Consider the following 72,089-nt stretch of genomic DNA (forward strand, 5'->3'; position numbering starts at 1 on the left):
TTTGAGCATCAATGGATAGGAGGGCCCAAGGAAATAAAATCCGGGCCTAAGCGGCTAAACCAAGCTGTCCCTAACCATGTGCTTGTGGCATGCAGGTCCAAGTTACAAACTTGAGACTGAGTGGTTAAAGTCGTGATCCAAGGCAAACAGAGTGTGCTTAAGAGCTCTGGACACCTCTGACTGGGGACTTTAGCAAAGCTAAGTCACAATCTGAACAAGGTTCACCTAGTCATGTGTCTGTGGCACTTATGTATCTGGTGGTAATACTGGAAAACAAAGTGCTTAGGGCCACGGCCAAGACTCATAAGATAACTGTGTTCAAGAATCAACATACTACACTAGGAGAGTCAATAATACTATCTGAATTCTGAGTTCCTATGGATGCCAATCATTCTGAAATTCAAGGGATAAAGGGAGATGCCAAAACTGTTCAGAAACAAAAAGCTACAAGCCCCGCTCATCTAAATAAAAATCTGAGCTTCATTTAAAACTCTACAATATTATTACTTCTTAAATTTCTGTTAAAACCTATTTTATTTATCTAGTTGCTTAAGGACAAGCAATAGTTTAAGTTTGGTGTTGTGATGAGCGGATATTTTATACGCTTTTTGGGGGTAATTTCATGTAGATTTTAGTATGTTTTAATTAGTTTTTAATAGAATTTTATTAGTTTTTAAGCAAAAATCATATTTCTGGACTTTACTATGAGTGTGTGTATTTTTCTGTAATTTCAGGTATTTTCTGGCTGAAATTGAGGAAGCTGAGCAGAAATCTGACTTAGGCTGAAAAAGGACTGCTGATGCTGTTGGATCCTGACCTCCCTGCACTCGAAGTGGATTTTCTGGAGCTACAGGAGTCCAAATGGCGCGCTCTCAACGGCGTTGGAAAGTAGACATCCAGGGCTTTCCAGCAATATATAATAGTCCATACTTTGCGCGAAGATAGACGACGTAACTTGGCGTTGAACGCCAAGTTCATGCTGCTGTCTGGAGTTAAACGCCAGAAAAACGTCATGATCCGGAGTTGAACGCCCAAAACACGTCATAACTTGGAGTTCAACTCCAAGAAAAGCCTCTACTCGTGGATAGCTTTAGTTTCAGCCCCAGCACACACCAAGTGGGCCCCAGAAGTGGATTTCTGTACCAATTATCTTAGTTCATTCATATTCTGTAAACCTAGGCTAACTAGTTTACTATTTAAACAACTTTTAGAGAATTATTTCGTACCTCATGACATTTTCAGATCTGAATTACATACTTTTTGACGGCATGAGTCTCTAAACTCCATTGTTGGGGGTGAGGAGCTCTGCAGCGTCTCGATGAATTAATACAATTCCGTTATTTTCCATTCAAACACGCTTGTTCTTATCTAAGATGTTCATTCGCGCTTAATTATGGAGAAGGTGATGATCCGTGACACTTATCACCTTCCCCAACCATGAACGTGTGCCTGACAACCACCTCCGTTCTACATCAGAATGAATGAGTATCTCTTAGATTCATTACGCAGAATCTTCGTGGTATAAGCCGGATTGATGGCGGCATTCATGAGAATCCGGAAGGTCTAAACCTTGTCTGTGGTATTCCGAGTAGGATTCTGGGATTGAATGACTGTGACGAGCTTCAAACTCCTGAAGGCTGGGCGTTAGTGACAGACGCAAAAGAATCAATGGATTCTATTCCAACCCGATTGAGAACCGACAGATGATTAGCCGTGCTGTGACAGAGCATAGGAACGTTTTCACTGAGAGGATGGGAGGTAGCCATTGACAACGGTGACACCCTACATAGAGCTTTCCATGGAAGGGACTTTTCGTGTGTTGAAGGATTTTAAGGAAGAGTTGAAGTTCGAAGGACAAAGCATCTCCAAAACTCCAACATATTTCTCATTACTGCACAACAAGTAACGCTGTTATTCTCTTTTATTTTTATAATCAAATCTCGTAATTTCACTTATAATCCTATTGGCCTCCTGACTAAGATTAATAAAATAAACATTGATTGCTTCAAGCCAATAATCTCCGTGGGATCGACCCTTACTCACGTAAGGTATTACTTGGACGACCCAGTGCACTTGCTGGTTAGTTGTGCGAATCACAAATTCGTGCACCAGTAATTTCAGTGAATTGTGATTTGAATCAAAGCTCTCTTTACTGCTTTCATCTCTATTTCTTCTTCAATCTGTTTGCTGTTGGATCAAGGAAGGGATTGAGATCTAGACTTGTTTTCTAGTCTCATTGAGCTCCTGAGATCTTCAACCTCTCATTTAGATTTTGCAATTGAGCTGCATTTTACTTTCTGCTTGGTTCCTCAATTCAGTTTACATTAAGCTTGCTGCAAATCTCATTTAAATTTTCTGCAATTTACAATTCTTGCAATTGCTCTAAGTTCTTATTCACTGCAATTTCGCTTCTCTGTTTACATTGATCCCAATTTATTCTTCCTTCAATTTAAATTTTCAGTTACTTGATCTATTGCTCTCTTTGATTTCCAACACCCCAGCCCCTTTACTTTTCATGCAATTTACCTTTCTTGTCAATTAAGATTTTGCTAATTTACTTTTCTTGCTCTTTAAGTTTCAGTCATTTTACTTTCTGCACTTTAATTTTCCTTGCTATTTACTTTTTGTTGGCTACATTTCACACAATTCACCAATGTTAGCTTGACTAAACTAATCACCCACTAAAGTTGCTTGATCCATCAATCCTCGTGGGATTGATCTCACTCTAAGTGAGTTTTACTACTTGATGCGACCCGGTATACTTGCCGGTGAGTTTTAGGTGTTTTGGAATTCGTTTCCAAAATTATCCATTAAGTTTTTGGCACCGTTACCGGGGATTGATTTAGATCAACAATGATTAAGTGGGTGAGAAGTCTAGATCAAGCATTTTTTTTATTTTTGTTTTCTATTTTAGATTGAAACCAAGGTGTTTGAGTTTTTGCCTCACTAAGAAATTCTCATCTCTGATATGAGTAATTTCAATTTTCATTGGTGCTGTGTTTTACAAAATTCAAATGGAGTTCAACTCATCTTGTGATCAAACAAATTTTCTGGGATATCACCCACCATCACAAATCTCTAATGGTGGTTGGGAATATCACCAAGAATTAACAGATTCTGAGCACTCCAATCTATGGAGAAATGCTTCAGAATCACAAGATGAGCAAGAAAATCAGATGAAATATTTCTCACCACCACAAAATGATTCAAGTCATTATTCTAATGATGGCTGGGAGTATTACCAAGAAACTGCAAATTCTGAGCAGTCAAGTCACATGAGAGATTGTCCAACCTCACCTTCCATTTCTGCATTTGAAAGTTCTTCATCACTTGATTATGCCTCAATACAAAGCTCCCTCCAATATTCATACAACTCATCTCATCAACCACAAAGTTCATTCCACAACTCACAAAATTCACTCCATACCCCTCAAAACAAAATACGTCCATATCCACAAAATCACTCCCAACCTTCAAAGGATCTCCTTCAATATTCCAGAGGATTTTTTGAAAGAGAAGAACAATCCAGGAAAAGGCAAGAAGCCCTCTACAATAAGATAAATGGAGAGTTGGAGCAAGCAAGGAAAGTGCTAAAGAAGGAAGGTGAAGAGGCCCCTATATCAAGCAAACCTTCAACGAAGAATGAGGTGGTGGTGGTATTTGAACCTGAAACTGCACTTAAGATGACAAGAGCACATGACAACTCACAACTCTCACAAACTTCCCAGGACCAAAACGCCTCAACACTTGAATCCATGATTGAAAGGTATGAAGAGGAGATGAAGAAAGCTTGGGAAGATCAACAAACCTCCTCCATGAAAGAGCTATTAAAGCAAATGTTGAGTGTAAAAGAGGAAGTGGAAGAACAAGCTAGTGAGGAGGACAATCAAGAACGTCCAAACTCAAGGGAAATAGAGAGGCACATGAAGGACAAGCTCATTGAACCACCAATTCAAAAGGCTCTGGATGAAGATTAAACTCAAAAAATCACACAGCAACCAATTCATGAATCCAAAGAAGTGAAGGCAACTAACAAGAGCACTGGTCGGCGAAATTGTGAACTATACTTTTTCACAACTCTCATAATCCCTGGTAATGGCTCCAAAAACTTGGTGCGCTCAATACCATGGCATTACACAACTTCGCACAACTAACCAGCAAGTGCACTGGGTCGTCCAAGTAATAAAACCTTACGTGAGTAAGGGTCGATCCCACGGAGATTGTTAGTATTGAAGCAAGCTATGGTCATCTTGTAAATCTTAGTCAGGCAAACTCAAATGTATATGATGATGATGAACGAAAATAACATAAAAGATAAAGATAGTGATACTTATGTATATCATTGGTGTAAGAGCTTCAGACAAGTGTATGAAGATGCCTTCCCTTCCGTCTCTCTGCTTTCCTACAGCCTTCATCCAATCCTTCTTACTCCTTTCCATGGCAAGCTCGTGTAGGGTCTCACTGTTGTCAGCAGCTACCTCCCATCCTCTCAGTGAAAGCGATTGCATATGTCCTGTCACGGCATAGCGGAATTCATCTGTCGGTTCTCAATCAGGCGCGGAATAGAATCCAGTGATTCTTTTGCGTTATCACTAACGCCCCCGCCCTCAGGGTTTGAAGCACGTCACAGTCATTCAGTCATTGAATCCTACTCAGAACACCACAGACAAGGTTAGACCTTCCAGATTCTCTTGAATGCTGCCATCAGTTCTTGCCTATACCACGAAGACTCTGATCTCACGGAATGGTTGGCTCGTTTGTCAGGCGAGCACTCGGTTGTCAGGCGATCAACCATGCATCGTGCAATCAGAAATCCAAGAGATATTCACTAAAGCCTCGAATGCTTGTAGAACAAGAATGGTTGTCAGTCACCTTGTTCATAGGTTGAAGAACGAGTGATATCTTAGATAAAGAACAAGCGGAGTTGGATAGAAGAACAATAGTAATTGCATTAATACTCGAGGTACAGCAGAGCTCCACACCCTTAATCTATGGTGTGTAGAAACTCCACCGTTGAAAATACATAAGCATAAGGTCTAGGCATGGCCGAATGGCCAGCCTCCCAAAGATCTAAGATAGCATAAAAGTGAAGATAGCTACCAAAGTCTACTAATACAATAGTAAAAGGTCCTATTAATAGTAAACTAGTAACCTAAGGTGTACAGAAATGAGTAAATGACATAAAAATCCACTTCCGGGCCCACTTGGTGTGTGCTTGGGCTGAGCAATCAAGGAAATTCGTGTAGAGACCTTTTCTGGAGTTAAACGCCAGCTCCCATGCCAGTTTGGGCGTTTAACTCCAACTTTTATTCCTGTTCCGGCGTTTAACGCTGGAATTCCTGAGGCCGGATTGCTTCGCGGGTTTGGGCCATCAAATCTTGGACAAAGTATGGACTATTATATATTGCTGGAAAGCCCTGGATGTCTACTTTCCAACGCCGTTGAGAGCGCGCCAATTGGGCTTCTGTAGCTCCAGAAAATCCACTTCGAGTGCAGGGAGGTCAGAATCCAACAGCATCTGCAGTCCTTTTTGGTCTCTGAATCAGATTTTTGCTCAGGTCCCTCAATTTCAGCCAGAAAATACCTGAAATCACAGAAAAACACACAAACTCATAGTAAAGTCCAGAAAAGTGAATTTTAAATAAAAACTAATAAAAATGTACTAAAATCTAACTAAAAGATATCAAAAACATACTAAAAACAATGCCAAAAAGTATACAAATTATCCGCTCATCACAACACCAAACTTAAATTGTTGCTTGTCCTCAAGCAACTGAAAATCAAATAAGATCAAAAGAAGAGAATATGCAATGAATTCCAAAAACATCTGTGAAGATCAGTATTAATTAGATGAGCGGGGCTTTTAACCTTCTGTCTCTGAACAGTTTTGGCATCTCAATCTATCCCTTGAAATTCAGAATGGTTGGCTTCTTTAGGAACTCAGAGTCCAGATAGTGTTAATGATTCTCCTAGTAAAGTATGATGATTCTTGAACATAGCTATTTATTGAGTCTTGGCTGTGGCCCAAAGCACTCTGTCTTCCAGTATTACCACCGGATACATACATGCCACAGACACATAATTGGGTGAACCTTTTCAGATTGTGACTCAGCTTTGCTAAAGTCCCCAATTAGAGGTGTCCAGGGTTCTTAAGCACACTCTTATTTGCCTTGGATCACAACTTTATTTCTTTTCTTTTTCTTTCTTTTCTTTCTTTTTTTTTCGATTTTTTTTTTCTTTTTTTCGGTTTTTTTTTTTTTTTTTTTTTGAATAGCTTTTTCTTGCTTCAAGAATCATTTTATTGATTTTTCAGATCCTCAGTAACATGTCTCCTTTTTCATCATTCTTTCAAGAGCCAACATTCATGAACCACAAATTCAAGATACATATGCACTGTTTACACATACATTCAGAGAACAAAAATATTGCCACCACATCAAAATAATTAAACTATTATAAAATTCAAAATTCATGCAATTCTTCCTTTTTCAATTAAGCACATTTTTATTCAAGAAAGGTGATGGATTCATAGGACATTCATAACTTTAAGGCATAGACACTAAGACACTAATGATCATAAGACACAAACATGGATAACATAAAGCATAAAATTCGACAAACAAAGGAATAAAGAACAAGGAAATCAAGGAATGGGTCCACCTTAGTGATGGCGGCTCTTCCTTGCTTTTGAAGGTCCTATGGAGTGCTTGAGCTCCTCAATGTCTCTTCCTTGTCTTTGTTGCTCCTCCCTCATGATTCTTTGATCTTCTCTAATCTCATGAAGGATGATGGAGTGTTCTTGGTGCTCCACCCTTAGTTGTCCCATGTTGGAACTTAATTCTCCTAGGGAGGTGTTTAGTTGCTCCCAATAGTTTTGTGGAGGAAAGTTCATCCCTTGAGGAATCTCAGGGATCTCATGGTGAGAGGGGTCTCTTGTGTACTCCATCCTTTTCTTGGTGATGGGCTTGTCCTCATCAATGGAGATGTCACCCTCTATGTCAACTCCAACTGAATAACAGAGGTGACAAATGAGGTGAGGAAAGGCTAACCTTGCCACAGTGGAGGTCTTGTCTGCCACTTTATAGAGTTCTTGAGCTATAACCTCATGAACTTCTATTTCTTCTCCAATCATGATGCTATGGATCATGATGGCCCGGTCTATGGTAACTTCGGACCGGTTGCTAGTGGGAATGATTGAGCGTTGTATGAACTCTAACCATCCTCTAGCCACGGGCTTGAGGTCATGCCTTCTCAATTGGACCGGCTTTCCTCTTGAATCTTGCTTCCATTGTGCGCCCTCTTCACATATGACTGTGAGGACTTGGTCCAACCTTTGATCAAAGTTGACCCTTCTAGTGAAAGGGTGCTCATCTCCTTGCATCATAGGCAAGTTGAACGCCACCCTCACACTCTCCGGACTAAAATCCAAGTATTTCCCCCGAACCATAGTAAGATAATTCTTTGGATTCGGGTTCACACTTTGGTCATGGTTCTTTGTGATCCATGCATTGGCATAGAACTCTTGAACCATCAAGATTCCAACTTGTTGAATGGGGTTGGTGAGAACTTCCCAACCTCTTCTTTGGATCTCATGGCGGATCTCCGGATATTCACCCTTTTTGAGTAAAAGGGGACTTCGGGGATCACCTTCTTCAAGGCCACAACTTCATAGAAGTGGTCTTGATGCACCTTTGAGAGGAATCTATCCATCTCCCATGACTCGGAGGTGGAAGCTTTTGCTTTCCCTTTCCTCTTTTTAGAGGTTTCTCCGGCCTTTGGTGCCATAATGGTTATGGAAAAACGAAAAAGCAACGCTTTTACCACACCAAACTTAAAATGTTTGCTCGTCCTCGAGCAAAAGAGGAAAGAAGAGAGTAGAAGAAGAAGAAATGAGGAAGAAGGGAGATGGTAGTGTATTCGGTCAAGGAGGGGGAGAAATGGTGTTTAGGTTGTGTGAAAATGAAGGGGTAAAGAGGGGTATATATAGGAAAGAGGGGGATGAGGGTTCGGCCATTTGAGGGTGGGTTTGGGAGGGAAAGTGGTTTGAATTTGAAGGGTGAGGTTGGTGGGGTTTTATGAAGGATGGGTGTGAGTGGTGAAGAGAAAGATGGGATTTGATAGGTGAGGGGTTTTTGGGGAAAAGGTGTTGAGGTGATTGGTGAATGGGGGAAGAAGAGAGAGAGTGATGGTAGGGTCCTGTGGGGTCCACAGATCCTGTGGTGTCAAGGAAAAGTCATCCTTGCACCAAATGGCATCAAAATCCACGTTTTGACCCATTTCTGGCGTTAAACGCCGGGCTGGTGCCCATTCCTGGCGTTTAACGCCAGGTTGTTGCCCTTTACTGGCGTTTAACGCCAGTATGGTGCCCTTTTCTGGCGTTAAACGCCCAGAAAGGTGCCAGACTGGGCGTTAAACGCCCAACTGCTAGGCTGACTGGCGTTTGAACGCCAGCAGCATCTTCCTCCAGGGTGTGCTGTTTTTCTTCCTGTTTTTCATTTTGTTTTTGCTTTTTTCATTGTTTTTGTGACTTCTTATGATCATCAACCTACAAAAAAGATAAAATAACAAAAGAAAATAATTAATTATAAAACATTGGGTTGCCTCCCAACAAGCGCTTCTTTAATGTCATTAGCTTGACAGAGGACTCTCATGGAGCCTCAGAAACACTCAGAACCTTGTTGAAACCTCCCAACACCAAACTTAGAGTTTGAATGTGGGGTTTCAACACCAAACTTAGATTTTGGTTGTGGCCTCCCAACACCAAACTTAGAGTTTGACTGTGGGGGCTCTGCTTGGCTCTGTTTTGAGAGAAGCTCTTCATGCTTCTTCTCCATGATGATAGAGGGATATCCTTGGGCCTTAAACACCATGGATTCTTCATTCACTTGAATGATCAACTCTCCTCTATCAACATCAATCACAGCCTTTGCTGTGGCTAGGAATGGTCTGCCAAGGATGATGGATTCATCCATGCACTTCCCAGTCTCTAGGACTATGAAATCAGTAGGAATATAATGGTTTTCAACCTTAACCAGAACATCCTCTACAAGTCCATGGGCTTGTTTTCTTGAGTTGTCTGCCATTTCTAGTGAGATTTTTGCAGCTTGCACCTCAAAGATCCCTAATTTCTCCATTACAGAGAGGGGCATGAGGTTTACACTTGACCCTAAGTCACACAAGGCCTTCTTGAAGGTCATGGTGCCTATGGTACAAGGTATAGAAAACTTCCCAGGATCCTGCCTCTTTTGAGGCAGTTTCTGCCTAGACAGGTCATCCAGTTCTTTGGTGAGCAAGGGAGGTTCATCTTCCCAAGTCTCATTTCCAAATAACTTGTCATTTAGCTTCATGATTGCTCCAAGGTATTTAGCAACTTGCTCTTCAGTGACATACTCATCCTCTTCAGAGGAAGAATACTCATCAGAGCTCATGAAAGGCAGTAGCAAGTCCAAGGGAATCTCTATGGTCTCAGTCTGAGCCTCAGATTCCCAAGGTTCCTCATTGGGGAACTCATTAGAGGCCAGTGGACGTCCAGTGAGGCCTTCCTCAGTGGCGTTCACTGCCTCTTCTTCCTCCCAGAATTCGGCCATGTTTATGGCTTTGCACTCTCCTTTTGGATTTTCTTCAGTGTTACTTGGGAGAGTGCTTGGAGGAAGTTCAGTAATTTTCTTGCTCAGCTGACCCACTTGTCCTTCCAAATTCCTAATGGAAGATCTAGTTTCAGTCATGAAACTTTGAGTGGTTTTGATCAGATCAGAGACCATGGTTGCTAAGTCAGAATTATTCTGCTTAGAGCTCTCTGTCTGTTGCTGAGAAGATGATGGAAAAGGCTTGCCATTGTTAAACCTGTTTCTTCCACCATTGTTATTGAAACCTTGTTGAGGTCTCTCGTGATTCTTCCATGAAAGATTTGGGTGATTTCTCCATGAAGAATTATAGGTGTTACCATAGGGTTCTCCTAGGTAATTTACCTCTTCCATGGAAGGGTTCTTAGGATCATAAGCTTCTTCCTCAGATGAAGCTTCCTTAGTACTGTTTGGTGCATTTTGCATTCCAGACAGACTTTGAGAAATCAAATTGACTTGTTGAGTCAATATTTTATTCTGGGCCAAAATGGCATTCAGAGTGTCAATATCAAGAACTCCTTTCTTCTGACTAGTCCCATTGTTCACAGGATTTCTTTCAGAAGTGTACATGAATTGGTTATTTGCAACCATTTCAATCAGTTCTTGAGCTTCAGTAGGCGTCTTCTTCAGATGAAGAGATCCTCCTGCAGAGCTATCCAAGGACATCTTAGATAGTTCAGAGAGACCATCATAGAAAATACCTATGATGCTCCATTCAGAAAGCATGTCTGAGGGACATCTTCTGATTAATTGTTTGTATCTTTCCCAAGCTTCATAGAGGGATTCTCCATCCTTCTGTCTGAAGGTTTGGACTTCCACTCTAAGCTTACTCCATCTTTGTGGTGGAAAGAATTTTGCCAAGAAGGCATTGACTAGCTTTTCCCATGAGTCCAGGCTTTCTTTAGGTTGAGAATCCAACCATATTCTAGCTCTGTCTCTTACAGCAAAAGGGAATAGCATCAGTCTATAGACCTCAGGGTTAACCCCATTAGTCTTGACTGTGTCACAGATTTGCAAGAATTCAGCTAAAAACTGATGAGGATCTTCCATTGGAAGTCCATGGAACTTGCAATTCTGTTGCATTAGAGAAACTAATTGAGGCTTAAGCTCAAAGTTGTTTGCTCCAATGGCAGGGATAGAGATGCTTCTCCCATAAAAATCAGGAGTAGGTGCAGTAAAGTCACCCAGCACCTTCCTTGCATTGTTTGCATTGTTGTTGTTTTCTGCTGCCATGTTTTCTTCCTTGAAGAATTCGGTCAGGTCCTCTAAAGAGAGTTGTGCTTTGGCTTCTCTTAGCTTTCTCTTCAAAGTCCTTTCAGGTTCAGGATCAGCTTCAACAAGAATGCCTTTGTCCTTGCTCCTGCTCATATGAAAGAGAAGGGAACAAGAAAATGTGGAATCCTCTATGTCACAGTATAGAGATTCCTTTAAGTGTCAGAGGAAAAGAGAAATAGAAAGAAGAAGGAGAAGATAAATTCGAACTTTAGTTAGATAAGGTTCGAATTGTGCATTGAGAAGGAGTGGCACTCCATAAATAGAAGGATGTGGGAAGGAGGGAAGTTTATTTTCGAAAATCAAGTGAAAAATTTTGAAATTATTTTGAAAAACATTAATTAATTTCGAAAATAAAAGTGGAAAAGAAATTAAGTGATTTTTGAAAAAGAATTTGAAATTAGAAATTAAGAAGATTTGATTGAAAGTTATTTTGAAAAAGATGTGGTTAAGAAGATATGAAAAAAAATGTGATTGAGAAGATATGATTTGAAAACTATTTGAAAAGATATGATTTTAAAAACAATTTGAAAAGATATGATTTTAAAAATTGATGACTTGCCTAACAAGAAAAGATATGATTCAAACATTAAAAACCTTTCTCAACAGAAAAGGTAACAAATTTGAGATGTTCAATCAAATCATTAATTGTTAGTAAGTATCTTTTAAAAAGGAAAGAAATTGATTTTGAAAACATTTGATTGAAAAGATTGATTTGAAAAAGATTTGATTTTGAAAAATTTGAAAAAAATTGATTTGAAAACAAAATCTTCTCCCTAGCACCATCCTGGCGTTAAACGCCCAGAATGGTATACATTCTGGCGTTTAACGCCCAAAATGCTACCTCTTTGGGCGTTAAACGCCCAACCAGGTACCCTGGCTGGCGTTTAAACGCCAGTCTGCCTTCTTCACTGGGCATTTTTGAATGCTCAGCTTTTTCTGTATAATTCCTCTGCAGTATGTTCTAAATCTTCAATTCTTTGTATCATTGACTTGAAAAGACACAAATTAAAAATATTTTTGGATTTTTAATAATCAAAATGCAACAAGAATCAAATAACAATGCATGCAAGACACCAAACTTAGCAGTTTGTGTACTACTGACACTAACAATATGAGAATGCATATGAGACACAAAAAAATACTTCAAGTCAATAGAATTCAAAGATTAGAACACAAAATATATGCATGGATTCGAAAAATATAACAAAAACATGCATTTGACACTAAACTTAAGATGAGACTCTAGACTCAAACAAGAAATATTTTTGGGATTTTATGGTTTTGCAAATTTTTTGTATTTTTCGAAAATTAAGTGAAAAAAAGTATCAAAATTCTTAATGAGAATTCCAGGAATCAGTGCAATGCTAGTCTAAGGCTCCGGTCCAGGAATTAGACATGGCTTCCCAGCCAGCCAAGCTTTCAAAGAAAGCTTCGGTCCAAAACACTAGACATGACCAAAGGTCAGCCAAGCCTTAGCAAATCACTGCTCCAAAAGCAAGATTGATACAAAATCAACAAGCTCTTGTGGTGATAAGTTGAAACCTCGGTCCAATCAGATTAGACATGGCTTCTCAGCCAGCCAGATCTCAACAAATCATCATGAAACTCTAGAATTCACCTTCAAGAATTTCGAAAAAAAATACCTAATCTAAGCAACAAGATGAACCGTCAGTTGTCCAGCCTAAACAATCCCGGGCAATAACACCAAAAATTTGATGTTGTTGCCGGATCTTGGCTCTGATGTTACCAAAAGCTTGCTCAAAACATGAACAATCCCCGGCAACGGCGCCAAAAACTTGGTCGGCGAAATTGTGAACTATACTTTTTCACAACTCTCATAATCCCTGGTAATGGCTCCAAAAACTTGGTGCGCTCAATACCATGGCATTACACAACTTCGCACAACTAACCAGCAAGTGCACTGGGTCGTCCAAGTAATAAAACCTTACGTGAGTAAGGGTCGATCCCACGGAGATTGTTAGTATTGAAGCAAGCTATGGTCATCTTGTAAATCTTAGTCAGGCAAACTCAAATGTATATGATGATGATGAACGAAAATAACATAAAAGATAAAGATAGTGATACTTATGTATATCATTGGTGTAAGAGCTTCAGACAAGTGTATGAAGATGCCTTCCCTTCCGTCTCTCTGCTTTCCTACAGCCTTCATCCAATCCTTCTTACTCCTTTCCATGGCAAGCTCGTGTAGGGTCTCACTGTTGTCAGCAGCTACCTCCCATCCTCTCAGTGAAAGCGATTGCATATGTCCTGTCACGGCATAGCGGAATTCATCTGTCGGTTCTCAATCAGGCGCGGAATAGAATCCAGTGATTCTTTTGCGTTATCACTAACGCCCCCGCCCTCAGGGTTTGAAGCACGTCACAGTCATTCAGTCATTGAATCCTACTCAGAACACCACAGACAAGGTTAGACCTTCCGGATTCTCTTGAATGCTGCCATCAGTTCTTGCCTATACCACGAAGACTCTGATCTCACGGAATGGTTGGCTCGTTTGTCAGGCGAGCACTCGGTTGTCAGGCGATCAACCATGCATCGTGCAATCAGAAATCCAAGAGATATTCACTAAAGCCTCGAATGCTTGTAGAACAAGAATGGTTGTCAGTCACCTTGTTCATAGGTTGAAGAACGAGTGATATCTTAGATAAAGAACAAGCGGAGTTGGATAGAAGAACAATAGTAATTGCATTAATACTCGAGGTACAGCAGAGCTCCACACCCTTAATCTATGGTGTGTAGAAACTCCACCGTTGAAAATACATAAGCATAAGGTCTAGGCATGGCCGAATGGCCAGCCTCCCAAAGATCTAAGATAGCATAAAAGTGAAGATAGCTACCAAAGTCTACTAATACAATAGTAAAAGGTCCTATTAATAGTAAACTAGTAACCTAAGGTGTACAGAAATGAGTAAATGACATAAAAATCCACTTCCGGGCCCACTTGGTGTGTGCTTGGGCTGAGCAATCAAGGAAATTCGTGTAGAGACCTTTTCTGGAGTTAAACGCCAGCTCCCATGCCAGTTTGGGCGTTTAACTCCAACTTTTATTCCTGTTCCGGCGTTTAACGCTGGAATTCCTGAGGCCGGATTGCTTCGCGGGTTTGGGCCATCAAATCTTGGACAAAGTATGGACTATTATATATTTCTGGAAAGCCCTGGATGTCTACTTTCCAACGCCGTTGAGAGCGCGCCAATTGGGCTTCTGTAGCTCCAGAAAATCCACTTCGAGTGCAGGGAGGTCAGAATCCAACAGCATCTGCAGTCCTTTTTGGTCTCTGAATCAGATTTTTGCTCAGGTCCCTCAATTTCAGCCAGAAAATACCTGAAATCACAGAAAAACACACAAACTCATAGTAAAGTCCAGAAAAGTGAATTTTAAATAAAAACTAATAAAAATGTACTAAAATCTAACTAAAAGATATCAAAAACATACTAAAAACAATGCCAAAAAGTATACAAATTATCCGCTCATCAAGCACCAATCATGTCCCTGGTCCAGCAAGCAAGCTCAATCAAGCCAAATTCAAAAGGAAGCTTGCTGAGAAGAGGCCAAAACAAGGGACACTAGCTGAAACTTCTCCCCTCTTGGAGTCATTCCTCTTAACCAACTGGAAGAAGAGGAAAAAAGTGAGGAACAACAGTTTTAGTTTTCTTGATTGTTTTAGTCATTTCCTTGTTTTTAATGCTTTCTTTTACTAACTGTGTTTGTTAATACATCACCCAAACATCCTTACTCATGACAGATTCTTCACTTGGTGATTGTATTTAACAATTAACAGTTTCATTTGCTTAGTTTTAGTTCAAATAAATTGAAATATGATTGCATTCTAAGTTTGGTGTTGCTATGCAACAAAAATTTGCTTCCAATCCTTATTGGATACTTGCATCAATTCCAAGAGAAAGTGTCACACTAAGTTTGGTGTGCCACTTATATTTTTATGCAATGTATCATGCACACCAACTTATATTTGCAATCACAATGTCTCTGTCTCTTGTGCCTTGATTTTTATCTTAAATTTTGCTTGCTCAAAACACATGTACTGCTAACATTTCATTGTGTAAGACATTCATGATCCATCTTAGCAGGGGCGGAGCTAGACTAACTATTTAGGGGGGCGGTATTTAATAATTTACTAGAAATATTTTATATTACTATTTTTATTGATAAAATTAAAAAAAATAAATATATAATCTCAATCAAAGTAAGACAATAATATATAAAAATTACCACTTACAGTTTTATATCATGAAAAGGCTATTCGACATTTTTTTCTATTTTCAAAATCATCTATAATTGAATTTGTGTCGAAAATAGCTGCTAATTCTTTCTCTATATAGATGACCAAATTGTCTGCAAGAAATTCATCAGCCATCTTACTTCGGAGTCTTGTCTTAACAATTTTCATTGCTGAAAAAGTTCTTTCTGTTGTTGCTGTAGACACTGGTAGAGTCAAAACAAGACGTATTAATCTATCAACCATGTGATAAATTCTTGATTTTCCCGTTTCTTGCAACTTGTTGCACAATTCAGAAAGTGTACCAATGCCTTTCAAATGATTTGGTATATCATGCTGATAATGTTGCAACTGAGATTTCAAAATATTTAGCTCATTAGAAGGAAAGTCAATGGGATAAAACTTCTCTGCTAACTTGCTAATTTCTTCAATATTAAATGATTTGAAATTGTCCTTAGGATCCAAAGCACAACTCAAAGTCAAAAGCTCTATTGTTTGCTCATTAAATCTACTATTCAACTCTTGTATTTGAGAGTCAATTGTTGCCAAGAATATATCTATTCGATAATGATGCTCAACTGTCACACTTGGTTGACGAGATCGACCTCTTCCAAAAACATATTGTGCACTCATATTAGGGACTTCAATTTCATGTTTTTCACAAAAATCTTTAACATTTGCAAGAAAATTGCACCATCCACCATCCCTTAATTGTTGAAGAAGTAACTTTGATGTAGAAACAATATGCATTGCATTAAGAATATCTTGAGATTGTTGTTGCAGTGCTTGGCAAAGAACATTAGTGATTCCCATAATCTCTTTCATCAAGTGCAAAGTGAAAACAAATTCAAATGACAATAATATTTTACTAACACCATAAGCCTCACCTCTTTGTGCATAAGTTGTCCCGTCTTCAATGATATTATTGAGAACAATGTTGGTAGCAGTAAACATTTTTACCAAACTGCAAATAGAATTAAAGTGAGAGCTCCATCGAGTATCCCCAGCTATTTGTAAAGTGCTTATTTGATTCGCACCTTTGCCTGTTTCTAATTCATTTTGAGCAACCAAGTTTGCATTTTCAATTGCTTGAGCTTCTTGTAATTGATCATGTCTTTTTGAAGAAGCACTAACAATAGTGACAATAGAGTTTAATTGAGTAAAAAATTCATGAATTTGAAGTACCTCTCTTGAAGCTGCCACCAATGCTAATTGTAATCTATGAGCAAAACAATGTACATAGTATGCTTGTGGAGAATCTTTAAGAAACAAAGCTTGCAAACCATTCCACTCACCCCGCATGTTGCTAGCACCATCATACCCTTGACCCCTAATATTTTCAACTTGGAGATTATAATGAGAAAGGACAGAAATCAATTCTTTCTTTAAAGTTGTTGCACAAGTATCAGTGACATGCACAAGATCAAAGAATCTCTCTTTAACAAAACCATCTAGAGTAACAAATCTCAAAACAATGGCCATTTGCTCCTTTTTAGATTCATCTCTAGCTTCATCAACAATAATACAAAATTTGGCATCTCCAATCTCTTCTCTAATTGAATTTCTCACCTTAGTAGCAAGAATATGTAGAATTTCTTTTTGGACATCATTTGAAGTATATTTAGCATTTTTTGGAGCATTTTCCAAAACATTCTTTTTCACTCTTTCATTGTAAGATCCCAAAAATTTCAACATTTCCAAAAAGTTACCTTTGTTGCTTGAACTTTGGCTTTCATCATGTCCTCTGTATGCACAACCTTGAAATATCAACCATCTAATGCAATCTATAGATGCTCCTAGTCGAATTCGATTCTTTTCAATCTCTTCTGATGTTTGCTTATGAAGAAGTCTGTCGATATGTTGTGATTGTTTCATCAAATCATCACATGATTTCAGCGCCTTATGATGGAATGAGTTAGGACCTTTGCCAATGTGATTCAAAAGAGCACATTCTTTTCCACTATTTACTTTCTTCCAATTCCTGAAACCATTCTCAATAAAAGCATTTGAACCCGTATTGATTAAAGGTTCCTTAGCAAAAAGAAAGCATGGAAAACAATATATAGCATCATCTTCTATAGAATATTCTAACCAAGATGGGAACAATTTAAACCATGAAGCTTGAAAGCGACGATGACTTTTATCACCAGAAAATGGATAATTATCAAGAATTGGTTGATTTGGCCCAACTTTAATATAAGCCCGACAGATTTCATCTATTTTATTTGGAGAAAACTTCCAAATCATTGGTCGCATTCCAGGATCTCTTTCCAAACGAAAAACATCTAGTTGATTTGGAAGAAGTCGTGGACGCTTTGAGCTATTCAATGGAGAACTTGAAGTAATGAAATTTGATGACCCCTCAAGTATTGGAGTAGTAATAGTAGAAGCATCTTCATTCTCTTGATCTTTTCTTTTAAAAAATGTATCAATGGTTTTGAACTTACTCATGATTCAAATAGCCAAATAAGTTCCTATAATTAAAAATATATTTAGCAAAAAGTGTAAATTACAGTCTAAATCTTTATAAAATATAAAAATTATATTTTAATTTAAAATAAAATATTAAAATTCAGAACAATAATACTAACATCCTAGTATAAATAATATAAAATTGTAATTAAATAGTTAACTAATAAAAAAAAACTAAATATACAAGCTAACATATAATAACATAAAATTAATTAACAAATGATAATAAATTAACTAATTAAGTAAATAATTAAATATATAAAAAAGAATAAAAATAGAACCTTTTATGAGAAAAAGAAGTGAAAAATCACTTGTTGAACTATTATCTTTTATTTTTAATCTGCAAAAAAAAAAAGAGTCAAAGAGGTAAAAGATAAAAAGATTAAAAAAATAAAGAAGAAGAAGAATAGGAAAAGTTGTTACCTGAAATTTTAGAAAGTGAAGATGGGAAGGGAGAGAGGAGGAGACGCTGATAAATAAAAAAAGGGATGGGAAACTGGTTGGAGGCTTGTAGCGCTGGGAATTGGGAAATAAAATAAGGGAATAGGGAATGAGTTATTGGGCTGGGTTTTTTAAAAACTAGAAGGGGTTTAAAAAGTTATAGAATAAAAAAAGAGGGGGGGCTGAGAAATAAAAAAAAAGGGAATAGACTTCTATTTTTTTTTTAAATAAAAATTAAAATTTTTGGGGGGGCCATTGCCCCCCTTTTCTCATACGTACCTGCGCCCCTGCATCTTAGCCCCATAGCCATTGTTCTAATTGATGCTTGAGGATGAGCAAGCATTCTGAGTTTGGCAAGGGAAAGAAGAAGAATAGAAGAAAAAGGACAACAATAATGAAGATGAACTACAAGGTTGTAGAGCTCCTTTTCTTCTCATTTGTTTCCAGCACTTAAATTTCATGATTGTCTTTATCTTCTCTGTTTACATGTGTGTATGAATAAAGCATAGCTTGAATCTTGATTTGTAACATGTTGCTGTGGCATTATAATTACCAACTTGAATTCTGTTAGTTCAAAAGCAGTAAAGCATCATGATCATAAACAAACAAGGAATTAAAGAAGAGTTTAGCATGTGCATACAAGTATTGGAAAGCTAGTATGATTAATTGTTGCTCAATTGTATTAGATTTTATTTAATTGAAGTTTTCATCTAGAACATTTTATGAAATCTTTTGAAATCATGAAAACCTTGAAAAAAAAAGTAAATGCAAAAAAAAAGGGCAAGAAAAGAAAAAGGGAAAGAATGGCAAAGCTGAAGGCTCTGAGTACCAATGGCAATTTATTTGCTAAGTGCTTGTGGTGTTTATGTATCAAGCCAAATGCTTGAAAACAAAACACTTAGAAGTCAAGGCTAGGCTCAAGTGCAAAAGCACTCCCTCAAAGCTCAAGGCTCTGAGTATCAATGATTAGAGAGTCAAGAAAAGAAAAGAAAAATGAGCTTAATGAAGTCCTCTAATTAAATGCTTGTGGTGCTTATGTATCAAGTGGTAATACTTGAAAACAAAGCATTTAGAAGTCGTAGCTTTGTTAGTAACTCATGGGGCAAAGCACCCAAAAGGAGAAGCTAAAAAAAAAAGTCAAAAGCTTGTTTCAAGGAAGAATTATAAGAAAAAGATTTCATAAATTGAGCTAGATAGAAGCATCAATCATTTACATTTCTTTTGTGATTGTAGCATGCTTAGAAAACTAGCTAACCAAGAACATTGAGTTGCTATTCTTCTCACCTTGGTTTGTCAATCTTTATTGCATGGTTCTTTTCTTGCTTGGGTACAAGCAAGGTTTAAGTTTGGTGTTGTGATGACATGTCACCATGTCATGTTTTTCTATGCTTTTTCATACAAGTAATTGATAATTAGTGCTTAAATATTGCATTTTTTTGTGCTCAAATGGTATATTTCCTTGATCTTTTGATTTTATAAATTTTGCAGGAAATAAGTTGAAAAAGAAGCAAAATAGCACAAAATAAGCTTAAAAGAAGAAAAGAGGAATTTTAGGACACATTTTAAAGTTGGAGCACACTTTGGAGCCTTAGGCCACGCTTTTAAAAGCGTGGCCCATGACCATGAAGCCTGGGCCTTATTATCATGCATTAATGTTCATGCATGCATTATCATGAATCAATAGCTAAAGCATGCATGCATATGATTATTAATGCTTATACATGCATGAAACTTAATTACTAATGCCAATGAAAATGAATGCATGCTACCTGGGCTTATTCACGTTAGTATTATGCCATATTCATTAAATGAAAGCATTGGCATTAGTAATTAATAAACCAATGAAAGCATGCAAACTTTAATTTATAATGCAATTAACGACGATGCACTAAAGAATTATTAATTAAAGCCATACATTGCAAATAAGTGCATTAATGTTAATGCATTAAGCTTTATTAAAGTAAACACAAGCATGCATGTAACGTTGCAAGAAAGACCCTGGTAGGAGCAAAAGCTTGCGCCAACATTTGCCTCAAGCTTTTAGGCAAATGTTGGCGCCACAACACACTCAGGGGAGCAAAAGCTTGCGCCAACGTTTACCCTCAAGCTTTTAGGCAAACGTTGGCCAAGAAGCATTCAAAGGGGATCCACGTTTGGCTCAAAGTTTGATCTCAAACTTTGGCTCAAACGTGGATGACAGCACGGGAGGCTAGCTGATATGAAAAGCTTGAGCCAAAGCTTGCCCTCAAGCTTTGACTCAAGCTTTAATGATTCATGGCCCGGTTCACAAGTGGGTTTCTTTCCAACACCAAGAGCAATCAACAGAGGTTTTTGTCAACCCAATTCCATCAAGAGCAAGGGCCCAATTGACACCACTCAAAGGCACAAGAGATAGTTAGAATAGAAATTTCATTTTAGTTGTAATTTGTTTTGAATTTCATTTTCATTTTGTAAAAATGCCTATAAATAGGCATCTGTTTCATTTTATTGGAGAGGTTGGCTCTAATAGAGAGCATAGGAGGCTGGCTCCACTAGGGAGCATTAGGATTAGAGAGCTCTCTCTTTTAGTTTTCAATTTCGTTTTGAATCTTGGGTTGAGAATTGAAGAAATTTTGTTTCAATCTCACCTTGAGAATTCTCTCTGTTTGCTTGTCTGCATAATTTCAGTGAATTGTGATTTGAATCAAAGCTCTCTTTACTGCTTTCATCTCTATTTCTTCTTCAATCTGTTTGCTGTTGGATCAAGGAAGGAATTGAGATCTAGACTTGTTTTCTAGTCTCATTGAGCTCCTGAGATCTTCAACCTCTCATTTAGATTTTGCAATTGAGCTGCATTTTACTTTCTGCTTGGTTCCTCAATTCAGTTTACATTATGCTTGCTACAAATCTCATTTAAATTTTCTGCAATTTACAATTCTTGCAATTGCTCTAAGTTCTTATTCACTGCAATTTCGCTTCTCTGTTTACATTGATCCCAATTTATTCTTCCTGCAATTTAAATTTCCAGTTACTTGATCTATTGCTCTCTTTGATTTCCAACACCCCAGCCCCTTTACTTTTCATGCAATTTACCTTTCTTGTCAATTAAGATTTTGCTAATTTACTTTTCTTGCTCTTTAAGTTTCAGTCATTTTACTTTCTGCACTTTAATTTTCCTTGCTATTTACTTTCTGTTGACTACATTTCACACAATTCACCAATGTTAGCTTGACTAAACTAATCACCCACTAAAGTTGCTTGATCCATCAATCCTCATGGGATCGACCTCACTCTAAGTGAGTTTTACTACTTGATGCGACCCGGTATACTTGCCGGTGAGTTTTAGGTGTTTTGGAATTCGTTTCCAAAATTATCCATCATGCGTATTATCGATTATGAGAACATGGTGCTTCTTCAGTCTCATTACATCCATTCACTTTATTCACCTCTTCATTCATAACAGCATTCACACTATCATTCACCTCATTCACATTAGCACTCCTCTCATTCTCCCTCTCAGCAAACCTATTCACTTTGGCAGTGGTCTCCTTCACGGTTTCATTAACCTCATTCGCTTCACCAAGATCAAAATTTTCCCTCTTATTAGTCTCACCAACTTCCTTACTGGTAACATCACCTTCATGCACATTATCACTAGGCTTATTGATTTCATACACACTCTCACTACTATCATCAGAGACCATTTGTTCATCGATAATGTCAGGGTTGGCATCAATACAGCGGTCAAAATAAAGTTGCACAGTGTTATCATTCTTTAGAGTACTCTCACACATTCTCATAACATCAGCATCCCTCCTAAATAACCTCAACCCATTGGCTAAATCTAGAATAGGTTCCAACCAATAAACTTCATTATATCCAGTGTAACCTAGATTTAAAAATAAGTCCTTAATAAGAAAAAAAGGATTACATGTCTCCACATTCACCCTATGTATTTCGGTTACTAAACTTTCATCATATTTGACATTACCCTCCCCATCCTTTTACAAGGAACCATGTGATGATACACAAAAGAGACAAGACGATCCATCTAAAAATTAGAAAAAAATGAATAAATTAGAGGTAAAATCCTTATTCCTTTTACAATAGCAAAAATAAAAGCTTTAATTCAGGAATGCCTATAGTAACATTACGTGTGCAGTAAACACACCACCAATATGGTGAAATAAGGAAGTGAAACTAATTACTGTGACCAACTAACCATTGCTCATTCACAAAGACAAGAAGTGAAACCTACCTTGTCAATGGTGTTGCGATGATGCTCGATGCTCTTTGTAAGACCTTGCACATGAAGATTGTCATTTGGTGCGAAATTTATAACCACAAACTAACCAGTAAATGCACCAGGTTGTACCAAATAGTACCTCAAGTGAATGAGGGTCGATCCCACGAGGATTGATGGATTAAGCAACAATGGTTAAGTGATTTACTTAGTCAGACAAACAAAAAATGATGTTTAGAGAGTTCAATTGCATAAAACAGTAATTCAGAGATTAAGACAGCAAGCAGTAAATTGATGAGAATAATATATGGAGAAATAGTTAAGGCTTTAGAGATATCTATCTTCTTAATTGACTTTTCTTACTAACTATTTTAATCATGTAAGATTCAATTCATGGCAAACTATATGTGACTAAACCCTAATTCCTTAGACCTTTTTAGTATCCTCTAACTTTCATCAACCGCCAATTCCTTGGTCACTTAATTCCAATTAGAGAGTGAAGTTCAATTCTAGTTATATGCTACAGAAATCCTGATTATCCAAATATAAGAGGATTATATGTCACGTATCCCGTTAAGTCCAAATAATTAAAAGTTTAGGAGAATTTGTTTTCAAGCTGTTGTTCAAGTAAAAAGATTTTCCAAGTTATACAAGAACTCAATTAGAACAAGGGTCATACTCCGTTCCACCCAAATTCATAAGATAAAGAGCGAAAATAATTCTTGAAATATAAATCAGGACATGAATTAAAATAGAAAAATAATAGTATCAATCCATACAATAAACAGAGCTCCTAACCTTAATAGTGGAGGTTTAGTTGCTCATAGTTTAGAGAGAAAAACTAGGATTCAGAAACTGTAAATTGCGGAATGAGGTAGAAAAGAAGAGATAGAGATTGCCCGAAGGGTGGATTCTTTTCCCTTTTATAGCTAATCCTAATTAAATGTAAAATATATTTTCTAAAACTAAATAATATCTTTTTCTATTTTAAAATAAAATAATATTTAATCAAAATTAATTTAAATTCGTCTCGTGCAGCCTTGTATGCGAATGGGGACCACTTGAGTTGTAAAGGTTGGCGCCAAACTTGAACTTCTTCAAGTTTGGCGTGGAGTGGTCGGCAAGCATTCTTCAATTCTACTTGCTTGGCGCCAAACTTAAGGTTTCTCAAGTTTGGCTTCAGCAAGTCAGCGTGCAATCTTTCAAAGTCCTCCTTGCTGGCGCCAAACTTGAGGTTTCTCAAGTTTGGCTTCAGCAAGCCAACATGCTTTCCTTAGAGAGTGAGTGTGTGGCGCCAAACTTGAGGTATCTCAAGTTTGGCGCCATGAAGGCCGAGAGTGCTGGAGAAGAAGTATGCACTATTATACACCGTTGGAAAGCCCTGGAAGTTATCTTTCTAATGCCACTGAAATCACGTCAATTGAATTTTTGTAGCTCAAGTTATTTCTGTTTGAGTGCAAGGAGGTCGGGGTTGACAGCATCATTCGCTTTCTTCCTTTTCTGCTACAAAACTCCGTCAAATCCATTCGAATGCTACCTGAAATAAACAGAATTGCATACAACTCAAAGTAGCATTCATAGTGGCTGAAAGATATTTAAATCTTAATTAAACTCAACAATTTGAATGCAAATTCACTACAAAAAGATAGAGAAGATGTTCATGCATCACCATTCAATAATGTCTCCCATGTTGATTTGTTACCGTTGGCGCCAAAACCCACTTCGAGAGAAACATCTCTCCACCTCTATAACCTTTGAGTTTAACTCTCAGTGAAAAATGAAGGGAATTAGAAACACTAAGTATTAACAAAGGTAGCTTAGTAACTCTAGGTATGAAATTAGGTCAACGTTTGGGGTGATTAGGGGTTTTCCACATGGATTTTAATTTAATTTAAATGTTAATTATAGCTAAGTAACTAGATGAACAACATTGTCAAATCAGTAAAACATGTAAGACCCTATCACCCTAAGCCTTACCTCTAGAGGTAAAGTAAAGTTTGACAAAGCGTCATGACAGTTCTAAAGCTCAAACTATACATATGTATATCCAAGGTAATTTTATAACTAAAAGCCCGATGAAAGGAATATAAGATCAAAGACGGATAAAAGGATGAAGCGGTCACACGGTAACCAAAAGCCTGAAAAGCACGAGATATAAACCAAATATATAATACCTTACAAAGCTCCAAGATACAAGGTAATAGATAAATAATAAGCAAATTATATATATATATATATATATATATATATATATATATATATATATATATATATATATATAGACACACACACACACACACACACACACACACATACATACATACAATAACCAAAAGAGAACTAGTCACAGCTCGCAGAGTTTAGGCCAGGTAGTTAAACAAAAGATACATAAAAGTTTTAAGTTAAAAAACAGCCACGTCCTATCTCTCAAAGGTTCTAAAATACAAGCCTATAAGGCAACAAAATATTCAGAAAGTAAGAGACTACAAAAGTAAATCAAAACAAAAGCTAAATCATCCTCCGCTCTGTTACCACGTCTGCAAACTCACTGAGGTGGGTTGCAACCTGCATCTAAGAAACAACAACATATGGTATGAGAACCGGGGAGTCTCAATATGGTAACAGTGCCTAGTAGATAAGATATAAGATTTCGAAAAGTCGAGGCAATCCTAGAACTTCCATATGCATATAATTTCAACTTACATTATATTTTAAAACCATAAAAAAAGGTCATTTAACTTAAGGGATGCTACTCTAATAGTCACCGCTGTCCCATAACCTCCACCAACCTATCCTCTATACGATCTCTTCGCCATCGCCTACTGAACCTCCTCAATCCCAACAAAACACAAGTAATGCAGACAAGTAAAACACAAGAAGAGTTCATATACAGCAAGTAATTCATTTAGAAATCAGACATGTTATTCAATTAGGCAATTGATCAAAGCAAACAATCACATAGTAAATGCATATGTTGAATGCATGTCCTATTGGTTGTAATATCACTTGTCAGTTCAACTACCAACCCGACACATCCTTTCAGATGTCGCCTTTTTGCCACGCCCCTGGGATATAGTGCCCGGCTCACTTTGTGCACCCTTGGGATATAGTGTCCGGCTCACTTTGTGCGCTCCTTGGGATATAGTGCCCAGCCCACCTTTTCGGGTTATTAGTACCCGAGTTCACTCTTATGATAGGAAAGGTTATGTGAGCAGGAAACTACCTCAGTCCTCACATCTCAACGTAGGCGGGAGACTACCACAGTCCCTACGCTGGTGCCGCAACTTCGAGAAGCAGGATCCAACCACCATCCTTGCCAGGTGCATAACGACTTACCAATCATGGTATATCAAAGTATGTTATTCAATTACAACGATCACTGTTCATGTTCATCAAATTCCTTAACCTCAATCCTTTATCATTTTTTATTCACAGTCAATTCTGAATTTATCCTCAATATAACACTCCACCAACCCACTCTATCTATTCCATCCACCGACTTCCCAAGTTTAAGTGACCGTCTCTAATCTCATAACAAAAAATATCTAATTAAGTCCACTCATTGTGTTCTCCCTTGTCCCAAAACTTAAATACTAGCTAGGAAATCCTAATAAAGAATTACAGAGGTTTAAAAAGCTAGAAGAGTATTTTAAAACTCAAAAATCACATTTTCACGTACGCATGCCTGTTTCTGCGTACACATGCTTTAAAAATTGACATTCTCGCGTACATGACATGCATCCGCGTACACGAACTTATTGGGCAGAAAAGGTTTTCGCGTACGCACACCATCCGCCGCGTACGCATGGGTGTAAAATGGGCATTTTCACGTACCCATACCAGTGTCGCGTACGCATGGGTACTGATAGAGGCATAGACTTGCGTACGCATGGTACTGCCCACGTACGCATGCCTTCAAATTTTTAGAAAAAGTTGTTTTACGGTAGAATTCAGTTTTTTACACTAAACTTTAAACGCACATTTCTTCGTTAAAAATTATTTTTTATTTGTTCTTCAAACGACATAAAATACACGGACCCGGTTTTCATTCAAAACAAGTTTCACCAAATTTGGGAGTCTAGAAACCAAGTTATGGCCCGTTAAAGTTCGTCAAAAATAGGTTTTTACCAAAACTTGCAAAATCCTCTAGTTTTCAAAACACTCAACCACAACCAAATCAACCTCAACCAAAATCAATATCAAAACACTACTATACATTACCAATTACTCCTCAATCATTAGTCAAGCATTCAACACCTAAATCATTCAATTCTCATCTCATCAATTTATTCAACAATTTCCATAATTCAACCTAAATCACATCAATCCTTATCATCATCAATATCTATCATTCAATACTCATCAATATATTATCATCAATTTATATCATCATAACACAATCCATCATAAATACACTCATTCCACATTCAATCTCTATCTAACATTCCACAATTTCAACAATCATCAACCTCATCCCAAACATAAAAATTCACATACAATTAATCATATATTACATATTCAATCATTTAATCTTATCTTAAGATCTACTAGCCTAAGTTTCACAAAACATTACAAATCATCTAGCGAAAACTGAAATCATACTTGGGCCGATTCCCACTCGAAAAAATCCGCTCAATCCAAATCTCATCTTTAAATTTTCAAATTAATATTTCTAAATTCTCTAACCTATTCCAAAAATTATTATTTTATTCTAATTAAATGGGTAAGTTTCAAGTTCTTATAAAACACGGTGGCCAGATCAGCAACCTCCTGATAAGAGATGTGCTCCAGCGTGCTCGGAGGCACACTTGTCAAATTTTAAAATCTTTCAAGTACCATTTTGTCAATAACAAAAGTCAGGTACCATTTTGTCAGCACCAAAATCTTTTGGGTACCGATTTGGTATTTACCTCTATTATATATATAGTCTGTATCACTTATCGAGATCGCGTGTTAGTCACCTATAGCGGAATAGGTATAAGTTAGGCAAATAGTACATGACACATATAAACATGGGAAAGAATAACAATAACATCTATTTGCCTGAAGGCTCAATTTACTACATCATCATAATTCATACAGAAGATATTACTGCTTATTTATATTGCATAAAACTATTTACAAACTTTGGTACCTATATTAACAGGCCCGGCTCTAGAAGAGCCACCCTACTCTGAGACCCATTCTAAGTACATATATAATATTTACAAAATATACTAGCCCTCTAAAAGTCTATACAAAACGAAGACAAAGACTACTACTAGTAGTAGTCATGGATCGATGATCGCTAAAAGAACACGAAATGCTGTGCTGAAGTAAATGAGTCACCTTGGACACCAGTGATGTTGCCGCTGTTCACCAATCTAAATGCTGGGGACTTAATAAAGAATGCGTCGGTTTCCATCTGCGGAAGGGGTAAACTAAGAGGTGAGAACCTAAGGTTTTCAGCAGGGTACTATACAGAAAATTAAGCAGTTTTGCAGCCTAAGTCTAAGAATTCGCGTATTTACTTCAGTAAGTCACGCAAACAAGTATAAGCACAAGCATATAGCAGAATAATAAACAAGCACAGAATACAGGAAGCAGAAATAAATCATAATCACAGAGAAATGCAGCAACCAAGTATGATGCAAGTTTAGTCCTATGCAGGCCATGAGTTCATGTGTCAGTTTAAATCTCGCAACTCGACATTACCTAGAAACTTGTAACAACCCAGGTTTTGAGTACGCGAGATCTTTTCTGAAGACACGGAGTTCTCCGGAAGATCAGTGAAAGGAGTATCTCTACTGTATCATCAAGCATCTCAATCCTCATTGTCATTATGTAATCTCTAAGCTAGAACCTCTTTTGAGGCAAGCTAGACAACGCGGTCACGGAGAACCTAGTTTTTGAACCGTATCAATTATGAGCTTTTGATTTTGGTTTCCATAAATAGGCTCAGTTTGAAGAACCGGACTCGATTCATAAGAGAAGAGAAATAGTAATATGATATTATTATTATATTAATATTAGAGATGGTTGAATAATATTATTATATTTTTTATTTGTTTTAGTTAAAAGTAGGAGATCGGTTCAACCAGGTTCACAGTCTACTGGTGCAGGTTAACACCAGCACTCTCTTATGACTTTAGCAATGCTAATTCCTCATCATATACCTTCTATTCTCATGTTAATCATGTTACTAGTATCATTTATAGTAGTAGCTCAAATATTAATCTCTAGAAGTGTTGTTAAGTGTATGTTCTAATACATTTAGTTTTAGTAATTATACACCTGAGATATTTTAATATTATTTTAATCCACCTCCAAGGCAGCCAATACAAACTCACCCTACACCCCCAAGACCTCCAAGGCTGCCTCATTTTCTCATCGTGGCCAAAAGTCTTCAAGAGAGAAAAGAGAGAAAAGTTCTTGGTTCCTAATCTTCAAAACTTGATTTCTTCCGAACTAAAACTCAAATCAAAATTTCAATCCGACCAAAATGATCATCTCTTCTTTCTCTACATAACCATGTAACATATAAAGGCTAGAAATAAGGTGAGATGACTATTCCCTTCCCCTTTGAATTCAGTTTTCAAGAACACATGCATAAACATGTGTTTTCTTAATGTTCTTCCATAGATCTCTTGCTTAGCTTGAATTGTGGGCCAAAGATATTCAATTTCCAGCAAGTTTAAGGTGATGATATCCTTCCTAAGCTGTTGCTGAAGTTTTATTTAGTTGATGGTTTAGAGTTTTAAAGTTGTTCTTGATTGGATTTAGGAGGAAAAAGTGCTTTAGGAACACCTTGAAGCATAACCGAAAATAGGAGCAGCAAATCAAGGTAGGTTTTGGTGAAATTAATCTTGATTAATTGTGTTTGAGTTGTGTGATTATGATATGGTTTGGTTATGCTTGAAATTGATTGTTTATATGAGTGATTCTTGTTGAAATTTTAGTGAAAATTTGATGAAATTTGATGATATTCAAGCTATAAATGCATGTTCTTGTGGCTGCTGGAATTTCAAATCCTAACCCTTAAATTGGGGGTTGATTTTGTGCTGAAATCAAATGAAAAAGATGGGACTTTAGTAGCTGCCAATTTATTATGAATTATGGTAAAAATCGGTTACTGAAAAGATTGAAAAATGGGTGAAACAAAGAAAGAATTTGAAGAATTTATGAAAAACATGAAGAACACTCTGAGTATGATGAAGAACAATGAAGAACACCTTTTTGATCCATAAAAGGGAAAGGAAGTAAATATTTTGGTGTTTGAAGGGTTATTTTTAATTTCCAAAAGTTAGGGTGGTTAAAGTAAAAATATTAAAAGTTATGGGTGGTAAAAAGTGAATTTATAAAGTAAAAGGTAAAAATGGGGAAATTTTTTAAAATTTAATAATAAAATAATAAATAATAATAAAATATTAAATAATATTATTTAATTAAAAATAATATTTTAATAAAAAAATAAAATAATGCGAAAAAGACAATTTTTCGTAAAGCTTTAGAAAGACAACTTTAAACTCAGAATCTCATAATCATCTTCATAAAATACTTAGGGAGTGGCAATAACATATTAGTGAGGCAAAGACAAAGGAAAGATAAAAATTTGAAGGAAAGATAAGAATCGAAGAAAAAGTCGGTAAAGTTGTAATGACAGAAATAAATGGTGATTAGTGAGCAAACTAGGAGCAACATAGTTAGTATTTGAGTTGCGCCTAGGGTAAGGTATAATATGAAAAGTTAAACTATTTCAGTATAGACTTAATGAACCTATATTTGGGACAGGCTAACTATTCATACCAAAATTTACATAAGCTATAAATACATATATTAAACAGAGAAACCAGAGCCGAGTATAGAGACAAAGAGAAAAGAGTAATCAGAGCAGAGTAAAGAGACAAAAAGAAAAGAGTAATATGATAAAGATAATAAAGGACAAGCAGAGGGCCTGTTGAAAGGCCATTTGTTGCATTAAGACAACTCCAGAGATATTTGTATGTTCATCTGCTGCGTGGTTGAAGCAGTTAGATAGATGGTGGTGCGACTACCGAGAACGCTTCCCTTGGATACTTAGCTATAATGCTATTCTGTAAGTCAGAGGACTCTTATAGAGGTATTGAGAACACATATAACAAGCATATGCTCACAAGCATATGCTCCTGTAAGTCAAAGGACTCCTACAGTGTGTGTGTGTGTGTGTGTGTGTGTGTGTGTGTGTGTGTGTGTGTGTGTGTGTGTGTGTGTGTGTGTGTGTGTGTGTGTGTGTGTGTGTGTGTGTGTGTGTGTGTGTGTGTGTGTGTGTGTGTGTGTGTGTGTGTGTGTGTGTGTGTGTGTGTGTGTGTGTGTGTGTGTGTGTGTGTGTGTGTGTGTGTGTGTGTGTGTGTGTGTGTGTGTGTGTGTGTGTGTGTGTGTGTGTGTGTGTGTGTGTGTGTGTGTGTGTGTGCGTGCTCCTGTAAGTCAAAAGACTCTTACAGTGAGTGTATTGGGCAGATATAAATTAACTAGCTCTGCCCTGCAAGTCAAAGGACTCTTGCAGTGGGTTGTTAGTACTGCCCTACAAGTCAAAGGACTCTTAAAGTGGTTTGCCTCGCAAGTCAAAGGACTTTTGCGATGGGTATTGCCAACAGGAAAGCCTTACCTGGTCAAAGGACTCCGGGTAATGTCGGGAGGAGGTATGTAACCGACAAATGAGCTAATTACCTGCATTAGGGCTAGACATACATCATATTTGGTTGTGCATTTCCTCTATTATGATTGTTGTATGAATGTATGCTTTCTTTGTTTGTATCCTATTCTCTGTGTCTGTATTTTATTTTCTTGTATTCTTCTGTTTGTGTTCTGCTTTTTGTTTTCTTTATTTTCTCTATTTATCTGTATCTTCTATTTATTGTTTCTCTGTATTCTGCTATTTGTCTGCTAAACAACACAAAATTAATGAACTTAACTAGTAACCCCGTCCCTTCCCCCTCCAGATGGAAGCAAAAGTATCCTTCCGTAGTCCATTGATGATCGTTCTACAAAAAGGTTCTGCTCTGGATAGTCTTCTGAGTCTAGAGTGAAATTCATTTTCTGTTTATACGTATATACTGTGAGACCAACCAACGTCTGTACCTCGTTTGTATGCGAACTTTAACCTAAATCTTGTATACGAGACTCCTGTTATGTGGCTACTTGATGGAGTACCAGTGAGATATCATATGGCAATGTATAATCGTGCAGAGGAGTAGTAGATGATGTTCTGCCTTTTGATGACGTTCCACCTGACTTGAGTTTTGAAGACCTAGAACGTACTTTCTCTCGCTTTAGTAGTTTAGAGGAACTAAGTGAGTATAGAGTCTAGGCTAGCCTGGGTGCCAGCTTAGGGACTTCTTGAATAGGTCAGAGGTCTGGGATGTTGTATGTATATATGTATATAGTTATTACCTAGCTACTTGTAGGGGTGTCCTAACTAAGACCTAAGTTCCAATAAAGACTTGATAACTAAATGTTGTCAACTGCTTAAAATGTATATGTGTATATAAGTGTGGTTGTTTATAACTGTTTTATCTGTTATTCTTTGTAAGTTGACTATGAGTGATTCTGTTTATTAATCCAAATGTTTTAAAAAAAAAAGTACCTCACAAAATAACTATGTTTTTAACAACGAATCAGGCTCATATAATAAATAATAGATAATAATTACGAAGACAAATTGGTAGCTCTCAGTTTCCGGTATGATCTAGACATACTGAAAATTGGGTCGTTACAGAACTAGTCCTAGATATGGTTTCCTCATTTGCGTCAATCCGTGTTGTGACGTATGGTTAAAATACCACCAATCTATAACAACAGGCAATTGTCACAAAGCTTGATTCTATAATATACACACAAATAGAAAATAGAGTTTTACCAATCAGTAGGTAATACCCACCTCCACACAACCTCTAACACCTTGGGGTTTACAATTTCCTTTTCTTCGACACATCTTAATAATTTTTTCTCTCTAAGGGACTTCTCTACTCATCTTTTATAAAAATTTGTGCCTGGTATCTTGTCTTTAAATTTCTATAGCCTTGTGTCATATTTACCATTTTGTCTTTAGTAATTATATGTATTTCCAATTTTACCCTTTTGTACATAACTTCTCTTTTTATCGTTTTCTTTAGACTTTTTGTGACACTTTCACCACTAATGTTATCACTTTACTATTTTACCCTCATATCCTTTTTAACATACCTGTTTACCCTTCATTAAGTTAATTAACTATTTTTCTATTTACTTTATGCCCAAAATTACTATTTTATCCCTAAGTGTTCTAATTTTTTCGTTTAATCTTATTTAGCATAAAAACTTTACCGAATTAATCCTAATATTTTTCTATAACCAAATTATCCCTAATGATTTTAATTAGTGCCAATTTTATCCTTAGGAGCCTAAAAGACTATTTTACCCTTTATGAATTTGTTTACTTGTTTTAGTTACCACTTTTATACTTTTACTCTCAATTTTTACTAAAACTTTTATTTAAGCCCAAAACTTTATTTTAATTATAATTTTGACTAAACTAATATATTTAATTACTATTTTACCCCTAAATATACTAAGTTCATAATTCTACTTATATTTCATTTATATTATATTTTTAACCCTCTTTTTATCCGAAATAACTATAAAACCCTTTTCACTTTTACACACTTGTTCCATAGGATCAAAGCTAGTTTTCTAAATTTTTTTAACCATCCAACACGTCACTTTTCATGTCTTTTGTGGCTAAAATTTTCAGAGGTACAGGTTTTCATTTTTACCCACTTTTAGTGACTTTTAAAGCTTGAAACTTAAACTCCAAGTGCTCCAAATAATTTCAGTTGTTCCATATAATTTTCAGAGGCGAATAAGCTTCATATATCACCCAATAACAAGTCAAGAATAAAGAAGTATTAGTAAATTTTAGAAATTAAAAATCAAGTACAAAATCATCACAAAGTGGCTTATATGACTACCAAATCAAGCACAATATATTCTAATTATTTTTAACCTTTACTTCTTGTTTAATTCAGTTCCTAAGCCTCTTAAACACCAGAAAACACTAACAAAAGAAAGAACACAGCTGGAGGTGGTGTAATTTTTTTTAGTAAAAAAGTGTTACAAAAAGTGATAAAATTTGACCACTTTGAGCTTGAATTTGTGTAGCTCCTTAGGAGTGCTCCATATGAGCTTTAAGAGAGATTTTCTAGACAAGAAGATAGTAAGAATTCACTATAATCGCTACTAGAAAAATAGAAAAGAATCGAGAAGAATTAGTGAAAACGAGCAAGGAATTGTGTTTGAATGGCTTGGATTATTGAAGAACATATGAAGAACAATGGAAGAGCTGCTGAAATCAAGGCCGAAATGCAGAGAGAGGGTGCTGTATTTTTCTCTCTTTCTCTTTCAAGAATTCGGTCAAAAAAGTGGTAAAAATGCAGAAGTGTTTGTAAAATTTGTTAGCAAGATATTTTTAAATAAAAATTCAGAGTGTTGGATGAATTTATGATGGTACAAACGGCTAAGAATTTTATGGTCAAGGGCTAATGATTAGTAAAGAAGGGCTGTGAAAACGAGGAAGTTAGGGAAAGACTGAGATAAGCTCGCCCCTGAGAGTGAGAGAAAGGGCGTGTTGCTTGGAAAATAAGCAAGAGTATTCAGGGTCTTTAGGAGTTATTTGCGGAATACTAGTAGGAAGTCACTTCGGAGTAACTCTTACTGTGCGGTAAAATAACTAACGGCTGAGATTTATTCTTAAAGAAATAAATTATGAATGGATGGCTAAGATTAATCTTGGGACACAATTACCAAGGTAGAAATTATTTTACCACTAGTTTCGAGGTTTTTTATTACTAACTTTTTTCTGGCATGCGCAAAACTATCACTAAAAGTGAATTTTCGGCTCAAAAAGTTTCTAGTGAGAAAAATAAACCATTGACAATCGAGTCTTCAGTTTTTACTAGTCAAATTTGACTTAGAGGAATTAATTACCCTCATAAAGTCAAGTTTGACTCATTAATTATCTTATTTTATTTATTTTTTTTTTTTACCATTGGACCTGCCTCACTAATTTTTATTGAGTCGTGGTTCAAAATTTTGCGAAATAAGTTACAAAATAGTCTAAAAAGTCAGTTACCAAAATTCAAATTCTTACAATAGCTGCAACATCTTCTAATTATGATGAAATACTTATAATAAATGAGGCATGTTGTGAATGCTTTTGGCTTAGGAGTTTGATTGGATATTTTCAATCATCACGTGGGTTGTCTGACAAGAAGATAGCCCCTACAACGTTGTATGAAGATAATGCGGCGTGTATTACTCAACTCAAAAGTAGATACATCAAAGGTGACCAAACGAAGCATATTTCTCCCATGTTATACGACCTTCAAAATCAAAGAACAATTGAAGTTCATCAAATTTGTTCAAGTGATAATTTGACAGACTTATTTATCAAGTCACTTCTTGTATTCTCCTTTAAAATTCTGCATCGCTTTTTGAGATATTATATAATGTTGACAATAAGATGAGAGACTACCTCTTTTTTTTGATAAGGTTTTTATCTATTATTTTTTTATGAGATTTTTTAATGTGATAGTTCTCATTAAAAAGAATATTGTACTCTTTTTTTCTTAGTCAATTTTTATTCCACAAAATTTTCTTAACAAAATTTTTAACGAGGCATATTTCTAATAACATCTAAGAAAAAGTGTTATAAAATGATTATTGTTGTGGATGTCATATCATGAAATATTATTATACATAATAAAATATGAAACATTATCAATTAATAAAATATGTGTTTTTATAATAGACTTCTACTCATTAGTAAGTGTGTTAAGTAAATAATACCCTACCAATATTTAATTTAATTAAAATTTCATCTATAAATAAATCTTTAAAAAAAAGATTTTAACATACGAAAAATAACACATAATAAAAAATATAAATAATTATCTATCTCAAGTAGTCTTCTACAGAAACAAATTCAATAAGAGCGTAAGTAGTACTGTAGTAGGCTTGGTTTCCAAAATTTTAAAGAAGTAAGTATATATATAACAGATGTGTTTTATTATTTTGTTCTCGTTTTAAAAATAAATCTTGGATTTTGTTTAATAATAAGCAAAAAGACTAACTTTATAATTTGTGGTTTTAGAGAAACAATTATTCATATAGTAAACCAATTTTAGTACTCGAATACTATATTATTTTTATAGGGGATGACATATTTTTATTATTTTAATATTTTTATTCTTATTATTAAAATTTATTAAATATATTAAAAAATAAAAAATTAATAATTTAATAACACTCAAAAAAAAATTTATAAATTATTTTATTAATTTAATGATACCCAAACAAATCCTGATATCTAAAGCCTAAAACCTCGCTTGGCTTAACCTTCGTATCAACTTGCAGCTCGGACGCACCCTCGCAGCCCTCCTTCAGCCTTCTTCATTATTACTTGTTTTACTAAAATGACAAAAATTAAACAAGATTTGAGATTCTTATTGATTAAGGGTTAGTTTAGTACACAACAAAATCAAAATTAATTTGATTTTAAAATTAACTTTTTTTTTGGATGAAATGAATAAAAAATAGGAACGAAAAACACTTTTACTCTCCAACAATAACATGGCTTTGATGTTTTCAGCTTAAAAGTCTTAAAACTGCAACAATCCAACATTCCAAACCCTGCCTATGGCTTTGAGGGCGGCTGCGGTTGCGGCGCAGCCTTCGTCGCGCAGTCTATGGCGGCTGCTCTCGAGCCGTTCTGCTTATCCTCCGTCGGCTACTGCCGCAGCGTTTGCTCCACAAGCGGTGGAACCCAAATCCTCCCTCTTCGTTTCCGGTATGTCTTACTTCCTCTTTGATTTTGACCTCAGAAAAATTCCGAAAAAAAAATATAGAATTTCATTTTTCAACTTTGTATTTTTATAAATTTGTTAATCAATAATTCAATATCTAACCGGATTTTATCCTCTGCAGCTCTGCTTTGTGAATATGTTTTTGTATTATCTGCCACATGACTATAATGATTCAATATGCTTAATTAGATTTAGGGTAAATTATACGGACTATCTGTTCCATGAAATTAGGTGATTCATTACTAATTGGATTCGTTAATTTAGTGTCCTGTTACAGAAAATTTGGGAGAGACTAGTGTATAGTTTTGCAAATAGAATGGTGTCATATGTAATATTGCATAGCTTGTGTGGAATTCAGTGTAATTTAGACTAGTGAGGGCTTATAGTTTGATATAGTTATTGTTTTCAGCTATAATATGGCTTTTGCTCTATTATAATATGATGTATGAGTGATGATTGATGAGGTTCAAGTACTGAGGAACTAACCAGTAACTTTCAAGTAGTAAGTGTTGGCATTGTTGCGCATAATTTTAACTGAAATTGCTAGGTAGGTTTTGGACTTTTGGGGTACTTGTTTTCGACTCATTTGATTTTGGAGAAGGATTTTCTAGAAAAGAAATTTAAATATTTAATCATGTGATGCTTAATCCACTCATAATTACTCATTACTCTTTAGTTTTGTTACTCACACTATGTTTTTAAATTTTAAATACCAAAGAAAGATCTTCAATAGGGTTATTGTTTTGAGTTTTTTATTAATTCATATGTTATCAGTTAAATGAGGTGATTTGGGTGCTAAAATCTTTTATCTGGAAAGAATTGCATTACAAATTTACAATGCTATTACCTGGCCTGCTTGGCTAAATCCTTTTCACTTTGACAATGTCAAATGTGTTGATTTTCATGTATCTTTAATTTTTCAGGGCTTAACAAAGGGACGACATCTGAACGCCTACTCCAAGAATTTTCTAAGTTTGGCAAAGTTGTTCGCAGTTTGTTCTCTTCTCATCTCTAAGTACTAAGTAGATATAACTTTCTTGGTGTTCTGCTTTAACACTTTGATACCTCTTGTTTTTGTTTCAAGGATATGCATAGTTCATAATGGTTTCATCTGTGTTGTTTTCAGCTAGGGTGATGATCGATAGAGAAGGTTGTTCTAAAGGGTATGGTTTTGTACAATATGCCACTATAGAAGAGGCTGCAAAAGGCATCAAAAGCATGAATGGAAAGGTAAGCTGGATTAAGCCCCTATGCTTAAACTTGTGATCTATTGGGAGCTAGTAAAGGATTTGTTGTTGTCGTACTCGGATGTGTATTTGCATGCATATTTCGTACAAATTGTGTTCCAATATGACATCTATGTGTGATACTAAGTGCTAATGAATGCGGCAACAGAACAATATCTAGAAGATGAAAGTGTCAAATTTCAACAATGCTTCCATCATTCTTGAAAGCACAGCTTTGCATATTAGCCACAAATTTTGCAACTGATCTCATCTTTATTGGCTGATTGCTTTGCTTCTGATTGTTAATCCTCCTCAACTTTCACATCACTCTTAATACTGCGAGTTCCCAATGACGAATGTGATTGATAATGAGGATCCTTTTCTAGCTTATTCATGCTGATGTGATCTAGGAGCTAAGTTGCTCTTGTTAATTTGTTCTTTAAGGTTGATCCCTTACTTGCTCTTAGTTACCTCTTTCTTTGTAAGCTTATTTCTCTGGGTGTTTGCTAATTATTGCTTCCCCATTCTCTACAGTTTTTGGATGGTTGGATTATATTTGTAGAGTATGCCAAATCTATCCCAGAACCTACGCAGCAATCTCACCGGTATCTCCGGCAGTAGAGGTTCGTAATTGGCTGAGACGATAAACAGGCCAAATGCGGGTGGCTTGTCTTCGTGCTTCAAATTCTAACTAGAAGCATTAGTTTTTGTAGAAGTTTTATATTGTAGTGCAATGGTTCTCTTTGGATGCCGTGATGTATCATAAATTTGATTTGTAATATCAATTGGTTGAGATGAGAGCTAACATTATTATTCATCATATAAAACATACACATTCACTTGTATTTTCTGGGAAAAGGAAAAAGGAACATTTTTTCCAATCTTCAGTTCTTAATTATATATACATCAAATTAAACACAGTATCTTGCAAATTAAGAGGCAGCCCTTAATTTTTCGAAAAACCACCCAGCAACCCTTTGAGTTGTATAGTCATCAGGGATGTGAAATTGGATAATATCATATAGTAAGAGGCAGGCATTAACCAAATAATCCAACATTTATTTAATTCTTTGAGTTGTAGTATTTGAATTTCTCAGCTCGGACATTCTTGTGAATTGTGATCCTACGTATGATCCCAAGTATGCACATATATGGGTGAAACTAAGAAACAAAAGTCATGGATCATTCTTTTTAGTTTTTACTATTAACTTTTTACCAAAATTTTCATGCTTAATACCCTCTCAAAAACAATAATAGGATGCATGAATAAGTAGATCCTGAATATAGATAGTTCCATACGCAAGCATCTTGTATTACACAGGATTTGGAAAATGATAACTGAATTAGTAGTCTGATTTAAAAATAGGCGAATTTTTTGGTATAGACAGGGGGACAAATCTACACATGTAGATTTGTGCTGTTTGAATTTTAGAGTGACAAGTGTCTATTGAATGGATAAAGTAAATGGGACAAATTCTGTGGCTGCTTCAGTTGCAGGAGTACTTACACCAGTAGTTATCAGAAAAAAGGGGTGTTACTTCTTGAGATTAATAGAAAAGTTATTAGACTAATTAGAAGTACTGCAATTAGAAAGCAATTGGGCCTATTCACTTTATATTGTGTTGGGTATTTTATTAGGCCTATAAAAAGAAGAGTAATTTAAAACAACTTGAACAATATCTCTTAGGCCTTTTATAAGATAAAAATCAAAACACATATATAATGACTAATCATATCAAATAAAAAAACTAAACAAAAATAAATTAATATAAAATAATTAATTATCCTGATAGATTATAATTCGCTCGCAACTTCACTCACAACGTGAAAGAATAAGGTATATTATTAATATTTATTTGAAAAAAAAATCGAAAATGATATGCTACAATGAAAATAAAAATTTATAAAAATTTACTTATATCCCTAATTAAGAAAAGACGTTAACAATATAAGTATTTATGAGTAATTATTTCCTGCCCTGACTAATTCTTATGCAATGTTTTTTACATATTCTCTCATTTATATATATATTATCATAAATTTCAAATACATACTATAACAAATTATTATTAATATATTCAGCTAAGATATGCAATTTGTTAAAATTAATCATTATAACATATTATTTTTGATATTTTTTAAAAATATATAATAATATAATCTTATTATTCTTTCATGTTGTGAAAAATTATAATCTATCAGGATAATTAATTATTCTATATTAATTTATTTTTATTTAATTTTTTTATTTGATATGATTAATCATTATATATATGTTTTGATTTTTATCCAAAAGGTCTAAGAAATATTGTTCAAACTGTTTTAAATTATTCTTCTTTTTATAGGCCCAATAAAATACCCAACACAATATAAAGTGAATAGGCCCAACTACTTCCTAATTGTACTACTTCTAATTAGTCTAATAACTTTTCTATTAATCTCAAAAAGTAACATCCCCTTTTTTCTTATAACCACTGGTGCAACTGTACAGTACTCCTGCAACTGAAGGAGCCGCAGAATTTGTCCCATTTACTTTACCCATTCAATAAACACTTGTCACTCTAAAATTCAAACAGCACAAATCTACATGTGTAAATTTGTCTCCCTATCTATACTGAAAAATTCGCCTTAAAAATATATATCCATAACATTCATCATCTATAACTTAGAAGTCATTCGGAATTAGCTCAATTATTATTCCCAATCTCCCTTTCATAAGTATATACTTAATAATACTTAAAAAAAATCATTTTATTCGGGGTTTTAAATTTTATTTTGTGTATAGAACAACTCATTAACTAAAAGCAAACCTTTAAATACAATTTTGATCACTACAAATTAGTATTTGATCTGCCAAATTAAAAACTAACGTGTGAAAAAACAAAAAAAAAAGTCATCTTATTATAATTTGTATAAATACATGTGTTAATTACGTCATCATCAATCTAATGATTAAAATCAGTGCCCTTTCATCACGAGACAGGCCACCTCCTTTGTCTTGTTTCCGTGAAATACTGAACATGCATATATCACCATCATTATTCATTACCAGCTAATGCTTTTACAAACACTTTTCTAAAAGGGAAAAAATATTTTGCTCAATTATACTTTTTTTTTTCTTTTATATTCGTTTTGCTTTAGTTGCCACTCGCCATTTGCCAACACATTTCCACTGAATCCCTAATAGGGAGCCAAGCCAATAATTTCAGTCATTTTCATTTTTCAAGCTTCAAGTCAATAGTAGACTGTTACCAAGAAAATTCAAAGTTGCACTCCATTAAATTGTCGGTGCAACATTATATAATAAGTTGTATCATTTAGAAGAAAAATAAAAATGTTTCTTGATATTTCAACTAACTCAAATCAGAGGTGAAAAATAAAAGCTTGTGTATTAAAATGCTGATTTCCATTAAAATCTAAAAATAATACAGTGAGTGCCAATAGAGGAATCAATATTTTAAAAAACATTTTTTATTTGTTATGCATTCATATAAAAAATTTTAAGACTCTGCCACTTGAATCAACAATCAGAAACATGGTAAATTTGAGCCCGGAAAATAACGCCTACAATAAATATAAGAGTTTAGCTAAAATCATAACCCTAACACAGAATTATTATTAATAGAATTTTTTAAACGTTTTATTTTAATAATTCATAATAAATACTTAGAAACTTAAACTTTACTTTTGTATGTTTTTGTATAATTTTTTTCAGTTAATAATTGTAATATTAGTCCTTTTTAAGAATATTGTAATGTTAATTGGTAAGAGCACCGACACTTCCAAAAATATTATTAGACTTTTATTTTTTTTAATTTCGTGTAAAATTAATCACAAGATCTAGAAAATTGTCAAGCACTGATGCAGCCGAAGATAAAATAATTAAAACGTGACAGAGGGAAATTAAGATTTTGAAAGAAAAATAAAACTCTAAATGCAATTATATAGGAAATAATGATGGTATTCATTTTTAAGATAGTGGTTAAATTAAAATAAAGTATTGTCAATACAGATTCCATTTGTCCAGGTAGAGTTCATTCAAATTGAACTCCAAGAGTCAACTCAGTTTCTCGAATGCAGCGGTGTATGAAAGTATTTTCAAATAACATAAATCCACACATTTTTGTAAAACACAATCCACTCCAACTTTGAACTATTGTGATGAAGAATTGCAGTAAACAATCAAAGAATTCTTTTTTCTTTGGTCTCAACCAATCAAAGATGTTAATGTTGCTTATGGATAAGAGAAATGTTATTTAAATATTTAGCCAATAACTTTTTAGTCTTTGATCAGCTTTTAAGTTAAAAAATTAATTATATTAACTTTTTATATATTCGCTTTTCAGTTTTTTCAGAAAACAAATCTCTTACTCAAATTAAATTCGATCTTCATTCCTAAAGCTTAAATCTCTCTCACTCATCAAACCTTCTAAAATTAGTTATATGAATACCCAACTCATTTAAATGAAGGAGAGAATCATGTCCAAAAAAATGATTGACGGAAATCTATCTTTAGTTTTAATGTTTATATTTTCTCTTTTCTATATTTAAGATATAAAATCATTCTCTCAAAAAATTAGTACATTTAATTTAAAATAAAAGATGATCTAAACAAAAATAATAAACTCTAAATTTGAAATCCTAAATTAAAATCTTAAATCTTAAATTTTATATTTTTAATTTTTATTATAACATTTTATTTTTAATAGTACATAATAATAATAATAATAATAATAATAATAATAATAATAATATGAAACATTAATTTACTTTTATAGTTTATAATTTTCAATCAATCAACAATCAATAAGATTACTTGTTATTTACTTCATCTTTTCTTTTTTTTTTCTTTATTCTTTCACAATTTTATTATCTTTGTATACTCTCTATGTACTCTTTATATATTTTTTCCGTTTTATTATCATTACTTTATTGTATTAAATCTGTTAAATAGATTAATTGCTAAATTAAGCAAATAGTGATGTTCATTCTTTCATGTTTTTAGTGATTTTTTCTGTGTTAAATCTGTTTTTGTTTTTAGTGCTTGTTTATGAGTTATAATTTGATTTCAGTTGAACTTCTGAAATTCTGATCCAAGCTAAACAATGATCAACTATGCCTGAGATCTAGACAGTTCAAGGAATTAAATTGAATTTGATTGTGGAGAGATCCATTGAAGACAAATTTAGTATTCACGAGGGGTGAATTATTGAAAAACGTTTTGCCATAACATTTACGGTGATAAGAATTTTATCAAGTGAGGTAGACTTAATTACTAAAAAGGGCAAAATTTTGTCAATTGTTATATAGGGGACAAGTGGCATTTAATGAAGCTTGAAAGAAAATGTATGGATTCTAACTATGTTTATTTCTGCTGCAAACACTGTAATTTTACTTTAGCAGATTTCGATTGTAAAGATGATGAATTATTGAGAAAAGTAATTGGAAACTTTTTAATGACATTGCTATCTCTCCATAATTCAAGAAAGTTTCATGGAGAGATAACTATGTATAATCTTGTTGTCAAGGATAATGTTGGATATGTGCACGGAGGGATTGAATGTCCAAAATCAACATGAGATATTACAAATGAGATAAAAAATGACAGAAACTGCATCAAAAATGCAATAAAGCAATATTATACGAATAACAAGAGAGTACCTCGTAAACTTGGTGATGTGTTTATAGGTCAATGCTTTATATATATTTAATTTTATCTTCATAGTTTACAATTTTCAATCAATCAACAATCAATAACATTTTTTATCTTTTCTTTTCTTTCCTTATTCTTTCACAATTTTATTATTTTTGCGTATTCTTTATGTACTCTTTCCGTTTTATTATCATTACTTTGTTGTATTAAATCTGTTAAATAAATGAATTACTAAATTAAACAAATTGTGTTGTTCACTCCTTCATGTTTTTAGTAATTTTCTCTGTATTAAATCCGTTTTTAGTGCTTGCTTATGACTTTATTTCCCTTGTACATATCCTTGCTAACACATGAAAAAGTCTAAATATTTTCCCAATATGTACTAACAATATTTATCTCATTATTGTCAAATAACAGGATTCTTTAATTCTCCATTATAGAAGAAGTTGGAATAAATCTTCCCCCATTTTGATTGCATGTTGTTCGAGGTCTTGTGTTATGGTGGTCTAATAGATGCTATATTTGGAGAGTAACTTTCAATTTATAAGATTGTTACTAGAATTTTCTTTAGTCTAATAGATGCTGTTGTATTCTTTATGTATTATTTCCGTTTTACTATCATTACTTTATTGTATTAGATCTGTTAAATAGATTAATTACTAACATAAGCAAATTGTGCTGTTCACTCCTTCATATTTTTAGTGATTTTCTTTGTGTTAAATCCGTCTTTAGTACTTGCTTTATGACTTTATTTCTCTTGCACATATCCTTGCGAACACATGAAAAAGTCTAAATATTCTCCCAATTTATACTAACAATATTTATCTCATTATTGTCAAATAATAGGATTCTTTAACTCTCCGATGATATATAAAAGAAGTTGGAACAAATCTTCTCCCATTTTGATTGCATGTTGTTCGAGGTCTTGTGTTAGAGTGGTCTAATAGATTTTGGAGAGTAGCTTTCAATTTATAAGATTGCTACTAGAATTTTCTTTGGTCTAATAGATGTTGTATTCTTTATGTACTCTTTATGTACTCTTTCTATTTTATTATTATTACTTTGTTATATTAAATCTGTTAAATAGATTAATCACTAACTTAAGCAGATTGTGGTGTTCACTCCTTCATATTTTTAGTGATTTTCTCTGTGTTAAATCCGTCTTTAGTGCTTGCTTATGACTTTATTTCGCACATATCTTTGCGAATACATGAAAAAAAATCTAAATATTCTTTTAATTTGTACTAACAATGTTTATCTCATTATTGTCAAATAACAGAATTCTTTAACTCTCCATTACGATGATATACAAAAGAAGTTGGAACAAATTTTTTTTCATTTTGATTGCATGTTGTTCGAAGTCTTTATGTTATGGTGGTCTAATAAATGTTGTATTTGGAGAGTAACTTTCAATTTATAAAATTGCTACTAGAATTTTTTTTGGATTTCTTGGTGGCTTGTGATTTTTTATTAAAGAATTTATTTTTGTGGTTAGATAGGCGCCAGACCTTATTTCAATCATTGGTACATAGCTTTCTATGTGGCAACCTTTTTGAGGAAGCTTTGCCTCAAGAATCTTTTATTGATTTTAAAAAAGACGAGAGAGATCGGCCCGCACATAGGCGCAGATGATAGACTCAAATTTTTATAAATGTGATCGTTTCATATCAGAGATTAGAAAAATTTTAACGTGTCTAAAGATCCTTCAACACTTGCTGATGCAACTTGTCATACTCGTGTTCGAAGTTGTGTTCCAGTGAGTGTTGTCCAACAGTTGCAGCTTATACTAGGAGCATTTAGTTGCAGGTCTCTCAGTTTCATACAACGTGCATTATAAGTAATGGAGTTAATAATTAATTTGGTCCCTAAACTTATTCGCGAGTTTTAATTTAGTCCCTAAAATTTCAATTGCCTCTATTTAATCTCCAAATTTCTTCACATTAATCTTTGGGATGATTTTCAGTATAAAAACGTTAATAGAATGCTGATATTGATCGTCAGATGCAGTTTTAGTTTTGGCATTCAAATCGCTCTCACTTATTTTGTTAGGTAAAATTTTAATAAACACCACTCACGATATTGTTTTTAGGTTATTTGAGTGTCAAAATTAAAATCACATTATTTTACAAAATTTAGTATGGCATCCGGCTGTCTACGATAGTGTTCCGTTAATGTTTGTACGTTAAAAATTATTTCAAGAACTAACATGAATTATGTTCGTAAAGTTTGAAGACTAAATAAAGACAACTAAAATTTTAGGGTCTAAATTAAAACTCACATACAAATTCAGGTTCAAATTAAATATTATCTTTAAATAATGTTAATGACTTTAGTTAGCCAAAGTAATTATAATATTTATTTATTTTATATCTGGTGGACTTTATGTTTTGGTTTTGAAATTTAGACATGGACAAACTTATCTGATCAGCAAGAAAACAGGCCGGAGAGGATTTTGGGCCATGTCAACAGTTTTAGGTTAATTTTTGCATGAAGGAAAGATAAAAATAAAGCTGTTAAAAAACGTTCAATAATAGTAGGCCTAAGGATGGAAAAAGCTTAGGTTGGACTAAATTTGTTAAATTTATGTTTATGAAGATGTAATGTAATTAATATATTTTTCCTGTATAACCAAATATATATATTTTCTAAATATAGTCTAATGAGTTCAGAAGAAATTATAAAATAAAATATAGTTAATAATGAGAGTTATAATTACAAGTACATCAGCGATATTTTCTTGTGTTTATTTCTATTTGAGTATGTAGTTTTATATTTGACTTATTTTATTTTCAAGAAGAACGAGATAATAGATGTTCTATCCTAATAAAATAAATATATAATATTTAACATAATACAAATTATTAGAATACTTTTAGGATACTATATATTAACATATCATATAGGTATATCTCATTAATTTTATGTTTATTTAGTTTGATATGTAGTTAATTTTAATCTGGAGATCCGATTGATGAGTCGTTAGTGACTACGTGTTCGTCTCGAAATTCTCTTCAATTATATTTGAATAAAGTGGTAAAAAATTTATATTTCTCACCCAGTTTTTCTCCTCCTCAATTTTGTGGGTTTTGAGCTTGGGTATTGAGAAATTGAATTATTTTGATGGTTTAGGTGAACTCTAACAGCGGATAATCACTAAATTTTGTCCAATTGATCCGTAGGTAAGGTAAGAAATTATTGAACCGTTGAGAATCATTAAATTAGTGAATCCTATGATGATTATAGTGATATTGTGTGAATTAGATTGTGTTCTTGTTGATTTGGAGTTCAATTAGACGGTTTGGAACGAAATCTGGGTGATTAAGTTTCAGGAATTAACGTTTGGAAGCTTAGAGCTTGTGAAATGAGAGATTTTTAAGGAATTCTAAGTTTAGGGAGGAATCGGCCAAGGTATAGTTTTGGTTTCTCGTAGTTAATATTTAATGTCACGTGAAAATTTAGGCTAGAAGTCCTTAAGATAGGAATGAACTGAATGAATTATTGATAGATTGTGTATATGGTATATAATGTGTATATAAAGGGTGAATAAATTTGTATGAGTTGGATTATAATTCTGATGACCTCGGCAAGTGTTAGTCCACCTAGGTAAGACTAATGGCCTTGACAACTTATCTATATCTTCATGCACCAAGACGTAAATTATATGTTTACAAGGTATGCCAAATAATTCCATTTTCATACATGAACAATTGAACTTCATCTCAATGTCACAAAATAAAACACGCCGCATCTCATTTGGTATTCGGTCCAAACCGATTGAATAAATCATATAAGAGGCAGTTTTCCTCATATTTATTACCTTCATTGATGCAGCTCATACAAGGATTGGTTGGAACATATAAAATATTAATAGGGTGTAAACATTGGTAGCATTTCTCTCTAACTGTTCAAAATACGTTTGCATACTGAATTTTTTATTCACGGATGTGAGGTTAGCCTGGACCTCTTTCCACCGAATATGGTCAACATATCGATTAAAATGTTGAATGAATTCAACCAGATTGTACCTTGAATTGACATACTTCGCAATGATCGAGTTTAATCCCTCACACCGAGAGATAGTCCGAAATCCAGCAAAACACTTCCCTCTTATATGTGCAGTTGCATGCCCATGAATGCCTCTTCTTATACATATCTAGGATCCAATTCTTATTTTCAACACTAAATCCGTCAACCATTTCAAACCACTTTTGACGAAATACATCAATTTCATAGTTGCCTAGCATAAACTTTTTAAACATGGAGGTGAACTAGGACTTGCCAATATTACTTGTTGCATTGCGAATCAGATGCTATGCATATAATCTATAATGTGCATTAGGAAAATCTTTCTCAATAGTGAACTTCATTGTTGGATCACCATCCGTGATAAGCAAAACATGTGCTTTTCCATTTATTGCCACCTTCAATTGTTATAAGAACCACCTATATGTGTCTTTTTTCTCATGAAAAATTAAAGCAATAGCAAAAACAATTATTTGGTTGTGATGATTGACACCAAAAAATACCACCAATGGACACATATATTTATTTCTCTTATAGGTAGCATCAAAAGCCAACACATTGTCAAATAATGAGTAATCTGCCTTGCTGAGACCATCACACCAGAATAAATTACGCAAAGTACTATCGGCATCCATATGATGATTAAAATATAGAAAATGGTCATTTGTTGTTTGATCTTTCAGATACTTCAAAGCTGCATATGCATCACCCGATAACTGACACCTTTGCTTTGCTATTTTATTATACATGTCCTTTTGCGTGAAAGAGAGATACTCATAGTCACCTGCCTGATTTGCTAATGCCCGATATATCTATCCAACACTAATTCTACCCTTTTTCATATTAATCATGTGACCAATATCAGTATCGGACATGAATCTACGCCCACGAAGCAATCCAATCAACCGAGGATCCAGAAGCGGATGATTGTGTTCATTAGAAAAATAAGAAATAAACCAACAGGCACTAGATGCATCTAAACAAATCTCCATCATTGCACTACAGCCACACCTTGTCTCTGGCGTGGATTTCTTCTTAACGTTTTCAACGTCATAATTATTTTGTGGTCTAAATCCTTCATAATAACATACAAAATTTTTCAACTTAAGTACGCTCATACGACTCTTCCTAGTCCTGCCGCTTTTTCGAGCACTAGAGCCTCTTGTCCTTGCATATCTATTGTAGAACTCAAATACAGTTTTGACATCAGAAAAGTAAAAGTGACATACGTCTTCGTTTCTGATGTTCCAAAATTCAATCATCCCAGTGTCTTCGAATGAATCAATGTTATACCTTTCATCAAAACCGTGATCCGTAAACATTGATTCCACATTTGTGTCGTCCTCATTTATATATTCCCCGTCAACTTCCTCCGATTTTTCTTCATCCTACTCATATTGGTTATATGATATATGCTAACTATTAACCTCTTCATGAAAAAATTCCTGACCATTACTTCCTAAATACCAATACACAATTCAAAATGAAATTTAAGTGTGTATATAAACTAGCAAAAATGATAAAAGTAAATATTTTTAAAATATAAACCAAATTTCTTATATATCATGCACACATTTATGTTTGAACCATCTATGCAAATTAAAGAAAAAAAATAACTACTCCAACACTTTTTTTTTCTTTCATAAATAGTTCAAGTTTCTTAATAATTTTTTAAGAGAAGAAAATTTTTTAAATCATATTCTGATTATCTCTTAAAATCTAATTCATATAGAAAAGTTTGAGTGGAATATAAATAATTAAATAACTTACACATAAAATAGTGAGGAGTGTGATAAATACTAATTTAGCTACATCTATATGTGAAAAACAAAGAACATATTAAAAAGATATTTACTACTAAGATTAATCATATCATAGCCAAAGATAAAAGAGAAATAACTCTTAGCAGAACAAAATTACAAAAGAATAAATATATCTCCTTTTATTCTATGAACAAGAACAGGTTTTGAAAATTGATAGGAGGTAAAAATGAATAAGTGGCAGTGAATTTTTTAGGATAAAAATGATTATAATTGTGGTTATATGCTTTGTCCTAGTGGTACCAACTACCAACATATCTGTATTTGACTATTTTATAATCTCTGTTAATCCAAACTATACATGTTTTTACAATTTGCTTAAGATAAAAAAAATTACAGTTTTATTTTTATAAGTTTAATGTATTTGGAATCATCAACAAGAGTGTTGGTATAGTAACAAAGATAAATTAAAATATAATAATATACTTTAAAATCCTCAACAATAGTAGGAATTAGCCGTAGAAAATTCTATTTGAAAATGATTAATTTCCCTAATACTCTTACTAATAATTCCCCTAACTAATAGATTTAGAAAATCTTGAATATTTTTTTTTAATATTTACAAGGCATTGAACACCTTTATTTTTTCATTTAATATTTTTTTTATCTAATATTAGAAGGACTATTAAGAATACATGTTAGAAAGATGTATATATCATTACTAAGTGTTTTTTATATTTACGTGCTCTCATACAAGAGTGTGGGACAAGACAAAAATGTGTTATAGCGATAAATTAACAAAAAAAGTCTATTATTCATAAGATTAAGAGTGCAATTTAGCTTTGACCTGTTGATTTTATGTTTATTCTATTTTTGCTTTTATGAAAAAATTGTTAGTCATTTTTTGTTTAATTGATTTACATATATTTTATTCTAAAAGCTTCCTCTTACTGAATTTATCAAAAAAGAAAATGGAAAGTTTTGGAATGAGCATAAATTTGGCTGTGTACTATTATATGTAAGTGGTAATTATCTACCTTTAATTTTGCTACTAATTAAAATTCTTTATTCCTTTAATTGATTGTATCACACAGTAGCAAGAAGAAAAAGAGAGATCAACGAACAGCTTGGACCTGATAAAAGTGGAAGAGAGCTTCGTCAATTTAGTATGAAAATTTTTTTTATCAATTCTTTTTTATTGATTTGTTTTTTAACAAATTGATTCTAATTAACAATAACCTAGCAATTAAATTAAAATACTTCTGAAGTTTAAACTAACAAATTTCATAAAATACATCATGAGATAAAATTAATTAAATTTTTTCCTCAATCATTCTTATTTTATTTTATTTTATTTTATTTTATCCAACAAATCAGCATAATTGAAAACATCATTGACTTTCTAATGATATAATCTCTAAAATTTATTCCTAATCTAATGAGTTCCTTCGTATAAAATATTATGTATTATATTTTAATTTTTCACAATCATTATCCTACTTCCACAATAGAAGTTAAACTTTAAATAAAAAAAAAAGTAGGAACCTTATTCAATTAGAAATTAAAATAGTTACTACCAAAAAAATCACAACAATCAAATTCAATCATTCAAGCATAATCAAGGACTCCTAATTCATTTTAAAATCTTTTACTGATTTATTATCAAATTCTTTTGAAATTAAAACAACATTCAATACTCTGATAAACAAAAAACATTTAAATTCACATAAAATTTTTATAGAAAAAAATAAAGTACAATAAAAATAAAAATAAAAATAAAATAGAACTTTAAAGGAGTAGGTCGCAAAGGCAGAGGTGGAAGATGAAAGATGGAGATCAGAGTCGCTGGTGACAAAGAAGAACAGAGAGGTGACAGAAAATAATGAAGTGGTGGACCCAAGTGCAACGACGGCAGTGGCAGAATGTTGCAGCGTCAAAGATCAGAGAACAAGCACAGTGCAGGAGAAAACGAGCAACCGTACACATAAAGATGATCAGAAAACGACCATGACATAAGGAGAGGATTAGAGAACAACCACAACACAGGAAGAAGAACAAAGAACGAGCGACGTTGATGAGAAGTAGAAAGAGGAACAAAAACCCTAATAAAACTCTAGACTCTTCTCCTTAAAACTTAGATTAAATAAAATAAAAAGAATGTGTAAAACAAAAAAAAAAAAAAACTAGAAGGACAAATATTTAATTATCAATTCTTTTAAAAATAAAAAAATAAATTTATTTTATAAATATTTTAGTAATAATTAATCATATTCCCAAATAAAAATAGGAATAAGAAAATCGTGGCCAAAAATATAATAGCTTCTTGTTTTGTTTTAATGAACTCATTTTCTTTTTTTTTTCCTTTGCTTTCACTTCTCCTTCTTTTTCTTTTTTTTTTCTTTTTATTTGCGTTTTTCTTGTTGTTGGATGAACTAATTAAAGTAAGTGATTACAATAATTATCTACTTTGATAAATCCTCTTTCTTTTTTTTTTCTTTTAGGATTCGGCTAATATGTTTTTAAAATACAAATTAAAGTTACTAATTAAAAAAAGTTTTTTAAAAATATATAAAAATGTAAGTTTTTAATACATTTATTGAATTAAAAAAATTTAAAACTTTCACTAATAATAACATTAACATGCATGTACTCTGAGGTAACTAAATCCTTTCTTTTACTAGATGTATTGTTAGCCCGTGTTTGCTGATCTTCTACCATCAAACAATTATTTAGATTATAACTATTTGGTTTAAATAAATTTTTAATTCCTATAAAATACTTATTTTGTGGTTTTGTTCCTACTTATAAAATTTTTCTTTTGGTTGTGGTCCATTAAAATCTAAAAAGTTTTGCTTTTAGTCCCCCTTTTTTGTTTGCTCCATCAAATTAAATATTGACGTATGAGAGATTAAATTGTGACGCAGACAAGATAAAATGTAAGTGAATTATTATCTCAGTTTTTGTTTATTTCTCAAAATAATAATACGATTTTTTAAGATAAAAACGATTAATTTTGGTCTTTATTCTTTATTTCTTTGACATAATGCAGTCTTTATGAGCATTTTTTATTAACTCTGAACAAAAAACGTTAATGTGTTAGATTTAAAAATAAACAAAAATCTAATTTTCTCTAAATTTAAATTGATTAGAGGTTTATTTATTCTTATTCTTTAAACAATATTTTTTTCAAATTATTTTTTTATTCATAATATTAATATTTTTTTTCAATAAATTATTGAATATATAGTGTAATAAGTACAAATTAATTAATAAATTATTCAAATTTAAAAATATCATTTATTATGAAACTAAATAAATAATTCTCAAATATAATTTTTAAATATATAAATAATAAACATTAAAATATAGTTAATACATTAATAATAATAACCCTATGATGTACTATTAGTATTATGATCTAGATAATTTTTACAATAAAATAAAAACTAATGAACACATTATTTGATATATAGTAAAATTTTTCTAACTAATAACAAATTTAATTTTTTATCTCTTTAAATTAAATTAATAATTATATTTGATATCTTTGTACTAAAATACACTATGTGAGTAGAATACTATTAATCAGGTTATATATCGATGAAGATTTATCAATATAAAAATAATGTGAATTAATTAAAATTTTATGTGTATTAAAATTTAATTAAATTTACATATATTTTACTCAAAATCAATTAAAATTTTACGTATATTTTGAATAAAATATATGTAAATTTAATTAAATTTTAATATACTTAAAATTTTAATTAATCTATGTTACTCTTATATTAATAAATTTTTATTGATCTATAACTTTATGACAATATGTATTATTAATAAATTAATAATATTATTAATACCTTAAATTTGTGGAGTTTATAAATGTTCTCTATAATATATATATATATATTTCATTTAGTATTAGTAGCTTATTCATAGTGTATTTAAGTACAAATATATCAAACAGAATTATTAATTTAGTCTAAAGAGATAAAAAATTAAATTTGTTATTACTCAAAAATTTTTTACTATATATTAAATAATGTGTTCATTAGTTTTCACTTTATTTTAAAAATTATATAGATCATAATACTAAAAGTATATCATAGGATTATTATTATTAATGTATTAATCGTATTTTAATATTTATATATTTAAAATTATATTTGAGAATTATTTATTTAATTTAGTAACAAATGATATTTTTAAATTTGAATAGTTTATTAGTTAATTTGTACTTATTATACTATATATTTAATAATTTATTAAAAAATATTAATATAATAAATAAATAAATAATTTAAAAAAAATATTATTTAAAGAATAAGAACAAATAAACCCCTAACCAATTTGAATTTAGAAACAATTAGGTCCCTATCTATTTATGAACCTGATAGGTCAGCATTTTTCATTCAGAGTTGATGGAGAAATACCTACAAAAATCGCGTTATGTCACTGATAAACCACTATTTTATGGTTTATCTTGTGCTTAGTTTGAGTGATTTATTCAATCCTTCACCCACTTATTCATATTAATTGCATGGTTTTACTTTTCCTTCCTTATTATGTGATGTATGTGAAAACATGTTTCCTATGCTTTAAAATTAATTATTTTAATTACCCTTTATTATCATTCGATGTCGTGATTTGTGTGTTGAGTAGTTTCAGATCTTCTAAGGCAGGAATGACTCAAAGGATGAAAAAAAACATACAAAAATGGAAGTAAAGCGTAAAACGGAGTTTTGGAGAAACTGGCATCCACGCGATCGCATGGACGACACGACCGCGTGCCAAGAGCGAAGAAGCAGCGACGCGGCTGCATGACTGACGCGACCGCGCACCTAAAGAAGAGCACCTATGACGCGGCCGCATGACTGACGCGACCGCGCGACAAGGAAAACTCCAATTGATGCGACCGCGTGACCCACGCGGACGCGTGACAGAGGCCACGCACCAGAAATTGCAGAAAAAGCTCATAGTGAATTTTGAAGCCCTTTTTGGCCCAAATCCAAGTCCAGAAGGCATAGACGAGAGGTTATGAAGTGGGAGAATGCATCCATTCAAGAGTCTCCGAATTTTAGTCACTTTCCATGATTTAGGTTTAGTTGGAGAGAGGTTCTCTCCTCTCTCTTTAGGATTAGGATTTAGATTTAGGATTTTATTTGCTTTGAGGATTATCTTTTTATCAGGTTCAATATTCCTTTTTCATTACTTGCTTTTCAATTTAGTTTATGAATTCTTCTATGTTACAGATTACTCTTTCGAATTAATGTTATTTGAGGTATTTCAGTTAATATTGCTTTCTTTTATTTATGTTATTGATTATTCCCAATCTGAAGACATTTTTATTCCAGTAGATTTAATTCCTTTTCCTTTTGGTCTTGGTTAGGAAATCAGTAACTCAGGAGTTATCTTAGCTCAACATAATTGATAACTGTTATCTTTGCTAATTGAACTGAACTTCAATAATTCTAACCTTTTCTTAAGAAATAAATAGGATTCTGATGAGCGGATAATTTGTACACTTTTTGGCATTGTTTTTAGTATGTTTTTAGTATATTTGGTTTAGTTTTTAGTTAAAATTCACTTTTCTGGACTTTACTATGAGTTTGTGTGTTTTTCTGTGATTTCAGGTATTTTCTGGCTGAAATTGAGGGACCTGAGCAAAAATCTGATCCAGAGACTGAAAAGGACTGCAGATGCTGTTGGATTCTGACCTCCCTGCACTCGAAGTGGATTTTCTGGAGCTACAGAAGCCTAATTGGCGCGCTCTCAACGGCGTTGGAAAGTAGACATCCTGGGCTTTCCAGCAATATATGATAGTCCATACTTTGCCCAAGATTTGATGGCCCAAACCGGCGTTCAAAGTCACCTTCAGAAATTCCAGCGTTAAACGCCGGAACTGGCACCAAAATGGGAGTTAAACGCCCAAACTGGCATAAAAGCTGGCGTTTAACTCCAAGAAGAGTCTCTACACGAAAATGCTTCATTGCTCAGCCCAAGCACACACCAAGTGGGCCCGGAAGTGGATTTTTATGTCATTTACTCATCCTTAGGCTACTAGTTTTCTATAAGTAGGACCTTTTACTATTGTATTTCGAATCTTCGGACATCTAGTTCTTAGATCAGATCTTGGTTCTTCTGGTTCCCTCTCTGGGGCCGAAACCAATGATCACTTTTGTTCTTATGTATTTTCAACGGTGGAGTTTCTACACACCATAGATTAAGGTGTGGAGCTCTGCTGTACCTCGAGTATTAATGCAATTACTATTGTTCTTCTATTCAATTCCGCTTGTTCTTTGTCCAAGATATCACTTGTTCTTCAACTTGATGAATGTGATGATCCGTGACACTCATCATCATTCTCACCTATGAACGTGTGACTGACAACCACCTCCGTTCTACCTTAGATTGGGTGAATATCTCTTGGATTCTTTAACCGGAATCTTCGTGGTATAGGCTAGAACTGATGGCGGCATTCAAGAGAATCCGGAAGGTCTAACCTTGTCTGTGGTATTCTGAGTAGGATTCAATGATTGAATGACTGTGACGTGCTTCAAACTCCTAGCAGGCGGGGCGTTAGTGACAGACGCAAAAGAATCACTGGATTCTATTCCGGCCTGACCGAGAACCGACAGATGGATAGCCGTGCCGTGACAGGGTGCGTTGAACATTTCCACTGAGAGGATGGGAGGTAGCAACTGACAACGGTGAAACCCTTGCTTAAGCTTGCCATGGAAAGGAGTAAGAAGGATTGGATGAAGACAGTAGGAAAGCAGAGAGACGGAAGGGAAGGAATCTTCATACGCTTATCTGAAGTTCCTACCAATGAATTACATAAGTATCACTATCTTTATCTTTCTGTTTTATTCATCATCTATACCCATTTGAGTCTGCCTGACTAAGATTTACAAGGTGACCATAGCTTGCTTCATACCAACAATCTCCGTGGGATCGACCCTTACTCGCGTAAGGTTTATTACTTGGACGACCCAGTGCACTTGCTGGTTAGTTGTGCGAAGTTGTAGTGATCACAATTTCGTGCACCAAGTTTTTGGCGCCGTTGCCGGGGATTGTTTTGTGTATGGACAACTGACGGTTCATCTTGTTGCTTAGATTAGGTATTTTTCTTCAGAGTTCTTAAGAATGAATTCTAGTGTTTCAAGGTGATGTTCTTATCATCACCAAAGCTGATTGATCTTCATCAATTTAGCTCTTGAATGCAATGTCCTGCTGAAGCTTGGCTAGCCATGTCTAATTCCTTTAGACTGAAGCTTTAGACTAACATTGCATGATTCCTGGAATTCTCATTAAGAATTTTGATACCTTTATTTTCTTTTCCATATAATTTTCGAAAAAGCACAAAAAAATTACAAAATCATAAAAACCAAAAATATGTTATGTTTCTTATTGAGACACTAGTCTCATTTTAAGTTTGGTGTCAATTGCATGCATTCATTCATGTGTCTTAAGGATCTTCAAGATGTTATTGATGATTTCTTACTCTAATCTTTAAATTCTCTTGACTTGAGTGTTTTATGTTTTGTCATATGCATTCTCATTTTGTTAGTGTCAGCAGTATACAAACTGCTAAGTTTGGTGTCTTGCATGCATTGTTATTTGATTTTAGTGCATTTTGATTATTCCTTATTATTAAAAATCCAAAAATATTTTTAATTTGTGTCTTCTCAAGTCAATAATACAGAGAATTGAAGATTCAGAACATACAGCAGAGGAATTGCACAGAAAAAGCTGGGCGTTCAAAACGCCCAGTGAAGAAGGACAAACTGGCGTTTAAACGCCAGCCAGGGTACCTGGTTGGGCGTTTAACGCCCAAAAGGGTATAGTTTTGGGCGTTAAACGCCAGAATGTGCACCATTCTGGGCGTTTAACGCCAGGATGGCACAAGGGGGAGGATTTTGTTTTCAAATCAATTTTTTTTCAAGTTTTCAAAGTTTTTCAAAATCAAATCTTTTTCATATCATATCTTTTCAATCAAATGTTTTCAAAATCAATTTCTTTCCTTTTTCAAAGATACTTGCTATCAATTAATGATTTGATTCAACATTTCAAGTATGTTGCCTTTTCTGTTGAGAAAGGTTTAATGTTTGAATCATATCTTTTCTTGTTAGGCAAGTTATTAATTTTTAAAATCAAATCTTTTTAAAATTGTTTTCAAATCATATCTTCTCAATCACATATTTTTTTTTAAACCAATCAGATCTTCTTAACCTCATCTTTTTCAAAATAGTTTTCAATCAAATCTTTTTTTTTTCTAATTTCAAAATCTTTTGCAAAAATCACTTGATTTCTTTCCCACTTTTATTTTCGAAAATCAATTAGTGTTTTTCAAAATGTTTTCAAAGTCTTTTACTTAATTTTCGAAAATTACTTCCTTTCCTCTAACATCCTTCTATTTATGGACTAACACTATTCCTTAATGAAAAATTCGAACTCCTTCTTCTTTGATAAGTTCGAATTTTCTACTTCTGTCTTCTACTTTTCTTTTCCTCTGACACCTCAAGGAATCTCTATATTGTGACATAGAGGATTCCACATTTTCTTGTTCTCTTCTCTTTCATATGAGCAGGAACAAAGACAAAAGCATTCTTGTTGAAGCTGAACCTGAACCTGAAAGGACCTTGAAGCGAAAGCTAAGAGAAGCTAAGGCACAATTCTCTGTAGAGGACCTAACAGAAATCTTCAAAGAAGAAGAACACATGGCAGCCGAAAACAACAACAATGCCAACAATGCAAGGAAGGTGCTGGGTGACTTTACTGCACCTACTCCCGACTTCTATGGGAGAAGCATCTCTATCCCTGCCATTGGAGCAAACAACTTTGAGCTTAAGCCTCAATTAGTTTCTCTAATGCAACAGAATTGCAAGTTCCATGGACTTCCATTGGAAGATCCTCATCAGTTCTTAGCTGAGTTCTTGCAAATCTGTGTCACTGTCAAGACTAATGGGGTTGACCCTGAGGTCTACAGACTTATGCTATTCCCTTTTGCTGTAAGAGACAGAGCTAGGACATGGTTGGACTCACAACCTAAAGAAAGCCTGGACTCATGGGAAAAGCTAGTCAATGCCTTCTTGGCAAAGTTCTTTCCACCTCAAAAATTGAGTAAGCTTAGAGTGGAAGTCCAAACCTTCAGACAGAAGGATGGAGAATCCCTCTATGAAGCTTGGGAAAGATACAAACAATTAATCAGAAAGTGCCCCTCTGATATGCTTTCTGAATGGAGCATCATAGGTATTTTCTATGATGGTCTCTCTGAACTATCCAAGATGTCTTTGGATAGCTCTGCTGGAGGATCTCTTCATCTGAAGAAGACGCCTACAGAAGCTCAAGAACTAATTAAAATGGTTGCAAATAACCAATTCATGTACACTTCTGAAAGGAATCCTGTGAACAATGGGACAAGTCAGAAGAAAGGAGTTCTTGAGATTGATACTCTGAATGCCATTCTGGCTCAGAATAAAATATTGACTCAACAAGTCAATTTGATTTCTCAAAGTCTGTCTGGAATGCAAAATGCACCAAGCAGTACTAAGGATGCTTCATCTGAAGAAGAAGCTTATGATCCTGAGAACCCTTCAATGGAAGAGGTGAATTACCTAGGAGAACCCTATGGAAACACCTATAATTCTTCATGGAGAAATCACCCAAATTTCTCATGGAAGAATCAAGAGAGACCTCAACAAGGTTTCAACAATAATAATGGTGGAAGAAATAGGTTTAGCAATGGCAAGCCTTTTCCATCATCTTCTCAGCAACAGACAGAGAATTCTAAGCAGAACCCCTCTGACTTAGCAACCATGGTCTCTGATCTAATCAAAACCACTCAAAGTTTCATGACTGAAACAAGATCCTCCATTAGGAATTTGGAGGCACAAGTGGGACAGCTGAGCAAGAAAGTCACTGAACTCCCTCCTAGTACTCTTCCAAGCAATACAGAAGAAAATCCAAAAGGAGAGTGCAAGGTCATCAACATGGCCGAATTTGGAGAGGAAGGAGAGGCAGTGAACGCCACTGAGGAAGTCCTCAATGGGCGTGCACTGACCTCCAATGAGTTCCCTAATGAGGAACCATGGGAATCTGAGGCTCAAAATGAGACCATAGAGATTCCATTGGACTTACTTCTGCCTTTCATGAGCTCTGATGAGTATTCTTCCTCTGAAGAGGATGAGTATGTCACTGAAGAGCAAGTTGCTAAATACCTTGGAGCAATCATGAAGCTAAATGACAAGTTATTTGGAAATGAGACTTGGGAGAATGAACCTCTCTTGCTCACCAAAGAACTGGATGACTTGTCTAGGTAGAAATTACCTCAAAAGAGACAAGATCCTGGGAAGTTTTCAATACCTTGTACCATAGGCACCATGACCTTCAAGAAGGCTCTGTGTGACTTAGGGTCAAGTGTAAACCTCATGCCTCTCTCCGTAATGGAGAAGCTAAGGATCTTTGAGGTGCAAGCTGCAAGAATCTCATTAGAGATGGCAGACAACTCAAGAAAACAAGCTCATGGACTTGTAGAGGATGTTTTGGTGAAGATTGAAGACCATTACATCCCTGCTGATTTCATAGTCCTAGAGACTAGGAAGTGCATGGATGAAACCATCATCCTTGGCAGACCCTTCCTAGCCACAGCAAAGGCTGTGATTGATGTTGATGGAGGTGAACTGATCATTCAAGTGAATGAAGAATCCTTTGTGTTTAAGGCTCAAGGATATCCCTCTGTCACCATGGAGAGGAAGCATGAAGAGCTTCTCTCAAATCAGAGTCAAACAGAGCCCCCACAGTCAAACTCTAAGTTTGGTGTTGGGAGGTTCCCACATTGCTCTGATCATTTGTGAGGCTCCATGAGAGCCATCTGTCAAGCTACTGACATTAAAGAAGCGCTTGTTGGGAGGCAACCCAATGTTATATTTTATCTATTTTCTTTTGTTATTTTATGTTTTTTGTAGGTTGATGATCATGAGAAGTCACAAAATCAATTGAAAAAGCAAAAACAGAATGAAAAACAGGAAGAAAAACAGCACACCCTGGAGGAAGAACTTACTGGCGTTTAAACGCCAGTAAGGCTAGCAGGTGGGCGTTTAACGCCCAGTCTGGCACCATTTTGGGCGTTTAACGCCAGAAAGGGGCACCAGACTGGCGTTAAACGCCAAAAAAGGGCAAGCTTCTGGCGTTAAATGCCAGAAATGGGCACCAGCCCGGCGTTTAACGCCAGAATTGGCTCAAAACGTGATTTTGCTTGCCATTTGGTGCAGGGATGACTTTTCCTTGACACCTCAGGATCTGTGAACCCCACAGGATCCCCACCAACCCCACCACCCTCACTCTTCTTCACCCATTCACCAAAAACCCCTCACCTATCAAATCCCACTTCTCTTCACCACTCACATCCATCCCTCATAAAACCCCATCTACCTCACCATTCAAAATTCAAACCACTTTCCCACCCAAACCCACCCATAAAGGCCGAAACACAAAGCCATTCCCTTCTTCCTCATTCCTTCTTCTTCTACTCTCTTCTTTCTTCTTTTGCTCGAGGACGAGCAAACCTTTTAAGTTTGGTGTGGTAAAAGCATTACTTTTTGTTTTTCCATAACCATTTATGGCATCCAAGGCCGGAGAAACCTCTAGAAAGAGGAAAGGGAAGGCAAAAGCTTTCACCTCCGAGTCATGGGAGATGGAGAGATTCATCTCAAGGGTGCATCAAGACCACTTCTATGAAGTTGTGGCCATGAAGAAGGGTCAACTTTGATCAAAGGTTGGACCAAGTCCTCACAAACATTTGTGAAGAGGGCGCTCAATGGAAGAGAAATTCAAGAGGGAAGCCGGTTCAACTGAGAAGGCATGACCTCAAGCCCATCACTAAGAAAAGGATGGAGCAAATAAGAGATCCCACTCATCATGAAATCCCTGAGATACCTCAAGGGATGCACTTTCCTCCACAAAACTATTGGGAGCAAATCAACACCTCCCTAGGAGAACTGAGTTCCAACATGGGACAACTAAGGGTGGAGCACCAAGAACACTCCATTCTCCTCCATGAAATTAGAGAAGATCAAAGAATCATGAGAGAGGAGCAACAAAGACAAGGAAGAAACATTGAGGAGCTCAAGCACTCCATAAGACCTTCAAGAGGAAGAACAAGCCGCCATCACTAAGGTGGACCCGTTCTTTAATCTCCTTGTTCTTTATTCTTCTGTTTTTCGAATTTTTTTTATGCTTATGTTTGTCCATGTTTGTGTCTTATGATCATTAGTGTCTTAGTGTCTATGCCTTAAAGTTATGAATTTCCTATGAATCCATCACCTCTCTTAAATGAAAACTGTTTTTATCACAAAAGAACAAGAAGTACAGGATTTCGAATTCATCTTTAAAACTAGCTTAATTAGTTTGATGTGGTGACAATACTTTTTGTTTTCTGAATGTATGCTTGAACAGTGCATATGTCTTTTGAATTTGTTGTTCATGAATGTTAAAATTGTTGGCTCTTGAGAGAATGATGAAAAATGAGACATGTTACTGAGGATTTGAAAAATCATAAAAATGATTCTTGAAGCAAGAAAAAGCAGTGAATACAAAAAAAAAAAGAAGAAAGAAGAAAAAGCGAAAAAAAAGGGGGGGAGAAAAAGAAAAAGAAAGAAATAAAGTTGTGATCCAAGACAAAAAGAGTGTGCTTAAGAACCCTGGACACCTCTAACTGGGGACTTTAGCAAAGCTGAGTCACAATCTGAAAAGGTTCACCCAATTATGTGTCTGTGGCATGTATGTATCCGGTGGTAATACTGGACGATATAGTGCTTTGGGCCACAGCCAAGACTCAATAAGTAGCTGTGTTCAAGAATCATCATACTTAACTAGGAGAATCAATAACACTATCTGGATTCTGAGTTCCTAAAGAAGCCAATCATTCTGAATTTCAAAGGATAAAGTGAGATGCCAAAACTGTTCGGAGGCAAAAAGCTACTAGTCCCGCTCATCTAATTTGGAGCTAAGTTTCATTGATAATTTGGAGTCTATAGTATATTCTCTTCTTTTTATCTTATTTGATTTTCAGTTGCTTGGGGACAAGCAACAATTTAAGTTTGGTGTTGTGGTGAGCGGATAATTTGTACGCTTTTTGGCATTGTTTTTAGTATGTTTTTAGTATATTTGGTTTAGTTTTTAGTATATTTTTATTAGTTTTTAGTTAAAATTCACTTTTCTGGACTTTACTATGAGTTTGTGTGTTTTTCTGTGATTTCAGGTATTTTCTGGCTGAAATTGAGGGACCTGAGCAAAAATCTGATCCAGAGACTGAAAAGGACTGCAGATGCTGTTGGATTCTGACCTCCCTGCACTCGAAGTGGATTTTCTGGAGCTACAGAAGCCCAATTGGCGCGCTCTCAACGGCGTTGGAAAGTAGACATCCTGGGCTTTCCAGCAATATATGATAGTCCATACTTTGCCCAAGATTTGATGGCCCAAACCGGCGTTCAAAGTCACCTTCAGAAATTCCAGCGTTAAACGCCGGAACTGGCACCAAAATGGGAGTTAAACGCCCAAACTGGCATAAAAGCTGGCGTTTAACTCCAAGAAGAGTCTCTACACGAAAATGCTTCATTGCTCAGCCCAAGCACACACCAAGTGGGCCCGGAAGTGGATTTTTATGTCATTTACTCATCCTTAGGCTACTAGTTTTCTATAAGTAGGACATTTTACTATTGTATTTCGAATCTTCGGACATCTAGTTCTTAGATCAGATCTTGGTTCTTCTGGTTCCCTCTCTGGGGCCGAAACCAATGATCACTTTTGTTCTTATGTATTTTCAACGGTGGAGTTTCTACACACCATAGATTAAGGTGTGGAGCTCTGCTGTACCTCGAGTATTAATGCAATTACTATTGTTCTTCTATTCAATTCTGCTTGTTCTTTGTCCAAGATATCACTTGTTCTTCAACTTGATGAATGTGATGATCCGTGACACTCATCATCATTCTCACCTATGAACGTGTGACTGACAACCACCTCCGTTCTACCTTAGATTGGGTGAATATCTCTTGGATTCTTTAACCGGAATCTTCGTGGTATAGGCTAGAACTGATGGCGGCATTCAAGAGAATCCGGAAGGTCTAACCTTGTCTGTGGTATTCTGAGTAGGATTCAATGATTGAATGACTGTGACGTGCTTCAAACTCCTAGCAGGCGGGGCGTTAGTGACAGACGCAAAAGAATCACTGGATTCTATTCCGGCCTGACCGAGAACCGACAGATGGATAGCCGTGCCGTGATAGGGTGCGTTGAACATTTTCACTGAGAGGATGGGAGGTAGCCACTGACAACGGTGAAACCCTTGCTTAAGCTTGCCATGGAAAGGAGTAAGAAGGATTGGATGAAGACAGTAGGAAAGCAGAGAGACGGAAGGGAAGGCATCTTCATACGCTTATCTGAAGTTCCTACCAATAAATTACATAAGTATCACTATCTTTATCTTTCTGTTTTATTCATCATCTATACCCATTTGAGTCTGCCTGACTAAGATTTACAAGGTGACCATAGCTTGCTTCATACCAACAATCTCCGTGGGATCGACCCTTACTCGCGTAAGGTTTATTACTTGGACGACCCAGTGCACTTGCTGGTTAGTTGTGCGAAGTTGTAGTGATCACAATTTCGTGCACCAGATTCGAAGGTCAAACTAATTTGTCCCTTGACTTTCCTTTGCTTTAGCAAAGGTTAACTAAGTGGAATTAAGATTCAACTTTCATTATTATTGATAAGAATAACTAAGTCTGGACTTCCAATTTCTCATACCTTGCCAAAGGGTTTGCTTTACAGTATTTATTTATTTTAATTGCCATTTAAATTATTTGCCATATTAATTCTTCATTCTCAAACTCCAATTTACAATCTCCATAACCAATAATAAGAACATACCTTCCTGCAATTCCTTGAGAAGACGACCTGAGGTTTAAATACTCGGTTATCAATTTTAAAGGGGTTTGTTACTTGTGACAACCAAAACGTTTGTAAGAAAGGACTTTGTTGGTTTAAGAGCTATACTTGCAACGAGTACTTAATTGTAAAGATTTTTAGACCATGCAAAAATCCTCTCTTTAAAATGGCGCCGTTGCCGGGGAATTGCAAACGTGTGCCTTATTATTGGTTATTGTAAATATTTTTCAAAAAAAAAATATTTTTCTTTTACTTGTTTATTAGCTTCTTCTTCTTCCCCCTTATTTCTGATAACTATTATGAATTCTCACCCCTCTTGCTTTGAGTTTAGTTCTAATTTTATTGCAAGGAATGGAAGCTATAACAGGACTATGCATCAAGGTCTAAGCAATCAAAGATGGATGGAGCCACAAGGATTTGATCACCCTTTTAGGCAACAACATCCTCCTAAATATCATGGACAAAGACCATTTTACAATGCATGCCCAACTGATAGATTTGGTGGACTGCCTTGTAGTTACCAACAAGCCCCACCCTATGCTCAGAGACCATCCCTTCAACACAGCCCCAATCCACCATACTCACAAGCTTCTTTTCACCATTCACCGCCATATGATCCTTATCCACCTCAACACCAATCCAATTACTCCCAAGAACCACCACTCCCTTATACACCATGTTCACATTCATCGAGCCAAGAATCATGGGTTCGCTTTGAAGAATCAGTAAACCAGTTCAGTGCAACTCTTCATCAACTGGAGCAAGCAATAAATCAATTATCTTCCAGACGTTCAGCCCCTCAACAGACTCCCATGGCTTTATGTGGAGAATTCAATGAAGAACGCAGCACAAAGAAGACGCTAGAAGCTCCAGTGGACAACATAGAGCATAACTTCGTACTGGAACAAATAGAGGAAGCTGTCATGGTAGAAGAAGAAGAGTTGGTTGAAGATTTAGGAGATGCCGAACCGCCACCTGAATCCAGAGTTGTGGAGAATTCCGTTAAAGATGTTACAATTGATGCTACAGAGGATGTTGCACAGCCTCCAATGCAGATATCTTATGAAGAACTGGACGGAATAACCCAAGATACAAGTTTCCTTGATGATGATGATCATAAGTCGAGTTCTCTTAGCAATGAACTTGCATCCGCAAGTGAATTCTTTGAGACAGAAGAATCTTCCCCAAGTGAATACGAATATGATGCAAAGGTCGACTTTTCTCAACCTCCCAATTATGACTTAAGTGATGAGGAAGATATCAATGACTTTGATCAAGACATGGGTGAAGTTGAAGAAATTTGCAAAGAAGTGGAGGAATTCACAGAAGACAACAAGGGAGTAGAGCTTGCAAAACCACTGGAAACACCTATCCCAAGGCCATTACCACCCAGTACATACTTCAAGTGGGTAAAATCCTTGACTTTCATCTTCAATTTTCCACTTGAATATGGTTTGCTTGAAACAGATGGCCAGCTTAGAGCTCTTTGCAGCTTTAAGAGTAAACGGGAATTGACTCGCACTTAGAGTTGGTATGCAAGATTCAATAAGGTTTCACACTTCAATTTGAGGTACAAGGATTGGTGTCAAGCTCAATTGCAAGGATCTCGGAAGCTGATTGGTCACTGCAGTGCGAATTCAGACTACTCACCACCCGGCTGAAAAAATGCAGATCAAGACAAAGATGGGTGTAAAAGTATAGTTTGGGATCCTGGAATCTATTCTGACATTCAACACCCTAGGACCCTGGAAACCTGTTTGAAACTGCTCAAAGGTTTTATGTGCCTTGTTTGGGACCCCGGAGGATGCTGACACTCCAAGCACTGGTGGAGATTTCAGGATGAGTTCAAGCACAAGCCACCATGACAAGGAGCTCGCCATATGTCCAACTTAAGGACTTTAACTAAAAGTGCTGGGTGGGAGACAACCCACCATAGTATGGTCATTCTCTTTTTAGTTTTAATTTTAGTCTGTTTTTGAATTTTTATTGAACCTACAATTTTTGCATGACATTCATTGCATTTTGCATTCTGCATACGAAAAAAAAATCGCACGCGACGCGATAGCGTCGCTGATGCGTCCGCGTCACTAGTGCATTGGGAAGAAAAGAATTGAACAGAGAGTCACGCAAGAGGGTGGCTGGTGGCACGCCTTTAGCATAATTTGACCCCATGCGACCGCGTCGCTCACGCCACCGCATCATGTGGGAACTTTGGCCTCCCACGCGACCGCGTCACCCACGCGGCCGCGTGCCATGAAAATCGACGTGAAAAGGGTGCATAGCCGAAAGTTATGCTGGAGTGGTGCTGGAGTGGTGCTGAAAGCACAACCTTACCACGCGAACGCATGGCTCACGCGTCCGCGTCATATACCCATATTGGCCACTCACGCGATCGCGTCGACCACGCGATCGCGTCACCCAAAATTTGGCAAAATAAAATTGTGAACAGAGAGTTGTGCGAGCACGAGGCTGCCCTCGCGCCAGTAGCATAAAACGTGTCACGCGATCGCGTGACCGACGCGACCGCGTCGATTAACTTCAAACGCAAGTCACGCGACCGCGTGCCCCACGTGTCCGCGTCGCTTGCGTCGGACAGCTTATCCTAATTTGCCAAATATCTTATCTTTTCTTCCCCAATCCTAATTTTTTCCTCCCTCCTTTCTTACTCACATCTTTCCCTTCTCATTCTTCTTATCTTTCATTTTATTTATTTGCATATTTTATTCATTGCATTTTAATTTAGTGCATATTTTTCTTTTCTTTTCTAAATTTATTATTTTTCCTTTGGTGTTGATTTTCTTATTTAACCGTTGCATCTTTTCTCGTATAATTTTTAGTGACTTGTTTTACAATGTTGGGTGATGCTATTTTTTTGTCAATGTCAATCTTTTATGATACCTGTATTCCTTTTACATTAACATGAACTTACATTGTCTTTCATTACCCACTCTCTTTCCCATTGTTGTACATTTTGTACCACTGGCATGCCATGGCTTCTATTATTTTCTCACGTACATGTTGAAGCTTCTATGTAAATGAGACCCTTATCATTTGGCATTAACCCATCCATACTTCATTTATTTTCTTATCTTTATTTCTGGGTTACTTTTCTTCCCTTTTTCTTTCAGGATGGCCACCCGGAGGGAAACCGGAAGACGTTTACATAGGGAGACAAGACAAGTCCATCTGCACAATATTTGGAGAGAAGCATCAGCTGGAACAACCTGTCCACCTGCACATCTTAGCATGTACCAAGGACGGTACAATCTTTAAGTGTGGGGAGGTCGATACCGATCTCCATGGGTTAGTTACCCTTTTATCTCAACACCAATGATTTATTTTCCTTGTTAGTTGTTGCATTTGCATGTTTGTTTGATTTTGTGCATATTTTGCCACTTGGTTGAAGTAATATTTTCTTTTTCAAGAAATTTTTATAGTATTTCACTAATTTAAATTGAAAAATTTTTTTGTTAAATTTGTTTGAAGTTGTATTTGGAACATAGTTTAAAAAGCTAAAGAAAACACAACCCGTGAGATTTTGAGCTTAATTACATGGTTACATTATTTAACCATAAATTTTTATTCTTGTGTGTTTTTCTTCTCTATGATTACAATCTACATTTTGTTCCAATCTATATGTCCTTTGTTTAGCGTATTTACATGCTTGCATATGATTGAGGCCATATTTGATTATTAACTCATTTATCCCAAATAAAGCCTACCCTTCCAATCACCTTTGTCAGCCACCTTGAGCTTTTTAATCCCCTTTTGTTTTATAATCACATTACTAGCCTTAAGCAGAAAAACAAATTAAAAATCCCAAGTTGAATCCTTGGTTAGCTTGAGATAAATATTGTGTATAATTTAAGTGTGGGGAATTTTATGGGAACATGGGATGATAGGAAAAAAGGGAATTAAATTGAATAAGTTATTTCAAAATTTGGGAAGCATGCTCATATGAAATCAAAATAATTAAATTACCATGTGCATTGAAAAAAAAATTATTATTAAGTAATTAAATAAGGGGATACAAAAAAATATACATACATATATACATATATATATATATATATATATATATATATATATATATATATATATATATATATTACCCCGAATGCAAAATAAAAAGAATCAATGCACATGGGACAAAATTCAAAAATAAGTTTGATACATGAGCATGTAATACAAAAGTGGGAAAAATTTGGGTAGCTAGATAAAGTATTTTAAAATTGTATAAAGTATGTATATGTTAGGTGAGATCTTAGACTAATCAAGGATTCACTTTGTTAGCTCACTTAGCCTTATATATATATATATCCTTACCTTTACCTTAGCCCCATTATAACCCTGAAAAGACCTCATGATGTTTGCATTGGTATACTAAATTTTGTTGATTGGTTAGATGAAGAACAAAGTTTAGAAAGCATGACTAGAGAAGAGTAGAGAGATTAACCCTAGACACTTGAGAGATTAGAGTGCATATACACTACCAGTGAGGGTCCAATGCTTAATTCCATGTTCCCTGCTTTCATGAGCTATCTTCTTACAAGTTTACTTGTCTTTTATTGTATAATTTGAATTAGTGAAATCTGATTTATGTTTGTCTTGAAAAGCTTATTTACTTTTAACCAAGTAGGTAGAAACATTCTGCATGTAGTTGCATTCATATAGATAGGTTGCATTTCATACATTGTACCATTCCTCTTCACTCTCTTATAGCTTCTCTTGAGCTTAGCATGAGGACATGCTAATGTTTAAGTGTGGGGAGGTTGATAAACCACTATTTTATGGTTTATCTTGTGCTTAGTTTAAGTGATTTATTCAATCCTTCACCCACTTATTCATATTAATTGCATGGTTTTACTTTTCCTTTCTTATTATGTGATGTATGTGAAAAACATGTTTCCTATACTTTAAAATTAATTATTTTAATTACCTTTTATTATCATTCGATGCCGTGATTTGTGTGTTGAGTAGTTTCAGATCTTCTAAGGCAGGAATGACTCAAAGGATGGAAAGAAAACATACAAAAATGGAAGGAAAGCGTAAAATGGAGCTTTGGAGAAACTGGCATCCACGCGATCACATGGACGACGCGACCGCGTGCCAAGAGCGAAGAAGCAGCGACGCGGCCGCATGACTGATGCGACCGCGCACCTAAAGAAGAGCACCTATGACGCGGCCGCATGACTGATGCGACCGTGCGACAAGGAAAACTCCAATTGACGCGACCGCGTGACCCACGCGGGCGCGTGACAGAGGCCATGCACCAGAAATTGCAGAAAAAGCTCATAGTGAATTCTGAAGCCCTTTTTGGCCCAAATCCAAGTCCAGAAGGCATAGACGAGAGGTTATGAAGTGGGAGAATGCATCCATTCAAGAGTCTCCGAATTTTAGTCACTTTCCATGATTTAGGTTTAGTTGAAGAGAGGTTCTCTCCTCTCTCTTTAGGATTAGGATTTAGATTTAGGATTTTATTTGCTTTGAGGATTATCTTTTTATCAGGTTCAATATTCCTTTTCATTACTTGCTTTTCAATTTAGTTTATGAATTCTTCTATGTTACAGATTACTCTTTCGAATTAATGTTATTTGAGGTATTTCAGTTAATATTGCTTTCTTTTATTTATGTTATTGATTATTCCCAATCTGAAGACATTTTTATTCCAGTAGATTTAATTCCTTTTCCTTTTGGTCTTGGTTAAGAAATCAGTAACTCAGGAGTTATCTTAGCTCAACATAATTGATAACTGTTATCTTTGCTAATTGAACTGAATTTCAATAATCCCAACCTTTTCTTAGGAAATAAATAGGATTTAAAGGTCAAACTAATTTGTCCCTTGACTTTCCTTTGCTTTAGCAAAGGTTAACTAAGTGGAATTAAGATTCAACTTTCATTATTATTGATAAGAATAACTAAGTCTGGACTTCCAATTTCTCATACCTTGCCAAAGGGTTTGCTTTACAGTATTTATTTATTTTAATTGCCATTTAAATTATTTTCCATATTAATTCTTCATTCTCAAACCCCAATTTACAATCTCCATAACCAATAATAAGAACATACCTCCCTGCAATTCCTTGAGAAGACGACCCGAGGTTTAAATACTCGGTTATCAATTTTAAATGGGTTTGTTACCTGTGACAACCAAAACGTTTGTAAGAAAGGACTTCTGTTAGTTTAAGAGCTATACTTGCAACGAGTACTTAATTGTAAAGATTCTTAGACCACGCAAAAATCCTCTCTTCAGTCACAAAAATAAAAGACAAAGACCAAAATGAATCATTTTTATCTTAAAAAATCACGTTGTCATTTTAAAAATAGACAAAGACTAAATTAGTAATTCACTCATAAAATGTTAATGTGGACTAAAACCTTTCATCAGAATAAAGTATGTGGTTTAAAGCCAAAACCCTTTAATTTCTATTAAACCATAAATTTTTCTTATAAATACTACTAAAATAGTGTAACTAAGTATCTTTTAAAAATTATCTTTTATTCAGTTTTTAGAGAAGAGAAAAATAAAAAATAAATAATTTCTCTAATTTTTATAGTATCGAAACTGTTAACTTAAGAAATTAACTAAATTAATTAGTAATGAAAAAAATTATTTTTGGACAAAATAAATAATTAGTGTTGATTAATTATAATGGCATATTACTAATTATTTATTGTTGCAGACTAAAATTCAATTTTATAGCCCAAATGGAATGAAAAGCAAATAGCAAGGATGGTGGGCTGAAAGCAAAAAAATTAGAAGTCCAAGGAAAAGCAAAGAAAGAAGTCAGATGGGCCAAACGGGTTGCTTAATGAATATCCGATCGAAACCCAACTCAATTTCAAATCCCTCCAATTTGGTCTCACTATCAAAGCAACGTTCTTCTCTCCTCTGTCTTAGTCAAATCACAAAACTCAGAAAAGTGAGAAAGAGAAAGAAAAAGCTTCTTCCCTAAGGTGATCATCAAAGAAGCAAGAAAGAGAAAGTCCAAGCTTGAAACGCAGAAGTCTAATCAGCAAACACAAACCAAATCAAGCTTAGGTTAAAGGTAACCCATTTCTTTTTACATGCAACACACTTTCTTCTCTTCAACTCTCTGCCACTCCGTTTTAAGCTATATAAAAAAGAGGATTTTTGTTCTTTTCTGCTGTAAATCCACGCTCTCAAACATGTCTTGGGGACCAAGTTGGTTTTCAAGGGTTCAGATTCGGTTTACCTTTGGAAGACTTTTGTGGTTGCTATTTTATGATTTTCGGTCAAAATGGAGAAGTCAGAAGCAAAGTTTCTACTCTGATGTTTAATGAGAAAAAGTGAGTTTGTGGGTTGGTGAAGCTCAAGGCTCAAGAAGTTGATATAGGGTGAGCAACCAAGGAACATGCAAGGAGATAAAAAGAAGCTTTCTGCTCATTCAGAACCAAGAAGAGAAAACCAGAGTTTGAAATTTGTGTTCTGTAAAGAAGTTCCTCTACTTGGATAATACTTTCTTTCAAAGAAGCATTCGACCAATACTGAAGAACTGTATCTGAGGTTTGCAAATCTGGTTTTGGACATAGCAAAGAAGCTGCTGATGAAGTCAATCTCCTTCATGTTTTACAGATTGTGATGTACTTTTCTATGTTTATCTTTCTGTAATTTCTTGTGAGAAAAGGTACTGTGAGAAAGCTCAAGTAAAAGCCATGAGTGGAAAAAGGCTGAGTGATACACTTGAGAGAAAAGCCTAGAGTTATTTTCTGATTTCTTTAGGTATGTCTATGTCTTGTATCTTGTATCTGTAAGGTATCCCTTTCTTAGTTGGGTTAGCATTAAGAGTGAATCGTTAGGTATTAGCATAGCCAATGTCAAGTTAGGTTAGAACTTGAGTGTGAAAGGATTGGGTCAATCCTGTGAAATTGGTATATGTAATACTTTTAATTATAGTGGAAATTCCTCCATTGTTGTGGAGGAGACTGGACGTAGGTTGCATAGCACAAGGCAACCGAACCAGGATACATGCTGGTGTTAGCTTTTCTCTTCTCTGCTGTGTTCTGTTTTCTGATATTCATGAGACAAAAATAAATTGTCTCATAAATTTCTACTGCTGAGTACAAACAGAATTAGAATTGAAAGTTTATTTTAAAAGGTCATAACAACAACTTAAAAGGAAGGCATAGATTCAACCCTCCCTTCTCTAAGCCTACCATAACCTTCAATTGGTATCAAGAGCTAAGGTCTCAAGAATCAAGCTTAATCGCTTGGAGCAAAGATCCAATGGCGAACAACTTGGGCACAACCACAGTTGCCTACACCCTCACTGAAGGCCAGTCAAACAACCGGCCACTTTTCTTCAACGGAAAGAA

At 34.8% G+C, this 72,089-nt stretch overlaps 2 protein-coding genes and 2 non-coding genes across 6 annotated transcripts; 2 read left to right on the forward strand and 2 right to left on the reverse strand.

The window, feature by feature from the left end:
- The first annotated feature begins 10,343 nt into the window (after positions 1–10,343).
- On the forward strand, positions 10,344–10,451 carry LOC130984217 (small nucleolar RNA R71). Its single transcript, XR_009088165.1, has one exon. It is a non-coding gene; the product is annotated as a small nucleolar RNA R71 (small nucleolar RNA).
- A 4,708-nt stretch (positions 10,452–15,159) lies between these two features.
- On the reverse strand, positions 15,160–17,601 carry LOC130980638 (uncharacterized). Its single transcript, XM_057904298.1, has one exon. It carries the CDS (start codon positions 17,599–17,601, stop codon positions 15,160–15,162), a length of 2,442 nt encoding a protein of 813 aa, XP_057760281.1.
- Positions 17,602–35,694: 18,093 nt separating this feature from the next.
- LOC130982224 (organelle RRM domain-containing protein 2, mitochondrial-like) lies at positions 35,695–38,278 on the forward strand. Of its 3 annotated transcripts, none has more exons than XM_057906123.1 (5): positions 35,695–35,794; positions 35,928–36,125; positions 37,065–37,133; positions 37,268–37,371; positions 37,902–38,276. In XM_057906123.1, the coding sequence occupies exons 2-5, from the start codon at positions 35,975–35,977 to the stop codon at positions 37,986–37,988; spliced, it is 411 nt and encodes a 136-aa protein (XP_057762106.1). In that variant the 5' UTR covers positions 35,695–35,794; positions 35,928–35,974; the 3' UTR covers positions 37,989–38,276. The 3 variants fall into 3 exon arrangements, 2 of the variants coding, with proteins under 2 accessions (XP_057762106.1, XP_057762107.1); XM_057906124.1 differs by lacking the exon at positions 35,695–35,794 and adding an exon at positions 37,754–37,811 and having other exon boundaries at positions 35,879–36,125; positions 37,902–38,278; XR_009087107.1 differs by lacking the exon at positions 35,695–35,794 and adding an exon at positions 37,537–37,811 and having other exon boundaries at positions 35,881–36,125; positions 37,902–38,278.
- Positions 38,279–57,928: 19,650 nt separating this feature from the next.
- On the reverse strand, positions 57,929–58,036 carry LOC130984687 (small nucleolar RNA R71). The gene has a single exon (XR_009088603.1). It is a non-coding gene; the product is annotated as a small nucleolar RNA R71 (small nucleolar RNA).
- Positions 58,037–72,089: the final 14,053 nt, after the last annotated feature.

The sequence above is a fragment of the Arachis stenosperma genome, chromosome 5 (assembly GCF_014773155.1).
Source record: "Arachis stenosperma cultivar V10309 chromosome 5, arast.V10309.gnm1.PFL2, whole genome shotgun sequence".
Classification (NCBI taxonomy): Eukaryota; Viridiplantae; Streptophyta; class Magnoliopsida; order Fabales; family Fabaceae; genus Arachis; species Arachis stenosperma.

Coding starts and splice junctions, on each gene's coding strand:
- LOC130980638 (XM_057904298.1), bottom strand. CDS start 17,601: ATGAGTAAGTTCAAAACCATTGATACATTTTTTAAAAGAAAAGATCAA.
- LOC130982224 (XM_057906123.1), top strand. CDS start 35,975: ATGGCTTTGAGGGCGGCTGCGGTTGCGGCGCAGCCTTCGTCGCGCAGT. Junction 37,134..37,267: donor GTTTGGCAAAGTTGTTCGCA/GTTTGTTCTCTT, acceptor TGTTGTTTTCAG/CTAGGGTGATGATCGATAGA. Junction 37,372..37,901: donor TCAAAAGCATGAATGGAAAG/GTAAGCTGGATT, acceptor CATTCTCTACAG/TTTTTGGATGGTTGGATTAT.